At 38.5% G+C, this 72,089-nt stretch overlaps 1 non-coding gene across 1 annotated transcript; it reads left to right on the forward strand.

Annotated features, from left to right (window-relative positions):
• Positions 1-19,805: 19,805 nt before the first annotated feature.
• On the forward strand, positions 19,806-19,912 carry LOC145633517 (small nucleolar RNA R71). The gene has a single exon (XR_014112838.1). It is a non-coding gene; the product is annotated as a small nucleolar RNA R71 (small nucleolar RNA).
• Positions 19,913-72,089: the final 52,177 nt, after the last annotated feature.

The following is a 72,089-nucleotide window of genomic DNA, read 5'->3' on the forward strand; positions in this document are numbered from 1 at the left end:
TGGGTCATTAAATGTTTTTAGATATATAACTCTCGTTTGTTTATCTAATATGTTGCCTAACCAATAATAGAGGCGCGCTGTATTGTATAATCTTATACACCGGTAATATCTTGAATTACATTTGAGCATGATTCAGCATTTGAGCACAAGAGTAACTGAACTTCACTAAATAATTGGACTTAACTTTAAATTAAAGGCGCCCAGTTGTTGCATAAGAAGCTCATACACCGGTAAATATCTTGATTTGCAATCGTCTTTGACCCCTGTAGGAGATTATAGCTACTAATTGCGGAAAAAACATGAATCATATTCATACAGTACCTAATCCAAAGTAATAATGCATAAAACAAATAATTCAACCTTTTCAAGCGTGATTCCACGTGTGATCGAGCAAGAACAATGGAAAAAAAAGAACCCCAAGCGTGATTCCTTGACTTGGTCCACGGGCACAGAGTAAGACCTCCACAGAAGCTTCGTACCCTTTAATTGACCTTCTACGGAGAACAGCGAGCATCGAACCACCATGAGCCACCACGAACCACCACACGCGCCACCCAAGAGTGGTTGGGCATTCGGACAAGGAGAGGAGAGAGATAGCCGTGATTTAGATTGAGGAAGTAGGGTTTTCGGATTGGTTTCCTTGATGTCCAAATACACTGTTTCTGAATTATGACTGCTTTCTTTGGCAACCCTACGCATGGATGTTATTTATAGATCTCATCTGTACATAAGAGCCAAGGTTAAAAGCCCAAAACCTAATTCTAATCTAACAATGCTAGCCTAGTCCATTTCACGAATAGTTAATTGCTGATGAGGCCCATTACTTTGCATAACCCAATACCCTTGTGGGTGACCTCATATGATTCATTCTAGCGGGCTTTGGACTATTTGACTAGTCCAATGGTCATATTAATGACGACCTAAAAGAACGAACTTATTATCCGCATAATAGTGATCCTTGATATATCTAGTATTTGCACTTATCGAAGACACAATTGGACTTCACATGATTTAGTATTTGAGCACATGATTCAGCATTTTAGCATCTAGTATTCATTCAACCCCGACATCACATGATTCAGCATTTGACAACATGAAAAACTAAAGTTCACTAAATAATTAGACTTAACTTTAATTTAGAGGCGCGCAATTGTTGCATAAGAAGCTCATACCCTTGTAAATATCTTGAATCGCAATCGTCTTCAACGCCGACATAGCATGATTCAGCATTTGAACACATGAGTAACTGAACTTCAGTATATAATTGGATATAACCTTAAATTTGAGGCGCGCAATTGTTGCATAAGATGCTCTTACACCGGCAATTATCTTAAATTAGAGCCGCGCTTTATTGCATATGGTCGCCTACAAAATTGGAATTGTCCAGGACTCGAGAACATGAAGTCTTCACAATATTGAATTTATTACAACTACCGCACCTGATGTAAATCACATAAAATTGAACTGTATATTCTTTTTATTATAGCTATCAAATTGAATATACCAGTGTAGAAACTTATTTGTGTCCCCCCAAAACCAAACCCGGTGATGAGTACCTTTCACGTCGAATTATAATCGAACAAAGTGAAAGTGTGGAAGGTCTAGTGTTGCGGTTAGTTTTTATCTTTTCTTTCTCTCTGTTTTTGAAAACCTATTTTATGAAAACAGCCAATCCAGTTTGGTTTGGTCCACGGAAAGGGTCCAATAATGTTTTCGTTGGGTCGAGTTCGAAAAGAGCTTTCCAACGATATATTATAAGCCCAATTCCGATGAATAATAAGGAAGTTATGGCTAAATTACTAAACTAGGCTCGGTTTGATCTTTATATGCGGCCCAATGATCTAGAGGAGGGCCTATTATTGATTTATCATTCCTAATGCGATTAGGATTGATTATAGTCTTCTAGAATCTTCTAGAAGGTTCTTTTGAATCCTAATTTGATTAGCATTGATAGGTTGACTTTTAAGAGTTTTAATTAGAATAAAAGAAGTGTTTTTAAGGAAAATACAGTTTTACCCTCTTGTACGCTTAAATTTTATCAAAAAAAGAAAACACGTGGAAAACTGATTGCAGCGCCGTACGACACGTCTGTCGCCTGACGACTGACCTGGCGTCGGGCGACACGCGCAACGTCTGGCGATAGGCGCGTGTTTGGCGACAACGTCGTGTTTTATTCTTTTCAAAACTCTGATTCGTTTTTTATCATATCCGACTGATTTTCTCTATAAATAGCCTCCTAAAGCCTCCGTCAACAATCATCAATTATCAATTCTTCTCATCCGACTCTCATCAAGAAATTCTTGATTACTCTCTCTCTCTCTCTTTTCTAAACTAGCTTTTCTTATACAAAATTCCGCATTCACAAGATCTAGACACACCTAGCCAAATTTTAAGTTGTCTTTGCCCTAGACGTGAAAGGTTTAATTTCTGATGGTTTGTTCCCAAATCTCTCTTTCAATTATTTAATTTAATGGTTTGATTATTATTTTCCTTGAAGTTACTAACGCGTGTATTTTGTTATTAGAAAGAGGTACGAGGCATCCAAGTAAGTGCTTTAACTGTTTGCATTGTTATTATGATATAGAAATCATGTATAGGTTGTTATTATGATTCCTAGTATCATGTTTAGGGAAAAGGTTATAATATCAAATATGCTTATTATGATTCCTGCGATGCTTCCTATTCTCTTTCTAAATATTCATGTTAGTATCATGTTAGGGCTATAGGGTTTGTTATTAATTTTGTTAGTATCATGCCTAGGATCTTGCTATTATTATGCTTTAACATGATTATTTTTATGATTATTTTAATTATGGTTATTATGATTATTATTATCATGATTTTGATTATTTATTATTATTTTTATGATGATTACTATGTTTCTTGATATTACTTATTGTTACTGCTTGATCACGCCTTTTATGCATGTTTAAAGGGAATTGGTACTTGTAATCACGCTTAATAAGATAATTAATAATCTCGTTTAGGGTTAACATGATTATAATTCAACTGACCGCCAATAATAGTTTTTATTTGAGCATTAAATTCAACCAACATAGATTAAACAGGTTTAGGGCTAACCTATTGATTGCATATTAGTCAGAAAGTGCACATGAATACGATCAGAATAAAGTAGAGGCCTATTATTAGGGCAGGTTTAATCTCTTTTAGATTGGATTTGTACCTTCATCCCCGAACTTCCAGTCATGGTTCCATACCTATTGGAGTTAACGATCTCTTGGATCGTTAAGGGGTGTAACCTTCACCCCATGAACAGTTTACAAGCCACCATGCTTAAGTGTATGATCACAGTGGGGTTCAAGTTTAGGGTAATGCTTGAAATATTCCCTACAGTTTTTGGCGACTCCACTGGGGAGGATTTCTATTTGAATTCCTAAAATTTATTTTGGCAATGATTTAGAATGAGTGGATGAGACTCGAAAAGTTCTAAGTATTTCATGTGCGTAATTTTGATTAACATTATTATCATATGCATAAACAAGATCTCATTGGAAAGACCAAACGTAATGAGTAAAAAACATAGGGTTTTTACGCGTAGGAAATTTGAGGAATATCTTTCACAACTAGGATCGAAATAATGCTACGAAAAAACTAGAAAATTTTATCGAACACAGAAAGCTACTAAGGCATGTAGGAACTAGCGTCCAGAAAACAGAGTTCGTTGCCGATGATATGACTCTATCGCCAGGCGACACTCCTGTTGCCAGGCGACAGAGTCATATTGCGGCGACAACCTCTATTCTCTGGCGCCAAGTTCTTCCAATACCGAGCCAGAAATATGCGTTCTAATTTTGACCAGTTTTTAGCACTGTTTGCTCGATTCTACTTCCTGATTGAGTTTTTCTCACTTTTTTGAAACCCATATGTGTTCTGAACTAGTGAAGACCTTAACCCTCCAAATTAATGACCATGTAAAGCAACAACAAATGGATCTTATGCAAGAAATCTTGAGCAAGCTTTCTAGTGATTAAAAGTTTCAGCGCATAAGTTCACAAGGGATCTCGGTGGACAAGGAGCTTCTTCCGCAGAAGTTCAATGCCAATGACATCCTAAAATTCAAGGTAACAGATAACCCTTATTTTCATTTAAGAGCTTTTGAAACAATAATGAGTATTAAGGGTATTAATAAAAAAGTATTTCCTTCTTTATTTTCCTTATCCCTTGAAACCGTTTGCTAACAGTGGTTCTTCTCCCTTGACAAAGAAAAAACCTCTACTTGGGAATCGATAGTAAACGCTTTCATTGATAGGTATAAGTGTAATATTCAAGTTGAAACTTATCATAGGGAACTTGAAATACTGAAACAAAAAGAGAATAAAGGTTTCACTTCTTTCTTAAATTAATGGAGAGAAACCTCTGCTAGGATGATTGAAGTACCAAGCGAAAAAGAATCTGTGAGGTTGTTCATCAAGAATCTCCAAGAAAAGTACTCTAAGCATCTCAAGTATCAAAATAATCTACACACCTTCAAGGCCGTCTATGACATTGGAATTAACATCGAAGACGACCTTGCTAAACAAAAAGCTGCTAACAATAACTCCAACAGTGGCTGGAAGGGCAAGAAGAACGACAATCCTTCTTCTTCCAAAACCACCCATTCAAACAAGTGGAACTTTACTCCTATTTGTATGAGTTATGACACTGCATTTGACTGACTGAATGCAAAAGGTCTTATAACTCTTATTAGACCATTTGGGGACCCACCAGTTGAAAAGAGGACAACTAATTAGAACTCGAATGCACACTACAAATATCACTAAGGTAGTTTCCATCTTACTGAAAATTGTTGGAGCTTAAAGAAGCTATCCAAGATTTAATTGATAACAACAGACTACCATTCCCCCCTGCCAGTAAGAAGCCAAGCATCGACAATGCACCTCTCTCCCATTCCTTGTCTATCTCTGATGAAAAACGATGTTGATCCCTCATCTCTCATCAAACCTATTAAAGAAATTCTTGCTATTAAAGAAGAAAAGGAAATCTTTTTCGATGCCATGGATGATTTTCCAAAACCAGCAACCAAGGAAGACGTGCGAATTCTTATATGGTCCATGTGGGAGGGAATAGACTTACTACGTGAGGCTATTGAATTTGCAAAGAAACAAGGGGAAGAGCTTCAGAAAAAGTACGATAAAGTTCCACCCATGTAGAATAAAACATTCCCTCTCTAGGTAATTGACACACCCTAGAAGAGTAATAAACTCTATACTCCAATTGGGACTACTTATGCTAAAATGTTCAAAATTCTCTCCGAGAATGGTAAGGTCAAACCTCTCGAACCGAGACAATTTGAATCCCTTAAGAGGACAGACAGCTTTACTATACATACCATCAATCAGGGGGACATACTATTGAAAACTGTTTTAAATTTAAATATTGGGATATTATCAATGGTACACCCGTGGTATTGACTTTTATCAACGATACACATGTGCTTTTATTATTTATCAACGGTACACTTGTCGTTTGGACTTTTCTCACTAATACACCTATTCCGTTTGAAAAGTTAAAAAACCGTTAAAAATTTTAATTTTTTTTTTAAAATCTAAATTATTCTAAAATCTTTAAAAAAAAAAAAAATAACCCAGCCTCCTTCCCCACCCCATTGCCACCCCCTCCTCCCCGTCACCATCGGTCCCCCTCCCCCCCAGCCTGCGGCCGACGCCTAGAGGGTCGCCCGGCGCCGGCCACCCCACCTACGCCCCCCTTTCCCCCATTAAGGCAGCCTACCACCCTCCATTTCCCCCTTTTCGTTTCCCGACCCCAATCCCAAAACCACCCCTAACCACCGTTCTCCCGTCGAAAACGCCCCCTTCCTCTCCCCCCTCCCCCGGAAACCTCCCCTCACCTTTCCCCCTCCCTTAATTGACCCCCTATGGGTCCTAACCCTAAACCACCACCTTATTGAAACCCTAAAACCGCCGGCGAATTAAGGGAGGGTTAGGGCGTTAGAGTCCTTAAGGGGTCGATTAAGGGGGGGTTTCCGGGGGAGGGGCGCTTTCCGGGGGGAGGTGAAGAGGAGGGGGGCGGTTTCGAGGGGAGGACGGCGTTTAGGGGTGGTTTTGGGATGGGGTTCGGGAAACAAAAAGGGGGAAAAAGAGGGTGGTGGGTTGCCTTGGTGGGGGAAAGGGGGGTGTGGGTGGGGTCGTCGGCTCTGGGCGCTGGCCGCCGGCTGGGTGGGGGAGGAGGGAATGGTGGCGACGGGGAGCAGGGGTGGGGGACGGGTGGCAATAGGGTGGGGAGAGGGTGGCTAGGTTTTTTTTTTTTTTTTTTTTTTAAGTTTTTATAATAATTTTTTATTAATATTAAATTATTATAAAAGCTTTTCCCTTAAAAAAAAAAATTTAACACTTTTTTAACGGAATTAACGGAAGAGGTGTATGAGTGAGACAAAGTCGAAACCACAGGTGCATCTCTGATAATTATTAAAAACACGAGTGTATCATTGATAAAAGTCAAAACTACGGGTGTACTATTGATAATTTCCCTTAAATATTTAATTCAGAAGATGATTGATGATAAGAAGCTAGTTCAAATCCTACCAGAAGAAGACATAAGCATCAATGGGGTTTGGGACAGCGATGAAGAAGACGTCTACCTAAAAGACATGGAAAAACCTCCACTTTCAGTGTCGTATTCAGTAGGTGATTTTAGGGACAAAGAGGATTCACCTATAGACGTCCTTACAAGATCTGGGAGAACACAACCTCCCGTCTCTACACAACCCATACCAACCGTGCAACAAGTTCCCATACCTATCATTGAAGACAACGACATTGTCAAGCAATTCAAAAAGACCAAAGTCGAGATGAATGTATGGAAACCTCTAGCTACGTCTCAAGAACATAGGTTTGCAGTAATGAATGCCTTAGATAAGATAGGGATAGATTCCGATACCACTCTTCAGGGGTTGGATAACTTCCTTACAAGTGATCTCCCTAGTCCTATCAACTTGATCACCTTTCTAGACAAAGATTTACCTCAAGAAGGTGACAAGCATTACAAGGCACTAAACCTCATAGTAGTTTGCAAGAGAATGAACGTCCCAAAGACTCTTGTAGACAATGGATCGACAATTAATGTATGTCCACTTACAACTTCGACGATGTTAGGCATAAGGGATGAAGACTTAAACACGTCAACACAAGGAATAAGAGCTTATGACAATACTCGTCACCAAGCTCTTAGTAAGATTACTATGAATATAACGGCGAGAGAAATAGAACATGCTACTACCTTCCAGGTGGTAGATATTAAGGCTTCATTCAATTTATTGTTGGGACGCCCTTCGCTTCATGACCTCAAGGTCGTCCCTTCATCTCTTCAACAACAGGTAAAAGCCATAGTTGGAGGAATCCCTATTACAATCGATGCTTCACCCATGAGAATTAAAGCTGTTGAAAATCCAATTATTAATGTGGAGCACTATGAAGATGATGAAGACTTGTGGGGATTTAATGAAGATGTCTCCTTAATCGAGGAGGATGAAAAGACCCCTCTCTGTCACGACCCCCACTCCAATATGACAGTAAATGCTATTCTCAAGAGACAAGGACACTCTCCTGGAATGACTCTCGGAAAGAAGAAGGAGATAGCAAAACCACTGAAATTACCTGGCCTCCCTAAGTTAGATACTTTCGGACTTTGTTTTGAACCGACTCGGGAAGATCTTAAGCGAGCCCAGGAAAGGTCTCATGCGCGTAGGAACGCTCGCACCTAAAAGAAAGCAATCCAAATGGATCAGTACCTCTTACTCTCAATGGACAGTTTGTAAGAGAAGGATAAGACTATCCATGCTATGAATTTCCCAAACCTTTTGTTGTAAATGGCGTAAGACAACCGGGTTTCGAAATCTTTTTGGATTGCTACTTTTTAGATGAGATCCCAACTCCTATTCACAAGGAGAAAGCATCGCCATACTTTGACTTTAATGTCATGGGATTACTATTTGGGCGAGAAAAAGATAAGCCGAAATACATGGAGGATAACTCCTCGCTCATCCAAACAGTCATACAAAGCGAGAACTTTGACCCTTCAAAGCTCATCACTCCAGCGGAAGGATTAGTAAAAGGATGGCGCAAGACGGGCAAGGTGACTACTCCAAGTGGAAGAAAAATCTCCATAACAACAGTGCAAGGACCGATGTTCGAAGAGTTGTCAGAGTAAGAGTTAGAGTCCTTTCCCGTAGGGTCTCCCAAGTCTTTAGCTATAGCACCCCCTCCTTCTTCTATTCCTAGGATATTTAGTAATCAAGTCCGTGAGGACATTTCCCTTTTTGATGTAATGAGTTCAGAGTTCAATAATATGACTTCTTCCGCTTACTCCTCGTGTTTTTCATTAACCCAAGATGACGAGCATTGCTTAACTAACAATGAAAACGACAAAGAAATCATTAAAGCAATGGAAACACTTAAAAGAGAAGTTAAAATCGGATTAACACTTAATGAACAAGAAAGAACCGATTTAATTCATCTTTTTAAAGAATTTATCGATGTATTTGCTTGGTCATATTAAGATATGTCAGGCATTAATAGAGTAATAGCTCAACACACTACACCACTAATTCTAGGAATGAAACCTGTAAATAAAAGTTGCGTCGAATGAAACCCGACGTAGCTCTTAAAATAAAAGAAGATGTTCAAAAACAAACAACTGCAGGTTTTATCAGGTTATCCAAATACCCCGAATGGGTGGGAAACGTGGTCCCAGTTCCGAAGAAGGATGGAAGGGTAAGAATGTGTGTCGAATATCGAGACTTAAATAAGGCAAGTCCAAAGGACGACTTCTCTTTACCACACATCGATATTTTAGTAGATAATACGACAAATCATGCACTTCTCTCGTTTATGGATGGATAGGCAGGATACAATCAAATTCTCATGGCAGATGAAGACATGGAAAAAACAACATTCATAACACCATGGGGTACTTACTGTTACACGGTTATGCCATTTGGGTTGAAAAATGCGGGTGCTACTTACCAACGAGCAGCGACTGCCTTACTCCATGACATGATGCACAAAGAGGTTGAAGTATATGTTGACGTCATGATTGTGAAGTCAAAAGATCATCCAAGACATCAAGTAGCCTTGAGAAAATTCTTCTAAAGACTAAGAAAATACAACATGAGGTTGAATCCATCCAAGTGTGCTTTTGGAGTCACCTCAGGAAAGTTCTTGGGATATGTCATAAGCTCTGGAGGAATAGAGATAGACCCAACCAAGATCAAGGCAATCATGTCAATGCCACCACTCTAAACCGAGAAACAAATTCGAGGATTTATTGGCCGGTTGCAACATATAAGTAGGTTGATATCGAATTTAACAACGATATGCGAACCAATTCAAGAAGCTAAAAAATAATGTACCAGTAATATGGGAAGATGAGTGTCAAAAAGCCTTTGAAAAGTTCAAAGCCTATCTCGCAAATCCTCCCGTATTAGCACCATCACTTCCAGGAATACCTTTTAGGTTGTACTTGTCAGTCACCAAAGAGACAATGGGAGCCATGCTTGCACAAGAAGTTGAAGGTAAAGAAAATGCAATCTACTATCTAAGCAAAAAGATGCTCGAGTATGAAGTACGCTATACACCGCTTGAGAAATTGTGCCTTGCATTGGTGTGGGCCACAACCAAGCTAAGACATTACATGCTCGTGCATACAGTCTTTGTAGTTTCCAGAATGGATCCACTTAAGTATCTATTCAAGAAGTCTACACTCAATGGGCGCATATCAAGATGGATAGTCAATTTAGCCCAGTTTGATGTGAGATTCATGCCTCAAAAGGCTATCAAAGGATCTGTGGTCTCGGATTTCCTAGCGGATTTTCCAATAGAGGATTCAACGCCGATACATGACAATGAATTTCCAGACGAAGACTTGATGGTCACAGAAGATGATACTTGGACTTTATACTTCGATCGAGCCTCAAACCAAAAAGGTTGTGGCGTTGGAGTATTATTAGTATCACCAAAAGAAGAGCACGTTCAAATCTCCATAAAGCTAGATTTCGACATTACCAACAACGCTGCTAAATACGAAGCATGCGTGGTAGGCCTTGAAATAGCTTTGACATTGGGAGTAAATAAATTACGAATATTCGGGGACTCTTCATTAATCATCAATCAGATTTCTAAAAGATGGAAACTAAGGAGTGAACACTAGTAGAAAATATCAAAAAGGCACCCCCTAATTGGCACCGGTTCAGTCCAAACCGGTGGAAAAAATGGCCTACAAAATTGGTGGGAAGCTGAACTAGAATAAAAGGCACCGGTTCACTTCAAACCTGTGGCAAAAACAGAAAAGCCACCGGTTTGAACCAGTGCCTTTATGGACCGGACCTTTTAATTTATATAAAAAAAAAGCGGCCCTAGCTTTCTCCTATTTCTACTCAGCCCAACCCTATTTCATGCATTCTCCTCCACGCCGATTCTCTCTCCTCTCCTCCTCCTTCCTTCTCTTGCTCCCCGATCTCCTCCTCTTTCTCTTTCTTTCTCGATCTCCTTCTCCCTCACCTCCTTCTTCCTCGTGTCCTCCTTTCTTTCAATTGAAGACCACCACTTGCACCACCACAAAGACCACCACATGCAACACCAATTCGAGGTTATTTGGTTTTCTTTTTTTTTTTTCTAGGTTTTTGTTTTAATCGGTTTTTTAATCGATTTTTTATGTTAATCATTTGAATTCGTTTTTTTTTCCTGGGTTTTTTCCACCAATTTGAGGTTTAATCGAGGTTTTTCGGTTTTTTTTTTTTGGTATTTGTTTTAATCGGTTTTTTAATCGATTTTTTTTATGTTAATCCATTTTAATTATTTTTTTTATATTTTCTGGATTTTTTTTAATTTTAATCCAAGGTTTTTTTTTATGTTAATTGATTTTATTTCATTTTTGTTTTTTATTTCTGGTTTTTTGTCTTAATCGATATTTTCATCGATTTTTTTTTTAATATAATTGATTTTAATTCGTTTTTTTTTTTTTTAAAAAATTCAAGGTTTTTTATTTTTATTTTAATCGAATTTTTTTTTTAATTTAAGAGCTTTTATTTATTTTTTGATTTTTAATTTCCGGGTTTTGTTTTTATCGATTTTTATTTTTTATTTTATGAGTTTTAATCGGTTTTTGTTTTTTATTTTAATCGGCTTTTGTTTTTTTTTTCCTGGGTTTTTGTTTTTTATTTTCTGGGTGTTTATTGTAATTTATTTTAATCAATTTTTATTTTGGTTGTAATTGGTGCAGATAAATTGATGCAAGAATCAAGATGCAAGTATATATTGATTTAGATGTTGTATGGGGTTATTTTTTTATTGTGATGTAGTAAATTTTTTTTTATTTATGTTGTAATATTTTTTAAAATTATATGTTGTAATTGATTTTATTGATCTATACTGTAAAAAATTTTTGATTATATATATATATACTTAGAGATTCGATTATATTGATTGTGATGTTCAATTTATATTTTGTGTTCGATTAAAAAATATTCGATTATATTTATACTGTTAAAAGACTAAAAAAAAAAAGGGTTTTTCTAAGCTATGCCCCTAAGGTATTCGAGTTTCTAAGGTGTACCCAAGCTTTTTCAAGTTTCTAAGTTGTGCCCCTCAACTCACTACCCTTACTGTATGGTACCCTCCTTGGGACTTTCACGTCACCTAAAGTTAACTATAAATTTAATAGAAAGATGATAGAAAGGTAAGGAAATGGTAGCAGAAAGAAATCTTAGCAACCGCAACCCTAATAATGAAAACTGGTGCCACGAAATCACACTCTTAAATAACTTTTAAACAACTAATAAGGGTACATTTTAGTATTGATAAGGAGTTGAAGGGCACAGCTTAGAAACTTGAAAAAGCATGGGTACACCTTAGAAACTCGAATACCTTAGGGGTATAGCTTAGAAAAACCCAAAAAAAATAAATAAAATAAATAATAAAAATATTTATGGGATTTTTGGCACCGGTTAACCGGTGCCAAAAGCAATGGAAATTTTTTTTGAGGTTATTTTTGGCACCAGTTAACCGGTGCCAATAACTATTTACGCCACCGGTTTGAACCGGTGGCTTTTCATCCAAGTAATTGGCACCCCCCACATTGGCACCGGTTCAAACTGGTGGCATTGAGGGGTTTTGAACCAGTGCCAATTTCGTTTTTTCACCTAGTGGAAAGTCTAGCCCCTTACCAAAATTATCTGGAAACTCTCACCAATCAGTTAGAAAAGGTAGAATACACTTATCTACCTAGAGAGGAAAATCAATTTTCTGATGCTTTGGCAAGACTAGCCTCAATGGTTAGGATTCCTACGGAAATCGAGCAAATGCCTCTAACTATAGAGAAAAGGCACAAACCGGCTAATATTCAAGCCATAGAAGACGATGGAGTGATCCAAGATGAAGAGAAGAAGAAGAACCGTGGTATACGGATATACTTAATTATGTCAAAGGAGAATACCCTCCTCATGCTGACAAAAGAGCAAAACAAGCATTAAGACTCTTTGCTTCCTAATACGTACTCATAGACAACAAGTTACATAAAAGGGTACCTAAGGGCCGAGCTCTCTTATGTGTAGGGAAAAAGGATGCTCAACGAGCTATGAGGATAGTCCACGAAGGCATTTGTGGAACCCATGTTAATGGTAAAATGCTAGTCCAAAAGATAATGCGAGAAGGATACTATTGGACTACCATGAATAGGGATTGTCATCATTATGTAAAAAAATGCCCTAAATGCCAAATTTACGCCAATCTACAACATGTTCCTCCATCTCTACTTTACACATACACTTCACCATGGCCATTCTATACATGGGGAATTAATATCATTGGTAAAATTACCCCTTCAGGAACAGGAGGTCACAAATACATCCTAGTAGCAATTGATTACTTCACAAAGTGGGTTGAAGCACAATCATATGTGTAGACATCTACTTTTTGCTTCCTGTCCTGACAGGAAGTGCAATGACGATAAATAAAACCATCTTCGTGTTGGATCAAAGTGAAGAATACTTATGGTTAACTAGTTAAGCCACAAAAGACTAGCCCAAATTAAAGAAAATGCCAAAACAATGGTCCAACTAACTAAACCCGATCATAATTAGGCTTAAACCCGTGCTTAAACCATAATAATGACGGATTTAGGAGCGCTTAGGTTAAATCTTAGTGCTGCCATAGAGACGCTCACTAAAAGAGGATTAAAAGGCAAAGGGGAAAATGTGCTAAAATTATTTTTAGATGAAGGTGAATTACGTTTTGGTAGTTCTCTATACTTAGCATGCCTTATGTTTCAATAAACCCTCGATATCTTAGAACGTGCTTACCATTGTCATTTTAGAAAGTTTGATATCCTTTTGTGTTTTGATCATGTGCAAAATTCCATTGTATAAGCATTTCTTTTCTTTTCAAGGTTATAAAATTTCTCTTTTCTTTTCTTATGCTTTGCCTCCCTTTTAATAAAGGAGTTATAGGTTAACCTCTTATGAAACCTTTACGAGAGCATCACTCGTCCTCTAGAGCGATCTAGGAGTTTAAATGTCTTGTCTTTAGTTGCTAAACTTGACCATGATTCCTACAAAAGTAAGTTAGTGTACATTCTTCTTTTTTCTTGTTTTTCTTGTCTCTTGTTTACCTGAATAATGTCATCATTTTCCTTTTAAGTTTGATTTTTGCTTTGCATGAGGACGAGCAAAAGTCTAGCTTAGGGGAATTTGATGAGTGTCATTTATGACACTCTTAGGCTAGGTCTCCTCTGTAGGTTTGTAATCACTTTTAAGTCTTTTATGTCGAATTTTTAGGGAATAATACTTGATTTGCGTGTTTGTGTGTTAGTTGAGAGAAATGCGTGCTTTTAATGGTTCTCTTTCTATTTTATGCATTTCTCAGCTATTTCTCTTGCTTCTTTGTTTCTTTGACTTGTTTTATAGGTGTGTCAAGTTTCCTGGGATTTAATTATCAAGGAGGAAGCTCGAGCGCATTCAAGGAGTTTGATGGAGCGAAGTTAAGGAATCTAAACATGCAATTGAAGCTAGCTACGAAAGCATAAGAACCTTGGAAGCAACGCTTTAGCTTGGGATGTTCAAGTGCTTGGATGCTAAAGGAGCTGCCCTTCTCACAAGCATCACCTTGAGTGCACTGATGATAGGGATGCTCAGGAGCGCGGAGTTTGATCGAGCAAGCAAAGGAGTTAAGGCCTCGTGCACCAACCAGGGGTGCGCGCGCGCGGCTGTTTGGTGCATGCGCACGGCTCTATGCAGCCTCCTTCGCTCGATTTTTCTATTTATAGCTTTTGACTTTCTTTTTTTAGACGACTTAATTTTTGTACTTGACATATAATTTTCCAGAAATAGTAGAGAGAGAAAGTAGAAAGAGAAGCTTAGGATATACTTGTTTTGTACTTGAATTTGATCATAGATTTCAATTGGATCTTGAAATTCCTTCTTCAATTCAATGAAAAATTGTAAGAATTCTTTCCTTTGATTTACATTCAATGTAATTCTTTCTAGTTTCATGAATTTTGATTGAGATTACATTCCTTGCTCTAGAATTTGTTGATTAATAGATTTTCCTTTTGATTAAGCTTGAAATGAATATGATTTTGATAGAATTTGTTTTGTTTCTTAAATTCACCATGACTAATGAGTAGATTAGTTGCTAGGGAGAAGGGGAAGCATGCTTGATTGATGATTTTTCCTAGTTGATGATACTAAATTGATTGAATTGTTGCAATTAAATTGGTTGACATAGTTGTGCATGTGATAAATTAGACTAGGAGTGATCAACCTATAAGATTAATCTAGATTGCATTGCAAATTTCAATGACATAAATCCTTCATTTGAGAATTGCTTTAATTGATTGAATTTGATTGTAGTTTTTCTTAGTTAGCCATTCATAGTGAACCCTAGCTTGGCTTATAGGAGATAGCTTTTGGATTCCTTTGATTGCAACTATTGTTTGTCCTTTGTGATGTTAAATCTATTGAGTGATCTATCAATTAGCATAATCATTGAGCTTGCATGTTGAACCTATATCCCTAGTGTTTAGCATATTGAATTTTTCAATTCGTCTAGTTTCTTGATACTTTAATTACCAACCATAACCATCTACATTCTTCGAACTAGCTTGACATAGGCTGTAGCTTACACCAACTCATTCCTTTGGGTTCGACCCTTGACTTACCATATACTCGTATTAGGTTGGTTCAGTGTTTACAAATAAGGTTTGGCTCTAGGAAGAGGTAGATAACGACCTACATTTTCCTCTTGTCAAAATGGCGCCGTTGCCGGGGAACGGTGTCTATGTTTGAGTTACAAGAGGAAAATATAGGTCGTTATCTACCTCTTCCTAGAGCCAAACCTAATTTGTAAACACTCGACCAACCTAATACGAGTATGTGGTAAGTCAAGGGTAAAACCCAAAGGAATGAGTAGGTGTAAGCTATAGCTTATGTCAAGCTAGTTTGAAGAATGTAGATGGTTATGGTTGGTAACTAAAGTATAAAGAAACTAGACAAATTGAGAAATTCAATATGCTAAACACTAGTGATATAAGTTGCACATGCAAGCTCAATGATTATGCTAATTCATAGATAACTCAATCGATTCAACATCACAAATGACAAACAATAGTTGCAATCAAAGGAATCCAAAAGCTATCTCCTATAAGCCAAGCTAGGGTTCAGTATGAATGGATAACTACGAAAAATCACAATCAAATTCAATCAATTAGAGCAATTCTCAAATCAAGGCTTCATGTCATTGAATTTTGCAATGCAATCATGATAAATCTTATAGGTTGATCACTCCTAGTCTAATTAATCACATGCAGAACTATGTCAACCAATTTAATTTCAAAAATTCAATCAATTTAGTTTCATCAACTAGCAAAAATCATTAATCAAGCATGCTTCCCCTTCTCCCTATCAACTAATCTACTCACTAGTCATGGTGAAATTAAGAAACAAAACAAATTCTATCAAAATCATATTCATTTCAATATTAATCAAAAGGAAAATCAATCAATCAACAAATTATAGAGCAAGGAATGTAATCTCAATCAAAATTCAAGAAACTAGAAAGAATTGCATTAAAAGTAAATCAAAGAAAAGAATTCTTACAAATTTTCATTGAATTGAAGAAGGAATTTCAAGAACCAATTGAAATCAAAGATCAAATTCAACTACAAACAAAGTAAATCCTAAGCTTCTCTCTCTACTTTTTCTCTCTACTATTTCTGGAAAATTATATCTCAAGTAAAAAAATTGAGTCGTCCTAAAAAAAGAATGTCACAAGCTATAAATAAAAAATTCGAGCAAAGGAGGTTTCACAGGTCCGTGCGCACGCAACAAACAACCGCGCACGCGCACAACTGGGTCTGCGCGCATGCACCCCTGTGCCGCGCGCGCACCCTTGTGTGATGCATGAGGCCTTGGCTCCTTTGCTTGCTCGATCAAACTCCGCGCTCCCGAGCATCCCTATATTAGTGCACTCGAGGTGATGCTCGTGAGAAGGGAAGCTCCTTTAGCATCCAAGCACTTGAACATCCCAAGCTAAAGCGTTGCTTCCAAGGTTCTTATGCTTGCGGAGCTAGCTTGAATTGCATGTTTGGATTCCCTAACTTCGCTCCATCAAACTCCTTGAATGCGCGTGAGCTTCCTCCTTGATAATTAAATCCTGGGAAACTCGACACACCTACAAAACAAGTCAAAGAAACGAAGAAGCGAGAGAAATAGCCGAGAAATGCATAAAATAGAAAGAAAACCATTTAAAGCACGCATTTCTCTCAACTAACACACAAACACGCAAATCAAGCATTATTCCCTAAAATTAGACATAAAAGACTAAAAATGAGTGCAAAACTATAGAGGAAACCTAGCCTAAGAGAGTCATAAATGACACTCGTCAGCCCACGCCCCTCCACGACGTGCTCGCGCCAATCGGCATTCCACTTTCCTTGCTTCTTTGGTGTATTCACCTGTGGGCTGTTCTCCAATATCATCCCGGGGCTATTGAACCCACCAAATTTGGCAGTTTCTAAACATGTGACAGTGGGTTCAACATCCCAAAATAATGATAGCACCACAATGAACCCACCAAGTTCAAACTTTCTTCAAATTTTAGCACAATCTTCCCTATCTTACCTCACTAACATTTCTTACCCCTTTTACCTCAAAATTCAATAAAATTGAATATAATTACATTAAAAATTGCAAAACACCTTCCCATTGCTCGTGCTCACTTGAATTAATCCAACCCCATGAATTCACCCTATAAATCCAAAAGAAAAACAAGTGAAAGAAAAGAAAATAAAAGATAGAACATTATGAAAAAGAAATCAAAAGAAAAGGTTAGAAATCTCCGAGTTACCTCCCGGGAAGCGCTTGCTTATGGTCCTAAGCTCGAACCTTCCTCCAAATCATGGAGGGTCAAATGACACCACCTTATTCAAAGTGGCGGAAGGCACAAATTTTCTTCAATTTTTAGCAACTCCTCATTATTGTTGCTTGATGAAACTTCATTTGCTTGTACTTCAAAAATAACTTTCTCATGCTTCAAATTCAATCTCATTCTCTTCTTCCTAGAAGCTCTTGCCTTCTTCTTAGCCTTGTTCCTTCTTGTAGACGGTTTGACACCATCCACATCCATGGAATCATCCTCCTCCTCTTGAGGGAAAAGCTCAAACCAATGCAGAATGTCAATTACCTCTTCATCCATAGCCTTTGAAAGCTCCTTTTTCTCTTCACTAACTTTCATGCAATCAAAGCTCACAAGCACATCATCAAAAATCTCATGAACACCGTTAGTTGAAGGATTAATTACACACACATTATCAAATGAACGAAGGGAATTATCACTCATGATTCCTTTCACAAAAGACAAGGATTCATGCATTGGTTTTAATTCAAAACTTTCTTTTTCATTACCAATTCTCAAAGTGATACGGCCTCCCTTAATATCTATCAAAGCACTTGAGGTAGCTAAGAACGGTCTTCCAAGAATAATAGGAATGTGGTCATCTTCTACAATTTCTAGCACAATAAAATCTTCAAGAATTGTGAAACCACCTATCTTAAGGGGAACATCCTCAACTCTTCATTTTGGGAACTTAATGGATCTATCGGCCAATTGCAAAGTCGTGTTCGTAGGAAGAAGTTCTCCTAGCTTAAGCTTCTTAAACACCGAGTAAGGCATAATGCTAACACTAGCACCTAGGTCACACAATGCATTTTCAAACAATTTACTCTTGATTTTGCAAGGAATGGAGAAATTACCCGGATCTTTCATCTTCTTTGACAGGTCATTGTGAATCAAAGCACTACAACAATCACCTAGCTCTACCGAATCTATCTCATTGCACTCTCTCTTGCCACTCAAGATATCCTTAAGGAATTTGGAATATCTAGGCATTTGGGTCATGGCTTTGGTGAGAGGGATAGAAAGATGGACCTCCTTCAACATGTCAAGGAACCTCCTAAATTGTTCATCTAATTTTTTCCTCGTAAACTTTTGGGGATACGGAAGGTCGGGTTTTCTCACTTCCTCTTGCACTCTCTTAGCACTCTTCTTTTTCTCATGGACTTCCTCTTTGCTCACACTCTTTGACACATCTTTCTCTTTTTCCTCATTTGAATCACTCTTCTTCTTATCCTCCTCACTATTCCTAGAAACTCTCTCTTCAAGCACTTTTCCACTCCTTGTGGTGATAGAATAAACGGGTTTCTTAGGATCAACTCCTTGAGAAGGTAATGAAGAAGGGCTAGTACAATCTTTCAAGGTGTTGGCTAGTTGAGTGATTTGGGTTTCAAGCATCTTGTTGTGTGTCATCTTCTCATTAAACTTCTTATCACTCACCGACATGTAAGTGTTCAAAATATTGTTTTGGTTCTCGATGATATCTTCTAAGGTAGTCTTGGAAGATGGGGGTTGAGCATAAGAATTATCACCATTGCCTTGAGGTCATTTAGCAAATCCGGGTGGGGGTCCCCTTTGGTTGTTGTTTTGAAAATTTCCCCTATTTTGATTGTTCTAATTACCTCGGCCTTGATTGTTGCCAAAATTTTGGTGTTGGCCACCAAAACCATGAGATTGGCCTTGATTTCCATACCCTTGGCTTAGGTTTTGATTACTATAACCTTGATTGTTATAGTTACCTCGGAAACCTTGATTTCCATGGTTCCTATAACCACCATTGTCGTAGTTATCAAAACTACCTTGTTGGTGAGTATTCCTATTCCCAAAATTCCTTGGACCATCAAATCTTTGTCTATTATCATTGTTGGAAACAAAATTCACTTGCTCACAATCATTGTTTTCAACATCATCACAATTTTCAAAAGCATTTGGACAATTAGAAGACTCATGGTCATAAGACCCACAAACATCACAAAAGACACAACCACTTGGCATATTACTTGAGGTAGAAGGAGGAATAGAGTTAGATGGTGTACCTTTCCCCTTAATGTGAGAGGGAAGACTTGGTGCAATTGAAAAGGCACTCTCTAGCTTGGCTTTGATCAATGTCCTCTCCTTCCCCAAGTTTGAGATTTAGGAAGTGAAGTTATTGATTGCATTGAGATGATCAACCGAATAGACCGTTGAGCCACTCTTGCTTATAGACTCTCTCTCTCTCTCTCTCCCTCTTGCCTATCCATGCAGTGACAAAATACATCCTCAATTATGTCTACAGCCTCTTCTTCGGTTTTATTCATAATCGTGCCTCCGGCTCCGGCATCAAGACACGACTTCCCTTGGGGGATCAATCTACCATAGAAAATTTGTATGATTTGGTAAGTCAAAATTCCATGATGAGGACATTCTCGTTGATACTTCTTGTATCTTTCCCAAGCCTCATACAAACTCTCACTAGGCTTTTGCTTGAAACTTTGGATTAGAGTTCTTACCTCGGCGGTCTTCTTTTGAGGGTAGAAACGGGAAAGAAAATCCTTAGTGACCTCTTCCCAAGTTCTCAAGGAATTAGGTTTCACTTCCTTGTCTAACCATTCCAAAGCTCTTCTGATTAGGGAGAACGGAAATAACTTGAGCCTTATGAATTCTTGAGAAACCCCATTGACCTTGATGGTATTACAATACTTCTTGAACTCTTTGAGATGGTTTAGTGGGCTTTCATGCTTGGCACCACTAAATGGCCTTCGTTCAATCATTGTTATCATTGTCGGCCTTATCTCAAAGTCATTGGCGGGAGTTGTTGGTGGAGCTATGCCACTCTCAAATCTATAAGCACCGGGAGTTCCCAACTCTTTCAAAGCAACTCTTGAATTAGCTCACATGCTTCCTCGATCCTCCACTTCTCTTTCTTGATGAATTTCCTCTCTCGGAGATCTTGGACTTGAAGAACGATTAGCAACCCTTATCCTTGTTATTGTTCTCTCAATTTCAGGATCAAATGGCACTAGAGTCCTTCCTCTTATGCTACGCATACAAAAACTCAAAGCAAATATCAATAGCACGCTACAAATGTAGCCTAAAAGAGAAAAATCTTTTTGTATTTTTAAAATTAAGTGAACTAGACTCAACAACAGTAGCAAACGACTACGCCATTCCCCGGCAACGGCGCCATTTTGACTGAGGGTGGTGACTAGGTTGTTGGACTAATCTTCCCTAGGCCAAATAAAATTTGTAATCACTCAACACACCCTTATAACCAGCATAGGAGTAAGTCGAGGGTCGAACCACTAGGAATGGGAGATGAATGTTGATGCTAGAGTTAAGCTATTTCGAAAAGGTGAAGTAAGGTGTGTGTACTTAAAACAACTAAGAAAAAAAGATTAAAACCAAATATATCAAACACTAGGGTTTATGATCCACATATACATACAATGGATACAACTAATCGGAATTGGAATTGACTAGGTGGAGTGTTGCGAGGGAAAATCAATTAAGCAATCAAGAGAGTATGATAGGCTAATCTCGTAGAGGTCAAACTAGCGCCAACTATAAGAGACTCTAGCTAGGAACTTCACAAACCAACTAAATCAACAAATGTAAGCCAGAAATCAATTATCCTTATCAATGTGAACTTACAATGCAATCTAGTGCAACGATCAAAGTTAGCTACTCTTCAATCCATCACACACATGCACATAATCAATCAACCAATTTAATCACTACATCACTCCATCAATTTCCCTCAATTAGCATCAATCCATTACTCATATATGCTTCACCATTCCCCTAGCAAGAAAACTACTCACAATTCATGGAAATCAAGATCAAAACTAAGCTAAACACAAATTCATCATCATCATATATATTAATTCAATCACAAATCAATCAAACTTGAACAATAAAAAAAATAATTGAAATCAAAAGCTCAAGATTGCATTAAAGTAAAAGAAATCCTTACAAGCTTGCTTCAAATCAATGGAGAAAATGCTTAGAGTCATCAATCTTCAAACATCAACCAAGAACTTCTCTCTCTACAACCTAGAGTTTCTCTCTCTAAAAAATGATCTAAAATTTCTTTTCTAATTCTATTCTCCCTCTAAAAATAGAAGGAAAGTTTATATATAGTAAAACTAACAAAGAGAAATTAGTTAGATCGTCAAAAGTAGACACGTACAGGCGCGACCATCTTTAAGGGGAGTGCGGCCGCGTAAAACTGGGAACGGAAGAGACCCTGAGAAGCGCGGCCGCGCCATGGTCGCGCGCGCCTGCGCCTGGGAGCAGGGCAGCCTCCTTCACCTTCGACTTTGCTCTTCCTCGTGCGGTCCACTTGATGATGTTGATGAACACGGAAAGAGGCAGTCTTCCAATAGCCTCCACAGTGGGTTCAACACCAAGAATGGTGTACCCACTGCTTGCATGCACGAGCTAGAAGACTTGGACTATACAATCCTTCAAACATGAACTTCAAATGGTAGGCAAGAGGCATTTCAAACGATGTAAAACTTGGGAAGGAGACTCAGGAATCCTCATATTACGATCATAACCTGAAAAATGAACGAAAACAAGCAAATAAAAGAGAAAATAACAAAATAAACCAAGAAATGCATAAAAATAGAAAATCAACTAAGAAATTACAAACTAAGGAAATAAAGAGTAAAACTAAAGAAAAACTAAAGAAAAGAGCTATAAAATAACATGAATTCCACCCTAAAGGGAACCAAATCAGTACCATAAATGACACTCATCAAATTCCCCCAAGCTAAACTTTTGCTCATCCTCGAGCAAAACAAAGCAAGAAAAAATAATGATGAAAGATTTATTTCAAAATAAAAAGAAAGACATAAGATGGGAATATACACTAAGACTCGCTAACGTAGGAATCACGATTGTTTTTAGTTACAACAAGCCCTTTAAACCTTAAAGTCGCCTATGAGGAAAAGTGAGCTTTCGTAAAGGTTTATTTAGAGCTTAACCTATAACTCTCCACCAACATGCATGAGGCAAACCACATAAAGTAAAAGAAAAAGAAAGAAAAGAAAAATCGAAACCTTTACGTATTGGACTTACTAAATGACTACGTTTCAAATGAATAAACGACTTTCTCAAGCGAGTAAGGGTATGCACGTTCCAAGACATCCGAGGTTGATTGAAACATAGCATATGCTAAGCGTAGAGAACTAGTTATCACAATCCACCTTCATCCCATTTGATCTTACCGCGTTCTCCCTATAGCCTCAAATGTCCCTCTAAAGACCATCTCAATAGCTCCTCAAAGGAGCCGAAAAAGAACATATTTTAGGCTACTCGACGTCTTGACTTTGCATCTCCTCTCTTTAGGCTTTAACTCATAATTCGCCCAATAGGAAGTGAACACCTGTCACAGGCTTCACATGCTGAGCCAAGTCACCCCTGTGAGGGGCAAATGATTTGGGTATTTATACCCCGCCAAGTGGCCCAATTAGTGTGTGACACGTTTCGCTCTAAGAGGCGTCCAAATAGACTCCCCAGATGCTGACACATGTACCGCTGATATGGCTCTTGGGAATAGCGACCTTCAAGGCCCAAATCCCAAGGTAGCCGCAAAGCGGCGCTGTCCTAATTCTTCATCTTGGAATTAGGGATTCCCCCAATAATTGGGGAAACGTCTTAATCATTAGGACATTAATTGCTCTCGAAAATAGAGAACACCTTATCTTGGAACGCGAGAAGATACTTACTTTTCGTACGTTTTACTCCGAATCCGTACTAACTTAATCTTCGGAGACAGACCTCCGACCATACGGAGCTTCGTTCATTTTGCAGGTACACCTAAAACAATTTCAAGTACAAATTCCCTTTAAACTTGCAAGAGAGGGCGGGATCAAGCAATCAGTGGCAGAGCTATGAAGAGGCCTGGGTGGCACCGGCCCCGCCATTATTTTTTTTTTAACAATTCTATTAAGTAAAAGATGTAAATTTATAGGTTAAGTACAATTTTAATGCAATAAATAACATCAAATTAGCTTTTCCATAGTGGTAGTGCATTGAATCTGAGTTAAAAGTCTTGGGTTCAAGTCTATATACAAGCATTTTATTTTTATTTTTTATTTAGTGCCCCTCCACCTTAAATATTCTACATCCGCCACTGCAAGCAATAACAATATTATATCAAGCAAAATATATATATATATATATATATATATATATATATACATACATACATACATACATATATATATATATATATATATATATATATATATATATATATATATATATATATATATATATATATATATATATATATTATGGACACAACAAATCATCATCATCATCAAAATATCCAATCTCAAAGCATAATAATATTAGCAAGATTCTAGTTCCTAGGCATGATACTAACAAGATTAATAACAAATCTCAGCATGTCACTAAACAATAAAAGCTTTAGCCCTAACATGATACTAAGATGATAGAAGAAATAGGAATCAACCTAAGCATGATACTAGAAACATACATGATATTAGAAATATTAGTTAATACCCTAAACATGATAGTAGGAATCATGAGACATCCTAACATGATACTAGGAATCAAAATAATCTAAGCATGCTTTCTAAAGAAAACAGCAAAACTACTTACTTTGTTGCCTCATATATCTTTTTATCAAAACAATACTCACGTTAGTATCTTCAATGAAAATATTAAACAGTAAATCTAATCAAAGAATTAAAATAAGATTTGGGACCAAACCCTCCAAAATTATCAACCTTTCACGGTTAGGTTGAAGGCAACTTCGAACTTGGCTAGATGTGTCTAGAGCTCGTGAATGCGGTATTGTGTTTGTAAAAAGGCTAGGCTAGAAAGAGGGAGAAAAAACAAGCTATTGCTTAAGAGAGAGAAAAGAATTAGAAAGATGATTGTTGATGATTGAAAACGGGGAATTTGAAAGAACCTTCTAGATTATTCTTTATTTTCTAAAAGATATAATTATTAATCCTAATTCCACTAGAATTTAAAATAACCTTCTAGATTATTCTAGAAGATTAAAATCAATCCTATTTTTTTAGGAATATTAATTAATGGGCCCAATACTTGATCATTGGGCCATATATAAAACTTATTTTAGGCCCAATTTAGTATTTTGGTCATAACTTCCTCATTATTCATCGGAATAAGACTTATAATAAATCGTTGGAAAGCTCTTTTCGAACGCAATCCAACTACACTATTATTGATCCCTTATCATGGACCAAACTAAACTAAACTGGACATTTTCCATAAATAGAGTACGAAAAAAATATTTTCGAAAAAAGAAGAAGTATTTTTTTTTATTAAAACGACCACATCACAAGACTTTTCACATCTTCACCTGGTTCGATAATCTAATTACGTGAAAGATATTCATCACTGGGTGTAGTTTTTGGGGAGACACAATCAGGTGTCTACACATACCATGGTAAGTTTCACCTCCAAAGCATCTTCATCATCCTCCAACTTCCTTAATCCATTGCCCATACTAATCCTAGGAACCAAGAATAAAACACCTTTAACTTCTTTATCCCCACTAACCACCATGGCTAACTCAACAAGATAAAAGAAATTAACTAAATATGGATCAATCCCTTTAGTTTTTGCCAACACCTCCCTCATACACCAAATCACCATAATTAATGGTTTTGAATAGCCCACTATGCCAAAATTTCAAATTTATATTATCATCCATTGCAACCTATAGTTTAAATGCAAACAAAACAACAATTACAAATCTACAATCATGTTATGACTTGTAAAAGCGAGAATCAATATGCAATCAAGCAAAACTAAACCCAAAAATTCGAGAAACAAAATTCAATTATTTCAAATTAAATCGCAAAACACAGACCCGATTCACACAATTTAACCATAATTCTAGGTTACAAATTATAGACACCTACTTTTGGCCTCTTGTCCCGAAAGGAAGTGCGATGATGTTACAAAAATCCGTTCTTCATGTTAGATCAAAGTTGAAATGTTTATGGACTATGAAAAGAATTATGAAGTTAAAACCCATATTTGAGACCAAGTTATCTTAGATCCTTGTCCGATTACTAATTAGGCCAAAAACATTTTCATACATGTTTAAACTTGATTAATAATGGATCCAAATGCGTCAAATGCAATGATTGGATTCAATGGAACCTACATTGTTGAAAACCAAGCCAAACAGATAAAACAACCATTGAATTCCCATGAAAGGACTATACAAATGGATATCCCTTTCAAAGAGATTTCCAACGGTATATTATAAGCCCAATTCCGAGCCAAAACGAAGAAGTTATGATCAAAACACTAAACCAAGCCAAAAACCGACACCCTTGCACTCCAATGGACATAACTTTTGATACATAACATATTTTGACCTAAATTCAACAAAATTTTAAAGTAGACATTTAGATCTTTCCAATGATATCTCATACGCCTTTATATGACTCCGCAATCAAAAGTTATGGAAGTTTTAAAAACGCGATTTCATATAAGGCAAACCGCAAACCAGCGCAATGCGCGCGGCACCCCAGCGCGACTCTGAGAGTTGCGCACGCCACCTGACGACGCGGATCAAAAACCCTAAACCTAGATCCCTACGCCTATAAATAGGGGTCTTCGTTTAGCATTACGGAGACCGAAAATTCAGAATTAAAACCCTATTATTCTCAAAACCCTAATATCTCAACTTCTCTTACTATCATACTACTTTTTCTTCTCTATTTCCAAATACTTTCCAACCCTAATTAAATACATTGAAGTCCTTGGAGGTACAAAGAAGAAAGAAAGTTCATAAACACATTAAACGGAGATTTAACATAAAAGAAGAACAGTTAGTTTCCTGAGCACTTAGATAAATCACTTTTCTTTTATTGTTTTAATAACTTTAATTGATTAATTAGTGTTGTTTGATCACTTTAAACAAACTTTTAATTAATTAATTCAAATAGTACTCTTTCGTTAATCAAGACTAGAATTATTTGAATAATTAATTGTTGTTTTATCACTTAAGACAAGGCGAATCTTGTTTATTTATTGTTCTTTCATCAATATTGATGAAACAAAGAATAACGACTTTTGCAATGTAATTCCTACGTGACTAATGCTTGTAAATAAAATCAACTAACTTAGTCTTTAGGTATCACGTTGCATATATTGTTTCGTAATGAAATTGTGAAAAAGAAAGAGCTAGTAGAGGCCGTACTAGGGCTAGAATAGCGATTCCTCCCTAAAAGAAACGTTATTTTAGTACCCTCGCTCCCGAACTCATTTCTGGTTTATGTAGACCAATTTGGGCATGAGTAAACTTGTGATTCGTGATAATTATTCCATGAACTTCACATGGAAGAAAGGCATGAACGAGGTTTATGAGTTTTCCTAAAACTCATTGGCGACTCCTACTTGTTTTTTTACAAAAAAGCGTGATGAGAGTATCATTTCTAATTCAAGGTCTCCCAAACAGTCAGGAATTCAAATCCTACTACACCCTAACAAGTATAAAGTCCTAGGCTTTTTAGCGGCCATGGGCATTTAAGGAGAGGACCCCTTACTATGGGAACCCCCTCCTTACACAAATACCATTTACATGATTAATTAAAACGAAAAAAATATAAAAATCCCAACTTTAAAGGATTTAGGGTTTACGTGGTGTTCGCAATTTAGCTTCGTCTGTGCTACAATGACGTCTTTAACTACTTCCTTCACCGTCTCTCCTTTTTTCCCACATCGAGCCTATCAAAGATAAAACCCTAACTTGGTCTCTCTAATGTGTAGAAGGGCAAGTAAGCTAAGGGTCGATCTTATAAGGACTAAGGGGACCACTATCAAATACTGATTTTTTGTAAGCTAAGTCCTCTTTTTGAGTTTTGAGTTATAAAGAAAAACTACAAACAACAAAAAAGGATCTTGGGAATGTATCCACAAATTAAGTCATTCACAAACTACAATTTAACATACAAAACATAGCAATTTGGGGATAAATCAGGGGAAGTCATCTAAGGTACCCAACTACTCTCTCAAGCTAGAAGGATTACTTGAGTCATGAATACAACCTACTCTCGTGGTTTAAAAACATAAAATAAGTGTTAAAGCATAATCACAATGAAATGAACATTCCCTTGACTGGAAATTCCTATTCTCAAGGAATTTTAAGTTAATTAAGAATAAGGGAGCTAACTTAAGTTCATCTCTCGCTCCTTCATTGTGAAAGTTTAGATAAATAGTTCTAGCAATGGCAACTTACAAGAACAAACAATGAAACCACTTAAGCTCAACTAATTAAAACCCAACAATTATCAAATAAGCACCTGAAACAAATATTTGTGAATTCATCAATGGTTTCAACCATCCCAAGAAAAATAACTACTCACAAATCATTATAATTTAAATTGCAAAACTAAAATAGTTAACAACTAGGAACATGAAATCAAACACTAATTTAACATAAACAAGTAAAAGAACTACAAAAGATACAAAAATAAGCATTTAAAGAAATAAAATAAGAGAGAGATTAAGAAATTCTCATTGATATTGCAAGAAATAATCAAATCTTCAAGTGCCCTTCCTTCAATTCTTCATATTTCAAGTATTAATTTCAACAAGTTTTTCCCACTTTCTCTCTCTAGAAAATGAGAGTTTATCTCTTTAAAAACCCTAACCTAAGCTAAACATAAACTAAGAAGTCCTCCCCATCAATTCGGAGCTAAGAAGATATTTATATTTCCCCCATATAGAAAGGACGGAGAAAACAAGAAAAAAAACCCGAACACAGTCTTCCACGGACATGCTAACTTTGGCACGGGCGTGCAAGAGAGGTAAAAATGAGGCAGATCCTATTTCCAAGTCTAGAGCAGGTCTGCGCGGACGTGCATACCTTTGCATGGACGTCCATCCTTGCACGGGCATTCTACTTTGTAGCACGTCCGTGCAGAAACCCCCAGCATGAACAACTTGACTTTGAGAGGCTGTAAATTCTTCGTTTCTTGCTGAAAATAGACTTGTGATTAGTCTTTGGAAAACTATTGAGACGAACTTTAATCTCCAATTTAAATCACTTCAAAATGTTGAGTAGAACAAAAGTTATGGTTAGTTGAAAATGACCCTTGTGCAGACAACCCTTCAAGGCTTTCTAGGCCAAAAGCTTTTCATTTCTCTTTAAGGCACTCATCTTTCTTCCCCCATTGCTCTATCAACCAAGCTTACCCTTCTCCTTTCTCACTCATGCTTGATCACATCCACAGTGCTAAAAACAACTACATTACATAAAAAACAGCAACTACCCATGAAGCATGGATGATACAATGTTTGCATAAAAATAGGATAATTAATGAACTTTGATGTCGAATAATAATGAAAACAAAGCTCAAAAGTACCCTAAAATCATACCAAACAAAAACTTATCTAATCCCCCCAAGCTACCTTTTTTCTTGTCCTTCAATAATGTCAAACCAAAGAAGAAAAACAACTTGCTAAAATTAAAACAAGGAGGGGGTCATGCACATAAACACAAGTCCGCATGGTAACAACCATGATCAATTTTAGCCAAGTCAGAAGCAATTTAAGCCTCTAATTCTCCCTAGAGGACGAGTTTTTATCTCATGAAGGTTTCCAATGAGTTTTCCCCACAACTCACATAATCCACAACACATCGTCAAACTCACACAATTTCAATTTTATCACCCAAGGCAACTCATCGGGATATGAAACATAAGCAAGACAAGTAAGCAACTTTCAAGAATTACAAATCATAAAAATGTGCACATGATTTAGGGGTAAAAAGGAGAACTAAGCAAGGTTGCACTAGGATACTTCCTTAAATCTTTTACTAGTTCATTAGAGCACACTTAGATATTCCAAAGTTGTAACAAGCCCTCTTTTGGTTATAAAATCTCAAAATGCTAGTCCACCTCCCAAAATGCACATCTAAAGCCCCTTAACCGCACTCTAACTCGGGAATGTCATAAGAAAAATCAATGCAAACAAGGTGTGGGAGGCATCCACGAATTTACCTCTAAAGAAGAGAAATTTTTTTGAGAAGTTTTAGGGGAGTTTTTGTTCTCCCTTTTTTTCCTATGCTATTCTTTTTTTTTTTTAATTTTCAATGCCCTTACCTCTTTCAACTATGAGCGGCTCTTTCTTTATTGAGAACGTGTGGCTTATTATGCCACTTATTACACATGATACAAGTAGAACCAATTCCCAAATAGAGTTTCATTTTGGTAAGGAAAGGGGTCACATCAAGGGAAGAAGGGACCGCAAATTAATTCAAACATATCCTACTTGAGCAAATTAGACAATATCTTATATTAGGCATGCAATTGAGCATTCATTGGCTTTCATTGGCTTTCATTTCATATACACCAATGCAATAAAGATTAATTAGCCTCTAAATGACCCCAACTCTTACAGACACCCTTCTAAAAGAACTAGTACTCATCACTCAAGAGTCAAGCAAGAAAAACATATAAGCTTCTATCGTCATTTGAATTTCATCCTTGGGCAATTTTTTTCATTTTTTTCAATTTTTTGAAAGTTATAATAAAGAATAGAAGAAAAAAATAAAAATCATTAATATCTAAATGTATAACTATGAACAAATTCAAGCATCAAAATAACAATCAAACCCTCTCATGAAAGCGTGAAGCTACCCCCCTCCCCCCAAGCTTAGACGAAGCATTGTCCTGAATGCTTTGAAGAGATAATCAAGAGGTAAGGGAACAAAATCAATCTCAACAAGTACATCTAATCTAACACCCATAACTACAATAAAAAAAAAAAAAAAAAAAAAAAAAAAAAAAAAAAAAAAAACCACAACATACAATAAAATCTAGCCCCAAGACAAACTTTTTAACAAGCAACCAATGAATGGAAAAAATAATTATAAAATTAATATCTTGAGAAGGGAGGAAAAGAGAAATTTGATGTAAAATTCTTCAAAACTTGGTAGAGTATGTTGTGTCTTTCCAATGTAGCAAAAACTCCAAAATTCTTGTAAATTTGAGACTATGAGATGTAATTTGGAATGGAGAGATCATAGAGAGTACCTAATTGAGAATCATGTCATAAACTCGTTATTTTAAATCATCATACAATTAAATTCCATGCACATCATTATTCAAAAAAACAAAAAAAAAATAAACAAAACAAAAAAAAACGGAAAAGAAAAATTATCTTTCTTTTCGGTCTTTTGCTAGACCTTAGCTAGCAAGTAATTTGAAAAAACTCCTAAGGAGCTTATCATATGCACTTGAGAAAATTTCATAAATTAAAACCATAAAAATAAGAAGAAAAATTAATGAAAAGAAGAAAAGGATATACATTAGTCTACGAAGGTTCCTAAAATAAAAATGAAAGGCCCTAAATTAAAAAGAAGAAGGAAAAGTAAAATTATAACTATCAACAAAACACTTTGGAGATTCATTTGGTAAAGCAAAACCATATTAACATCAAATTCACCAAATTTCGCATCATTGGTTGAAAAATGGTCATGAAAATTATAGAATGAAGTACAAAGAGGCTCATGTGATGTGAACTTGGGAAGAGGAGTGGGGAAAAGGTTTGGAAATGAGACAATAATTTCAAGAGTTTTTTAGAAAGGGACATGAGGCTCAAAAATAGAATGTTCAATGGGTAAAGACTCAACAATTACCTCACTCTCAACTCTATGGTCCTCAAAAGAGTGATTTTCCTCCACTTCATACCTTTTATCCTTACTTTCCCAAAATTCATCATGAATATCTAGGCTACTCTTTCCAAATTGATAGTTATCCTCAACACCTCTTGACTAATCATCAATATAATCAAATTGAAGAATATCATCAACATTTTATTTAGACTTTAGTAGACTTATATCATTAGTGGAATTCAACAAACAATCATCAACTTTGTCATCATTCATAATTAATGGTACATTAGGCTCATTATGCTAATTGATGATATTTTGAAAAATAGGGTCATCAACCAAAGGTTTTTCAAGAAGAGGCTTCTCAAAATTTTCATTTTAATTCATTTGAACCCTAGAAGCCTCACTATGATGATTCATGGATGTACAAGTTCTTTTTATGTTCATTAGATTCTTAATCTCTTCACAACCCTACAAAAAACGTTCTAGTATAAGCTCTAAAGAAAACTTGGGCTCTTGACGATAGGAGAAATTTCGAAAATCACATTGGGAAGAGGTGTCAAAATAATGCACATTAGCCACAACATAAGGAGTACATGACATAAAATTGGAATCCAAGAAAAAAATTTGGAGAATGTTGACAATTTGCATCACCAAAACTCGAAACATTAGAATCAAAAACATTATCACCGCATTCTTCAAATGAGTTTGCATCATGAATATGTTCATACGTCTCGTGATTAGCCATGTCCCAATCATAAGTATCTTTACCTAACCACTTAAACATACTCTAATTCTCATTAATGGGTTTAGAGATAAATTGACCTTCGGACATAGATTCAACAATGCGCATTTCATCATTTAAACTTCAAAAATTATTTCACAAATATCCACCTTTAAGAGTCTATGACCATAATTATAACCAATATAATCATTAACCCTATGCAAATATCTCCAAAATGTTTCATTTTTATATATGGGAAGGGAAAAAATTACCATTTATTTCAATGGAAGAAACCCCAAAATAAATTAAAAAATAAAATTAAAAGAGAAGAAATAAATAAAATATGTACAAAGACCAAGACTCATCTAATCAGTACTTAGCCAATGTCAACATAAGTCCCCGGCAACGACGCCAAAACTTGATAGGCCATCGTCGAGCCTACCAAAGATAAAAACCTAACTTGGTCTCTCTAATGGGTAGAATGGCAAGTAAGGGTCAATCCCACAAGGACTAAGGGGAACACTAACAAATACCGATTTTTGATAACCTAAGTCAAGTCTTTTTGGGTTTTGAGTTATAAAGAAAAACTACAAACAATAAAATAGGATCTTACGAAGGAATCCACCAATTAAGTCATTCACAAACTACACTTTAACATACAAAACATAGCAATTTGGGAATAAATTAGGGGAAGTCATCTAAGGCACCCACCTACTCTCTCAAGTTAGAGGGATTACTTGAGTCATGAATACAACCTGCTATCGTGGTTACAAAGCATAAAACAAGTGTTAAATCATAATCACAATGACATGAATATTCCCTTGACTGGAAATTCCTATTTTCATGGCATTTCAAGTCAATTAAGCACAAGGGGGCTATAGACACCTAAAAATGTCTCCCTAAAACCAAACCCAAGAATGAACAAAGTTTCACCGTCATTATTAGTCGAGTTGATTATTTAACCTTTGGAGTTCTTAAATCAATATTCATTCCCAATACATTTCATAAAACAATCCAATTCCTAGCTCATTTCCCTAAACCATAACTTACTTTCTACTTTTCGCGTCAAAATCACAAATTTGAGAGAAACAAATATTTTGGCTCTATAATTTTGATCCAATTATTATTTGATTAAATAGGCGTTGAATTAAGATTTTCAACTATATATCATAATCCCAATTCCTGTTTAAAATGAAGAAGATATAAGAAAAATACTAAACTCGGCCAAAAACCGACACCCTTTTCACTTAAACAACCATATCTCAAAATTTAAAAATGATTTTGACCTGATTATAATTGCATGGAAAGAATACTTGATAAGCTTTTCAATAATATATTATATGACTGATGCGTGCCATTTATGGAACTCTTAGGCTAGGTTTTCTTCTTATTTTTATATCACTATTAGTATTCTATGTCGTGTTTTTAGGGAATAATGATTGATTTGCGTGTTTGTGTATTAGTTTAGAGAAATGCGTGCTTTTAATGGTTTTGTTATTATTTTATTCATTTCTCGGCTATTTCTCTCGCTTCTTGTAGACACCCATTTGTGTCTCCCCAAAACCAAACCTAGTGATGAGTGCCTTTCGCGTCGAATCATAATCGAATGAAGTGAAAGTGTGGAAAGTTTAGTGTTGCGGATAGTTTTAATTTCTTTTCTCTTCTCTCTGTTTTTGAAAACTTATTTTAAGAAAGCAGCCAATCCAGTTTAGTTGGTCCATGATATGGGTCCAATAGTAGTGTAGTTTGATGGGTCTTGACAAGAGCTTTCCAACGATATATTATAAACCCAATTCCGATGAATATTGAGGAAGTTATGGCCAAATTACTAAATTGGGCCCGGTTTGAGCCTTATATGCGGCCCAATGATCTTGGGGAGGGCCTAATAAGATTTATCATTCCTAATGCAATTAGGAATGGTTTTAGTCTTCTAGATTCTTCTAGAAGGTTCTTTTCATTCCTAATTCAATGAGTATTGATAAATTGACTTTTGTTGACTTTTCAGAGTTTAAATTAAAATCAAAGAGCATTTTTGAGGAAAATACGATTTTATCCTCCTGTACGGCAATTTTTATCTGATTTTAAGAAAACGCGTAATTTTTCGGATCAGCGCCAAACCCCAGCTGTAGCGCCTGGCGCCAGCTTTGGCGCCTGGCGCTAACGTTGGCGCCTGGCGCCAACAGCTAGCGTTGGCGCTGGTTCTGTTTTCCATGCGCCAGAACTCTGTTTTGATATTTTATCTTTTTGGCTGAGTTTCTCTATAAATAACGTCGTAAAAACTCCATTTTGATTCACCTACAACCAGTTTCCAATTCTCTCTCATTCTCTTCAATATTAATATTCACCTACTCTCATCAAGATTCTCTTGATTTTTCTCTCTCTTTTCTTAACTCGCTTTTACATACAAAATTCTGCATTCATTAGATCTAGAAACACCTAGCCATATTCGAAGTTGCCTTCGCCCTAGACGTGAAAGGTTTAATTTCTGAGGGTTTGGTCCCAAATCTTTCTTTCAATTATTTAATTTGATTGTTGTTTTGCTTATTATTTTCCTTGAAGTTACTAACGTGTGTATTTTGTTATGAGAAAGAGGTACAAGGCATCAAAGTAAGTGCTTTAATGATTTTTATTAATGTTATGATGTAGAAATCATGTTTAGATTGTTATTATGATTCCTAGTATCATGTCTAGGGTAACTTTTATATTAAATATGATTAAAAGTACGATGCCTTCTATGTTCTTCCTAGTATTTATGATTGTTAGTATCATGTTAGGGTTAAATATTTGATTTTTATTGCTTAGTGACATGCTAAGGTTTGTTATTAATCTTGTTAGTATCGTGCCTAGAATTTTGCTATGCTTTAACATGATTATTATTATTATGATTATTATTATTATGATAATGATTATTATTATGATTATTCTTTATGATTTTATGATTATTTTTAATTATGATTGTTATGATTATAATTTTATTATTATGATTATTATTATGTTGCTTGATTATATTTATTGTTATTGCTTGATCACACCTTTTATGTATATTTAAGGGGAATTTGTACTTGTAATCACGCTTAATAAGATAATTAATAATCTTGTTAGGGTTAATTTGATTATAATTTCAAGTGATCGCCAATAATAGTTTTATTTGTGCATTAAATTCAACCAACATAGATAAACAGGTTTAGGGTTAATCCTATTGATTGCATGTTAGTCAAGAAGCGCACATGAATACGATCAGAATAAAGTAAAGGCCTATTATTAGGGCAGGTTCAATCTCTTTTAGGTTGGATTTGTACCTTCATCCCCGAACCCTTATTTGGTTCAAGACCTTATGGAGTTGACGGTCTCTTGGATCGTTAAGGGGTGTAACCTTCACCCTGTGAACGGTTTACAAATTCCTAAAAGATGTTGGCGACTCTTTTGCTCTATCTTTTTTCCCTTTGGACGCCACCGTACTTTAGTGTATGATCACAATGGGGTTCAAGCTAGGTATTAACGCTTGAAATTATTCCCTACACTTTTTTGGCGACTCCACTGGGGAGGATTTCTATTTTATTTCCTGAATTTGTTTAGGCAATGATTTAGAATGAGTGGATGAGACTCGAAACGTTCTAAGTATTTCATTTGCGTAATTTTGATTAACATTATTGTCATATGCATAAAAAAGATCTCATTGGAAAGACCATCCGTAATGAGTTAAAACATAGGATTTTACACGTAGGAAATTTGAGAAATATCTTTCACAGCTAGGACCGAAATAACACTGTGCGAAACAGGAAAATTTTATCGAGCACGGAAAGCTGCTGAGGCATGTAGGAATTAGCGCCAGAGGCCAGAGAATTGGCGCCTGACTTTTAACTGTAGCGCCAGACGCCAGCATTGGCACCAGGCGCTACAACTAAAATCTAGCGCCAGTCTCTGTTTGCTGGCGCCAAATTCTTCCAATACCGAGCCAGAAATATGCGTTCTAATTTCGACCAGTTTTTCGTATTGTTTGCTCGATCCTACTTCCTGATCGAATTTTTTCTCACTTTTCAAATAAGTAATTTCATGAAAAACCCTTAAAAAGAAATTTGGGGGTTTTGATTTTGAGGTTTTATGTTGAAATTCTTGCCATGATTTTACTTGTATATGTATGTAGACACCTAAAAATGTCTCCCCAAAATCAAACCCGATGATGAACAACCTTTCACCGCCACTATTGGTCGGGTTCAGTATTTAATCCCGAGAGTGCTTAAAAAGTCGTATTTAATTAAATTCATATTTTTGAACGGTCCATGGATTGGTCTTGATGTATGGTAAAAGCATAGTTTTTATTTTAGCCCAAACTTATTATTTAATTTTAGCCCAAACCCTTTTTTATTTTTGGCCCAAACCTTTTGTTTATTTTTATTTAATTATTTTCTTATTTTAGCCGAAATAATAATAAGTTAGAAAAGGCCCGAAATTATCAATCGACACTTAAAATGCCGAATGAAATTAGGGTTAAAAAATGTATTTAGACGGAAAAGTGGGCTGGAAATTCCCGCGCCACGGTAGACATCCACCGTGTCACGAGAATCCTTCCCGTCTAACTGTGGATTTTCCCGTGACACGGGAAGTCTGCCGTGACACGGGACATTCCGTGTCTTTTCCGAGTAAACCCTTAACGCGTTTTCTTTCCCGTTTTCTGAAAATTTCCCGCGTCACACTAAAAATGTACCGTGTCACGGGAAAGTTTGTCGTCTGACGGTGGGACTTCCCGTGTCACGGTACAGTTTGCCGTCTGACGGTGGGACTTCCCGTGTCACGGTACAGTTTACCGTGACACGGGATACTTTTTTAGGGTTTTTATCATTTTAGGGTTCCGTGTGCTCGCTCATCACATTTTCCCTATAAATACCCCCTCATTTCTGATGTACGGGGCATCAATTAATTCTCTGATTTATTTTTCTCTCTTCTATGCTTTAGCCTAAACACTAGCCTACCCTTTTTCACTTCAAAATTCCTTCTTCAAGTGCTCAAAGGAGTTCATACTTAACTCGTGGTTCTGTCCTTAAGCCAAGGCGTGAAAGGTAGAACTGTTTGAGGGTTTGGCCCCAAATCAACTCTACTTTATTTAACTTAATTTAATTATTGTTTTATTATTTCCTTGAAGTTACTAACTCGTTTATTATTTTGTAGTTGCAAACAAACAGAATCAAAGTAAGGATCATGTTCCTGGCCTTTTATTTCTATTATTTTTCTAACGATTTTATATTGTTGGATTTATTGTTAAATTGCTTCCAATGTTAATGTTTATTTTATTATATTTATTGATCACCATATTGCATGTTTAAAGGGAATGTGTAATTGAAAATCACGCCTAATAAGATAATTTGGACGACCGGTTTAGGTTCCTTTTTAATCTTGTTATTAATTGAAGTGATCACCAATATTTTAGAATAATGTGTGCATTAATATTCAACCAATTTAGCTAAATAATAGTTTGGAGCGAATTGAATATTTGGTTTCTATGCCTTTAAGATCACATGAATGCTTTTCAATATAAGAATCGAGTAGAGGCCAATACGGGCGAATGTGACTCCATGACTCACTTCGTACCATCATCCCCGATCCTCCTTTCGTGGTTCCGAACCATATGGAGTTAGTAATCTCATGGATTATGAATGGGGTGTAACCTTCACGGGTCAATCGTTGTTGCCTTCGTTGTCCCTTATTCGTGGTTGCCTTTTATGATCCGTGAACGGTTTACAAGTTCCTTAAAAACTTGTTGGCGGCTCCCTACTTTCCTTGTCCCTAATCGTATATGTCAATTCCCACTTCCTATGAGTGCCAAGCATATTCACACATGCTTTAACGTAGGCGCACTTCAAACAGACGCGGGAATTTGTAACGTGCCACGGGATTTTTCACCGTGACACGGTAGAATTTCAGGTTTTCCGATTTTTTTAGTGACATATTCGTTGCGAATTCACTGTTTGTTCGAGGTTTTTTTTTTTCGTTCTTCCATTGCGTCCGACTCCGTGACTCGGATAAATAATAATAAATAAAAGTCATTGTAATTTTTTTATTTTTAAGGCTGAAATAAATATGCTATTATTATTGAAATAAATGCGACTACAATTATTGGCATCATATGCCTTATTTTAAATAAAAATTATAAATCATAAAAAGCAAAGCACTATTGATCTAATCTCTCTTCACTTTAGGAACATCCTTCTCTTGGTCAAATAGGTCGGCCTTCACCATTAATGTGTCTTTCGTAGCCCGAACCGTCACACCCCTAGTCGAACTTTCACCCCTTTCACCTTTCTTGAATTTTTTCGGTTGTTTCTCCCTATAGACCATCTTTTCTTTACCCTTCCCTTTCACATAATTCTTCTTTCTCGGCATTATAGGAGTCTTAAACTCAATCCCTTGTGTTCTCGGACCTAGACGATCTTTAGGAGGGGCTTTCTTATTTCCAAGACGACTCTTCACATCAGACTTGCGTGATCCGAATCGTTACCTCCTACTTCTAGGGTTCAACCATACCTTGTATGCACTAGATAAAGGAGGAAGAGCTTGGTCACTTGTAGAAACGGTCCACAAAGGTCTTCCAATCCAATAAGTCTCGTACTTGTGAACGTTACTTTCATGCAACGATACTTCGCGAGGACTATCGTTATAGCGTGGAACTACTTGTTCAAGTCCATACTGCCGCATCAGTCGAGAAGGGCAATAAAAGGTCAGTTTTGAGATACTAGGAACACGAAATTATGGAGTATCATTCGTGCCAACCATCCTAGTAAGCCTCCACCAAGGCACCACCCAACGAATGGAAAATTCCCTCTTTGCAAAGAAATTTTTTCCAATCTTCATACGACATGTTCGCAGAGTAATTCTTTTTCCCGCGGACTAGGTCGTTAGGGCCATATTTTTCAACATCTTCGGGGGCTTCAAATAATTCTAAACGCTCCATCAACCAAATCTGCAAAAAAATAAATAAATAAAAAAATAAAAAAAAATAAAAAAAAAATTGCAGATTCCCGTGACATGGCAGACATCCACCGTGACACGGTGCCTGTTTTGTGTCACGGGGGCTACTCGGAGTGTATTTTTACTTGCAACAGTACTAGAGAGCCCTTCCTGATGACTTTCCGGTCAGCTTTTGCTTCGTCAAGGCCACGAAATGTTTCTCCAAGGCACGTCGGCATAGGAGATCTTCCAGATTCGACATGTTCAAGCACAGACGCTAGACAAGCATGTCCTACCCTACCGTTTGCAAATAAAAGCTTGCTAAACATGCAAAAAATATATGCCCTTCTACGATATACATGATAAGACTCGGAGATAGGGTGATTAAAATATAAATTTGCAAGTTTTTCTAAGTCTACCTCATTACCACACACAATTCTATTTAAATCTGGATCTGTTAGATTCAGATAGCGTTCAAAATCTTGGTAATAATATTCACGTAGGGTAGGCATGGCAATAAGATTTCTAGTAGGAAATCAAAAGATTGCACCGAATTCCTCCGGCAGGGGACAGATTTCATCATAATCAAATTTAAAACAGTGTGTTTCTGGACTCCAATAATCTAATGCTGCCCTAAGAAAATCATGTTCAATAGCTACATGTCGCAGGGCTAGCAAACCCCTGACATGAAATAATTCTAAATCTCTTTTTTCAACATTGGTCAAAGAATAAGACCAGTCGCGCAATGTATTATCAAAATTCTGAGACATAATTATTAAAATATGAAATTCTAAATTATTTTGTGTTTCGTAATTATGCATATCATGAATATACTGGTCCTATTTTATAGCAAAAGCGCTCGAAACTGCTCAGAAATTATCTTTTCATACGCGTAAAACACACCGCTGAGGAATACGCGTACCATCACATGGGAAGTCCCACCGTGTCACGGGAACTTTTGCCGTGACACGACAATTTTTTCCGTGACACGGTGTACAGTGCCGTGTCACGGCACCTCACGCATTTTCTTTTTTCATCTTTTCCCGTATCTATCCGGATTTTTTTTAATATTTTATCTTCACCATTTATTTTTCAATTTTCTGAGAGTTTTATTTCTAATAAAATTCTCAACTTTTTTATAATTTTTTATTATTATTATCTTTATTTTATTTTTTTATTTTATTTTTTTATTTTTCTCTTTATCATTTTATTTACTTATTCTATTTATTTTCACTTGTCTTTTTATTTCTTTTTCTTTTGGGGAAGATCGGTACCCTCCATTACTCGACTTACGTTTTTTGTCGCGTCATTAATAAATATACGATCACATACAATGAGTTTCAAGCACACACTAACACTCAATAATAAATACATAAACTATGAATAATGTACAAAAGAGTCATAAAAAATAAACATGTCAAGTGTCATCATAGTATGTACAAATAAAAACCCTCGGTCAGAAGTCTCTATAGCCAGAATCAGTATCATCTCCACCTTGTGAATATGAGAACGGTGAGCCAAAGAGTCCCTTCATCATCCGAGTACGGGGAGTAATGTCCCTACTAGTCCCTATGACCCCAGCAGTAGTCAAACTCAAGGCAGGACCCGTCCAACCGGCAAACGGTGTAGACTGACTCAAAGACGCGAGAATCGTCGGTGAAGGCATCGTCCCATACATCGGAACTGAGAACAAGCCCGACACTGGTGGAGGAATCCCGGACAATGGAGCTGAAAATGAACTAGGATCCAAGGGAGTCAAAACAGACCCAAGCTCAGGCTGTGGAGGCTGTGAAAACGGCTGCCGCTGCCCCCTGACTCTGGCCCGGAAAGCGCTGGGAAGACTGAGGTTGCTGCCACTGAGCCTCCTGAAACGGCTGAGTAATCTGAGGCTCTCGCTGAGAATGAGAGCGCCGGTGAATCTTAGGAGATCGTCTACCACGACCAAGCTCCTCCTCGTCCGAGCCTCTATGCCTCGAGCGCGAGCGGGACCTCCGTTGCTCTCGAAAGATACAAAATCAAAAGGTTTCAACAATGCAAAATAAAACAAATGGTAGAAGTAAAAAAAATGAATGATACCTCAAGAACGTCGCTAGAGCTCCGACAACTCGCACCACGCCGAAGCTTGATGATGCAATACTTCAGGGCGTTAACCAGCTTCATGAGTCCCATCATCTCCGGGCGGTTAGGTTGAGGATAAAACAAAGAAAAGTCAGTAACAAGCAGTGTTAAAAGGATGAATAATGCATAAAAAAACTTACCGGCTGAAAGACCTCGGGCAGAGACTCCTGCGCCTGTCTGTAACCCTCTGGCGCGTCAGAAATATGATCCTTGGTGATACCAATCGGCTCTGGATAGTGGACAGACTGAGGCGGAATCTCGATCCTCCCCACAAGGCGAATAGTCGTCTGAAAATATAATCGAATAATCAAGTTATTCGACTATTTAAAGCAAAGACTAGTAACAAAGATTCTCAAAAGAAATCATACCTCAGGTTGACGAGGTGGAGGAGCCAGAGAGGGAAGCAAGTCCTGCGCATAATCACTCTCCATGTGCACAAGCTCCTGCCATGGAAAAGTATAGCGCTCTCCTCTGTTTATCAACTCCCTAATCAAGCGTGAGTCCAACATCGACTCTGGCGGAGATGAGGGCACCACAAAGCGATCGCCGCTATGCTGACGAACGACACACTCCCCTAAATACCAAACAAAGCGTCCAGTACCAACCAAAATGGTGCGGTGCTTTGAAAGACGCAAGGCCTCAGGAAGATCAGTCATCCCGGCCCAAGGACGATACTGGACATCAATGGCAACCTGAAAACCATAAAAAGTTGGCGTGAAACAACGTCAGAGGGAAAATAACAGGCAATAAAACTAGTTCTTACGCCAACAGAAGAGGTGTCTCGGCGTAGCAGCCCACGCATAGAAAGCTATCAAACTCATCATTTGACTTTCCTCGGGCATGGAAAGTATCTCAACGAAATGTCATCCAGTGGATTCCTTCATGCATAGGAAGCTACCAAACTCATTCGTCACCGATACACTGGTGTTAGATAAGCAATTTATCCCTTTACTCTTTTATCTGTGAAACTAACATTTTTCTACATGCTTCAGCGTATAAAGAGTGATTTAGGATCGCAGAACGACTTATCATTCTCCATCCCTGTCGACTACTTCGACTATCATTTTCGAAGCTAACATTTCTACAAACTCAGTCAAAGTGGGGGCTTATGTAGAACCTAAAAATGTCTCCCCAAAACCAAACCCTATGATGAACAACCTTTCACCGCCATTATTGGTCGGGTTGAGTATTTAATCTTTAGAGTGATTAAATCCATGTTTCCATTCAATACATTACATAAACAAATCCATTTCCTAGCTCATTTCCCTAAACCATAACTTGTTTTCCTCTTTTCGTGTCCACATCACAAAATCGAGAAAAATTGATTTTGTGGCCTAATAATTTTGATCCAATTATTATTATTTTGGATAGGCCTTGAAATAATATTTCCAACCAGACATCATAAGCCCAATCCGATTTAAAACGAAGAAGATATGAGCAAAATTCTAAACTCGGCCAAAAACCGTTACCTTTATACTAAAACGGTCATATCGTAAAATATACATATTATTTTGACCTGATTCTAATTGGGTTGTAAAGTAGACTTGATAAGCTTTCCAATGATACATTTTATGTCTTATTTCAAGTTACGGATCAAAAGTTATCATGGTTTTAAAAACGTGTAAAAAATTGGAATTGTCGCGCCACGACAATATCTAACGTGGCACGGCAGCTGGTACCGTGTCGCGGTACATATACCGTGACACAGTGGTTTTTCCGCGTCTTCACGCACTTTTTTACCGTGACACGGTGTACTGTACAGTTCCACGGTGGACAATGTTGCATCGCAGTGTACTGTGCCGTAACACGGTACATGTTCCGTGTCATGGGAATTTCCCGTGTTTTCCTCGCGTTAACTCTAACGCGTTTTATTCTCCGTTGCTCTGTTTCTGTCCCGCGTCACACCAGAGTACCCCGCGCCACGAGATTCCTTGCTGTGTCGCGGCAACCTTTGCCGTGTCAGGGCGCATTTTTGCTGTGTCGCGGCATTATTTTTAGGGGTTTTTTTTTATCTTTTAAGGGTTCCCTGTGTTCCCTCTACTCATTTTCCCTATAAATATCCTCTCCCTTTCTGTAGTTCGGGGCATCAAGTCATTCTCTCTTCCTCTCTTCTACGCCAAAAATCATTCTCTTCTCTCTCTCTCTCTCTCTCTCTCTCTCTCTCTCTCTCTCTCTCTTATATTCTAAGCCTTAAACATATATTCTTAATTATACCATTCTTCCCTTAAGCACTCCAAGGAGTCCATACTTAACCCGAGGTTCTGTCCTTAAGCCAAGGCGTGAAAGGTATAAATAATTGAGGGTTTGGACCAAGTCCAATCTACATTTATTTAATTTAATTTTCATTTGATTTATATCTTTTATTGAAGTTACTAACAATTTATTCATGATCTATCAATTTTAAGGAACGCGCGGAATGTGAGTAATTGATTATTTTATTTACTCTTATTTTATTTTAATATTGCTAGTATCATGATTAGGTTAATTTATATTTGATTTGACTAACGCTATTATTGTTAAATTGCTTCCAATATTAATGTTTATTCTATTATATTTATTTATGATCACCATATTTCATGTTTAAAGGGAATATGTAATTGAAAATCACGCCTAATAAGATAATTTGGACAACCGTTTAGGTTCCTTTTTAATCTTGTTATTAATTCAACTGATCACAAATATTTTAGAATTATATGTTTCATTAATATTCAACCAATTTAGCTTAATAATAGTTTGGAGCAAATTAAATCTTTGTTTGCATGCCTTTGAGATCGCAGGAATCACTTTTCATTATAAGAATTGAGTAGAGGCCAATACGTGCGAATGCGACTCCATGACTCACTTCGTACCATCATCCCCCATCCTTCTTTCGTGGTTCCGAACCATATGGAGTTAGTGACAAGGTAAAGTCGTATCCCCTAATCAAAAGTAATTCCTAAATCCTCTAACTACTGTAGATAGGGAAGTAGGGTCGAATCCACAGAAAAACGAGTCTTTCTACTTCTAATTAACTAATATAACCTAGATTATGAAGTAACCAATATATATATTTGAACCATAAACTAAACTACGGAGATCAAGAACAAGGAGAAAATAATATATAAAAGGATCTAGGGCATAGATTCACCAATAAATAATATTCAAGGATTGAATATAATAATCATTCATCAATGCATAATTAATCAGATCATAAAGGGCTTTCGCTACGTATTACAATCACACAATTAATTTACCGGTATTAAATCTCATATTTCGAATCTCGAATTAACCATTTAAAAATTAACGTGGCTATTGAAGCTAGACCTAAAAATCAATTCTCATCTGTCGAATCTCGAATCAATATTGTCAAACTCATGCATAAGAGATCAGGCCTAATCTAGTCACAGAGCATTAAATCAATCAATAGGAAATTAATCTAGCATTGATAATTAACAACAATAAATTACCCTTCATATTATTTATGGATCCCCATAAACCCTATAAATAAAACTACTCACACATAATAGAAACTAAATTAATCAAAGCAATAAAATAAGGCATAATTAAAGGAATAGAATAAATAATTAAGATTAAGAGAAGAGAAACAGTTACCAAACAAATCTGGAATTAAGAATGGATTAAGAACAAAGGTTTAAGAGAAAGAAATCTAAGAAAACGATTAAGAGACTAAAGAGAGAGAGAAAGGAAAAAGAGAGAGAGAGAGAGAGATCAAAATCGTATTACGGAGGAGTATTTATACTCCGTACAAATCCTAAACTAAAACAAACTAAAACGACGCTAATCGTCTCCTAATAAATACACGCGCCCGGTCGGGCGCGCCTTTTTGTTTCCTCAATACTAATCTCGCGCCCGGCCGGGCGCGTCACTGGGCGCCAACCTAAGCTTCTCCCGCCCGGCCGGGCGCCAGCCTCTTTGGTCGGGCGGCTCACTTGGGCCACTATTTGGACTACGATTGGGCTCCAATCCTTCGGGCCAAGCTGGGTTTCCTCTTCCGATCTTGAATACTCAGTCCAAATTTCCCAGTATCACCTATACCGAACCCTTAATCACCGGTTCGATGGCTCTAACCGGCCCTGGGCTATAGAATCTGGTCGTGCTTCTCCAATGTTCGTGATTGCTCTAAAATATCTCGGGAAAATACTCCAAAAGCATAAATCCTTGCAAAAGTCAACCAAATCTACGAAAACACTAGAAAACACCAATTAGTAATAAAAGTGGCTCTAAAGAGCCAAAAACACTACTAATTATGACAAAGGGACGGGGGTAAAATACTATATAAAATAGACACATCAGTTAGTAATCTCATGGATTATGAATGGGGTGTAACCTTCACGGGTCAATCATTGTTGCCTTTCGTTGTCCCTTTATTCGTGGTTGCCTTTTATGATCCGTGAACGGTTTACAAGTTCCTTAAAAACTTGTTGGCGGCTCCCTACTTTCCTTGTCCCTAATAGTATTATGTCAATTCTCTCTTCCTATTAGTGCTAAGCATATTAACAACATGCTTTAACGTAGGCGCACTTCGAACGACGCTTACATATCTTATGGCCTCTAACCATTATTTGGAATTTGGATTTTGTCGTAGCTATCTTACAAGGCATTATTCCCTTACTATCTAATAGTATATAGTGTGCTTGTAACTCTTAGGTTTATTGCTAACTTAATAGAAAATTTATAGAATTCAATCCAAGCCTTTGGTGAATTCTATACCTATACGGGGTTATTGCATCAAACACCGAGTTTCAAGGCACTTCCAAAGCCCTTTGATTATCTTGATCTTACTCCAACTTTTTCAAAAGTTTTGTGAGTAATGAATTCTCTTTTAAGGGACTAGTAAAGTCCTTTTGAACATTCTTGATCAAGTATTCTTACGAAGCCCTTTAAGGTCTTTCGAGATTCTCAGTTCTACTTTGTTGCTAATCTCGATGTTCAAGTTTGTTGCAATTCTCGATGGTCATCGAATTTATTTTCCTCCCACTTGTCGTTTTGGAAATGTGTTACTTTCCGAAAAGACACCACTTAGAGCAACAAACATTATGTTCTCAATTAGGTTGTGGAGGTAGTGCCTGTAGTCTCACTTAAAAGCTTACAAAGAGACATGTATATTGTCTATGGGTAGAAGTTTGTTGTGAAACAAACAGTTAGCTCCCACTTGAGCTATCTTAGCCTTTAATGAGCCATTAAGCTCCCACTGAACCACCTGGCTCTTGCTAAGCCAATAAGCTCCCACTAAGTCACTTAACTCCCACTGAGCCAGTGAATTTCCACTGTGGCTAAGAGTTTTAGATATATACTTGGAAAAGACGTTTAGAAGTTAATTCTATCCATAATTGAATATGGTGTCCTTTCTTAGCTCCGACATTTTGTTTAGTGTAACATTAGCCCTTTGTGCAAATCTTTAAGAACTTTATAAGAAGGGGTGTGATCCATTATTGTTCGCGTTATTTTTAAATTGCATTGAGGTCTCTGTGAAGAACTTTGTGGAGTTTTATTTATGAAAATTTCAGTTTCATAACTTTGTGATGGTAACGCTTGGCTCAAGCAAACATCGCTCGATCTAATCTAGACGTTTTGAAATCTTGCCAAGTCGATTATGTACTTCATTGAACTCTTGAACTATTCAAGGTCAAGTTTGTTCACATTTAACGAATATAGTCATATTCTTGCAAATTCCTCGTGAAACGTTGAAGTAATTGAATCCTCTTTAGCTTTTGGAGTCAATTCTCTATACCAAGAACAATAGGTTTTTACTTTGTCGGTTTTTAACAAGTAAGACTTGCTTGTCTTAGAATGACTCCGAATCGATCAACTGTCAAGAGCCTATATAACTTTAAGTATGTTCTTGTTAATGTGATATTGCTAAAGATGTCCGGAACACAAATCATGCCTATGATTTGAACTTTTGTGATTTTTCATGTTAGAGGGAAATTTTTGTTTATAATCAAGAAGTCTTGACTCATGGTTTAGACAACCATGCCATTTAAATAAATTCGCAACTACTGCTATTTACTCTGAATGTGAGTCTTTCCGTGTGTTAACGGAATGTTTGTTGATTATGGAACACAATAACCATTTATTTGTTCCAGCCTTAGCTTAAAAGGTCTTTAAACAAAGCATACGACCTTACAACTGATATAGCTCCACTTGCTTCATTCTAATCTTGTAAGTCAATAACTTAGCTTGTCTTCAATAGTTTGAGGTCACTATCAAAGTGGAATACTCAAACAGTATCTGATACTTGTGAAGATAATGACTTGCTAAGCTAATTGGAATAACATGAACTCTTTAGCAGAAATGAAATCTTATTCCTTTTCTTTGTTCTGCATTTCCTATGATTCTTATCATACTTTATCTCATAATCTTTCAGAATCATTTCTTTATGAGTGTTTGAATTTTATACTTTGTTATAATTAAGCATCTAATGCATCGTACAACAAAGTTCCCATCTTTTCCTTTAATTCGTACTTGAATCAATACATCAATGAGTAGTACTCACCAGCTTATAAAGCGAAAAGACACTTGTAGAAAATTGTAGAATGGCACTGGTTCAAAACCCCCCTATGGCACCGGTTCTTAACCGTTGAGTATTTGAGGGATGCCAAAAAGTGAAATTTTTGGGACCGGCTCAAAACCGGTGGCAAAAAAGGGTTTTTGGCACCGGTTCCAATTCAAAACCGGTGCCAATAATGCCCTAAAAAAATTTTTAAAAAAAATATATTTTTTTGCATTTTTTTTTCACTTAAAAATGTTGCAGACACTTATATATATACATAATATACCTAAAACACACATATTCATCAACAACTAGTAATTTTACACTTTAAGAGAATGAAAAAACTGCAGTATCAATATTTTCTTCTAGGGTACTTCTAGGAACATGATAGGAGGAGGTAGTAGCAGCAGTGTTAAAGATAGAAGCACACAGTAGCAGGAACACGGAAGCAGCAGTAGCAGCAACATGGAAGCAGCAGCAGCAGACCATGGAAGCAGGAGCAACAGCAGCATAGCAGCAGCTGCATAGAAGCAGGAGACGGAACAACAGTAACATGGAAACAGGAGACGGAACAGCAGTAACATGGAAGCAGCAGCAACAATGTCTGTCTCATATATTCGACACAAATGACCTTAATAAGCTTCTTCTTTCTTCCCTCTCTCTTCACATTTGTAAGCTGACTGTCATCATGTAACATTACATGCTTTTATTCTTTATTACAAGAATTTAGATAAAGGTTTTCTTTATAACAAAAATCTTTGACTTGGTTAACAACCAATTTGCATTTCTCATGGGAATGTACCCATCAAGACACCACTACTCTGTTACATAGTTCCAATGCATGGAATTCTAGAAATATTTGAAGGTTGCAGGCACCCCAGTAATTAAAGAAGAAGGGTTTATCGAAAGTCAAACACCATATGTGAGTAAAGAATAGATAATGACCATTGCAGATTGACATGTTTCTCTTCGAGGTGGAAAAAAAGTTAGCCATAGAAGTTCCTGGTGGATGTTTCTCTTGGGAAGAGGTGTGAAGTCTTAAATATCAACAACTAAAATCAGGGAACATTCAACAAAAGTAGCTTAGCCAAAGTAATTATCCCAAACACACAGGTATTAAAATAAAAAAAAAATAAAAAAATAAAAAAAAAGCACCTCAAGTGGAGCACCACAAGCAACCAAGCAAACTTCATTCTCACGGCAGTAACCTAAAAGAGGTTCACATTCCTGCCATCGCTCAGGTGGCCAGTGTGCTGTATAAGACCTCAAGGTGTCCCCATCTAACCTGTCAAATGTTTCACAAATTTTTCAGAAATAGGAGTTCTTGCTAAGCTGTAACTGGAAGACCAATTTCATGCATAATTTCATATATCATGTAAAGCACAATGAGCTCTAGGGTTGTAGATATTTGACAGTCTTGACATCCTACATCCCTACAACAATTTGAAACTTTGTTATAATAGACTTTTAAGACCGCTTACTAAGCTCATTGATTCGACAAAGCACAAATTTAGCCGATTTGTCACCCTCTAAAGTATTGACCACCACCCAAATTTAGCCAGGTTTAGATTTACACATGTTGGATTGTGCGATTTACTTATCTGACCAGCTGTTAGTATTGTGTTATTTAGTTATTACCTATTAGTTGGGTAAAATCGTCTGTTAGCTTATCAGCTAGTTCAAAAGCCATTTGCCATATTTACTACTAGACAAAATAATTACACTAAAAGCCAAAAACCATTTCAAAAACGGGCTAAAAGCCATTTTCCATAACAATGAAAAACCTTATCCAAGACCTAATGTACTGACTAGCAAAATCCCAACTACTAAGAAAAACTTGTTGGCAAAACAATGAAAGTTCTCTTACAATTCATAACAAATCAACAGAATATCAAAAACACTTCCACAATACCTACTCACACATATTGAAAACAGAAAAAATACATTTACATACCATGTTATTTACGAGTACATTTACAATGTAATAAGTTCAGAACCCATCTACTAAATTTAGGTAGCTTCATCAAATCATGGTGATAAATTCTACAGTAAAAAATTCAGAAAAATTTCATTTAAGGCTTAATGAGCTAACAACACTTTTGAATTCGATTTAGGGATTATAGGGATACAAACTACGAATCGAAACTATAATGAGTTCATACCCCGAAAAGGAGGAGAGATAATTCAAGGGCAGCGCTTTAGGAAAGTAGGTGGTGGTGGATCTCGGGGTTCGGGTGGTGAGACTGAAGGAAGTGATGGTGGTTAGGTGGAAGGGGAGGAGAGAGAATTCGTGGGTTGGGGGAAAGGGAAGGGAGCAGGATCGCCGGCGCAGGGGTAGGGAGGTGGTTGCCGGCGATCCTGCTAGTTGGTTCTCTTTCAGCTAGCAGGGTCTGGCAGCGGGTGGGGGAAATTGTATGTGGCAGTGTTCTTGTATGAGATTGTGGGGTTTTATAAAGGGCTCCTTGGTTCTAGTGCTAGTTCTCTCCCTGTTGTTGACTTGGCCACTATTAGGAGAGGTTCTCAACTCAGCTCTAGCTCCATTGATATTTTGACTGCTATTGTTACTATTTCTGAGATTGATAATGATCTAGCTCAGATTGGAGATGATAAGGCGCCTGGGATTGATGGTTTCAATGTTGTTTTCTTCAAAAAGGCTTGGCCTATGATCAAAACTGATATCTATGCTGCTATCTTCTCTTTCTTAGAGACTGGTGTCATTGCTAAGCAGTGGAATTGTACAACAATCACCTTAGTGCCTAAGGTTCAGCATCCTTCTTATGTCAAAGAGTTTAGGCCTATTGCTTGTTGTACTATGTTGTACAAGCTGATCTCCAAAGTTCTCACAAACAGGATTTCTAAAGTGGTGGGGACTGTTATTAATGATGCTCAAGCTGGGTTTATCCCGGGTAAGCACATTGGTGACAATATTCTCCTAGCTACTGAATTGATCAAAGGCTACTCTCATAAGTTTGTTTCTCCTAGGTGCATGATCAAGATTGACTTGAGGAAGGCCTATGACTCTGTTGAATGACCCTTTTTGCAGACTGTTTTAGAAGAGCTTGGTTTCCCTCATTCTGTTGTGAAGTGGATTATGACTTGTGTCTGTTCTGTTTCTTACTATGTGATGGTTAATGGCTTTCCTGCTAAGCCTTTTACAGCAAAAAAAGGTCTTAGACAAGGAGATCCTATGTCTCCTTTTCTCTTTGCTCTATGAATGGAGTACCTATCTAGGTGCCTTAAGGAAATGACTGGGAATCCTGATTTCAATTTTCATCCTAGATGTGAGAAATTAGGTATTACCCACATGATGTTTGCTGATGATCTTCTCCTCTTCTCTAGAGCTGATTCCGTCTCTATTCAGCTTCTCTTGCAGGCTTTCAAGAAATTCTCTTGTGCTTCTGGTCTGATGGCTAATTTAAGTAAGAGTGAGGTTTATTTTGGAGACATCTCTGTTTTTGATAAAGATCGGCTACAAACTATTCTTGGTATGTGATATGAATTTTGATGGATATAACCTTCAATCGCAGTTGAAAGGTTTGGAATCTTTAGTCTCGGTCAAGAAACGCTAAGCAACACAAGCTTAAAACCTAAACTAGGCCAAGAATACACAAGCACAAGCTTACGTAAAACTTTATAAATTTCAAATCAATCAATCATACTTTTCGTTAAACACCATCACGTATTTATAAGCTAAATAATTAGCCTAAAAGTCGGTAAAACAAATTCTAATCTAACTAGGAAACTAACTCTAACTTGTAAAGATAATATTTTGCAAATATGATCTTTAAAGTTAAGCTTATCTTATACTAACCGAATTAAACTAACAAAAATATCCTAATAAATTCGGTCATCTAATAATAAACTAAAAATAACAATAAAAATAATTATAATAACAATATTGATGCCTTGGAACCGCATTAGTATGAGTAGAGGTAGTTTGCCTTTTAGATATCTTGGGGTGCCCTTGTCTTCTAAAAAGCTTACTGTTGCTCAGTGTAGGCCTTTGGTTGAAAGAGTTACTGCTAGGATTGGATGCTGGACTTCTAGACACTTATCTTATGCTGGCCAGGTTACAGCTTATCAAAAGTGTTCTCTTTGGTATTCAGGCTTATTGGGCTCAGATTTTCATTCTACCTAAGAAGATTCTTAGGGAAATTGAAACTAAGTTCAGGATTTTTCTTTGGACTAGGAAGAACACTTATGCAAAAAAGGCCCCTGTCTCCTAGCATCATATGAATCTTCCTAAGGTTTGTGGTGGCTGGAATATTACCTCTCTTGGTGATTAGAATAAAGCTGCTATATGCAAGGTTCTTTGGGATCTTGCTCATAAATCTGAAAATATGTGGGTGAAATGGGAGCATATTTATTTTTTCAGCAATAGGAATATCTGGACTGCTACTATTCCCAAGAAATGCTCCTGAGTTTTGAAGAAAATCTTGACTTGCAGAGATATTATTGATGATATTGGTGGCTGGTCCTCTATTATGAAAAATGGGAAAATGAGTATTGCTAAAATTTATGCCCGGATTCGACCACAAGCTGGTAAAGTAGGGTGGAAAAGAATTGTTTGCGATAACCAAGCCGCTCCTAAGAGTATTTTCATTACTTGGTTAGCTCTGCTTGATAAACTTGCCACTAAGGACAGAATTGTTAAGTGGAATACAAGTTGTGATCCTATTTGCTTTTTCTGCCAGAACTCTTGTGAAACTGTCTCTCACTTGTTCTTTTGCTGTCCTTACTCTAAGACTATTTGAGAACAGATTTTGAAGCTTCTTGATATGAAAAAATCTGTTCAACCTTTTCACATTGAACATCAATGGATAGTTAAGAATTGCAGGAAGTCTAGCAGCAAGGGTAGAGTATACTCTATGTGTTTTGCTGAGGCCATCTACAGTATATGGTTGCAAAGGAATAGTTTAATGTTTACAGGTGACTGTAAATCTGCAGAAACTGTTTTTAAAGACATTATTTTTCATGTTGCTATTAGATGTAATGGAGCAGACAGGAAGCTGCTTTTGCTTCACTGATTTTCAGGTTGTAGCAGTTTCTGGTCTGCTGTTTACTGCTGTTTTGGGTGGCAGCTGGTTTCTGGTCAGATTTCTGTCTGTTGTGCTGTCTGCAGTCTTCAGCAGCCTGGTTTTGGTTTTCTTAGGTGGCAGTTGGTGGTTTGTTTTCTGGTAGCTGGTTTTTGGGTTGTTGTTGTTGTTGCTGTTTTGTTGCTGTTGCAGTTCTGTCTTGTTGTTTCAGGTCTGTTGCAGGCTGTTGTGGGTGGCAGTTGGTGGCTTGGAGCTGCTCTTGGTCTGCAGCTTGTTCTAGTGCTGCAAGCTGTCAGTTGCTGGTGCTGCTGTTCTGATCTGCTGTTGCTGTTCCTGAGCTGCGCTGTTGCTGTTTTTTGGTCTGCTGCTGCTGTTTTTGGTCTGCTGCTACTGCTGGTTTTAGCCAGCTTTTGAAATTTGTTTTGTTTTCTGGTGCTTTGCTTGGTTGTATTCCTTGAGTTGCTGTATTCCCTCTTTTGTCTAGTCCTGCTGCTTTTGCAGCTGAGTCTAGGTGGGGGTTTTCTTTTTACAGTTGTTGGGTTGATGTTTCTTGTTTGCAGGTGTGTCCTGGTCTTTGTTTGTTTTTGTGTTCTTGGGCCTGGTTTCCAGAACCCTTCCTAGAAGGTAGCTGGAAGCTTGAGCTCAGGTTGTTCTTGTCTCTTTCTCTTGAACCCTTCCTAGAAGGTGGCAGGATATTGAGCTTGAACTGTTTGGTGGTTAGTTGGCCTGTTTTTCAGGTCTTGTGGGGTTTGGTGTTTGTTACTTCTTAGCTTTTGTAAGTTGTAACTTCTCTTTTTGGTAATAAAATTCTTCATATTTTCCTAAAAAAAAAAAAAAAAAAAAAAACAATGTGTACTTATTCATGTTGTTGCTAAGTTGTTTTAGTAGAGTCTAGGAAAAGGAAACGGCTTTGATAGCCCACTTTAGAACCCGAAGTCTAGTTAGGGATGTTGTTGATGCAATCTAAAAGTACATTAGCTTGGTTGCCAAGGTGGTAGTTATTAATTCAAATTCTTGCTAGTCGCCGTGTGAAATAATGCATTGAACAATACTAACCTTTTTTTTTTAAGGTGAAGGAGACATTAAGATTAAGGAGAAATAGGAAAGCCAAGTATATAAATTGTTGGAATTATAAAAGAACTATCAGTTTCCTCAAAAAAAAAAAAAAAAAAAAAAGTTACAAACTCTAGCAATTCTTGAGCTTGGTTTTCTGGGTTTTCTTCTACTCAGTAATGGTGAATAAAGATTGAGGAGATAGAAATTAAAGCGCAAAACTCATTAATGGGTAGGAATTATAAAGGGGTAAGAAGGTAAATAAACATTTTGAAGGGCAAAAAGGTCTGTACACTATTCATAAGAACAACTTCCCACTTTTTATAAGGTAGGGAAATGTAAAAAAAAAAGCCGATTTACATTAACAAATTGGAAAGAAATTTGTTACCAATTTCATTCACACGTGTGGTCAATTGGCAAAAATTAAAGACACACATTTTTCATTTCTTCTGTCTTCCCAATTTACTTTCTCTCTCTTCCTCAATTTTCTCTCTTTTCCATTTTGATCTGATTTTATTCAATATTTTGCGATTTGATCTGATTTTCTACCTTCTCTTTCACTTGTGAACTTGTTTCTCGCTAATTTCAGGTTTGTTGCTTAATTTTTTATGCATTTTTGTTGGTTTTTAGTGGATTTGATTTTCGATTTTTAGGTTTTTTAAAATTTTGTTCTTCTGCTCTTTTGTAGTGCTTATTTACTAGTAAAATTCTGCAATGGTGAAGAAGTAGAGTAAAAATTTAGAGTTAAATGATGTTGATCTCAGTGCAGGTTCGATTTCTTTTTTATTTTTTTACAATTTGTTTTTAGTTGACGTTGATCTTCGTTATTTTTTATTTTGTATGTATCTTTAATTGTGATTTCATGATGTATTTTAATATTTTTGCTATATTTGTTAATTATAATTGTTTTTTTGTGTGTTTTGTAGTTTGAATTGTTTTAATTTCTGTGCCTGATTATGATTTCTTTTTGTGTGATTTGTTGATTATGATTTCTTTTTGTGTGATTTTTTTATTGTGATATGTAACTTAATTTACTCCGTATACATTAGCTGAGAGTCTGAGACAAATTTTTGCATATGCATCTTTGGAGTTAGGGGTGAATTGAACTACCTGAGAAATTGGTCTGTATAGAAACAAAGATTTTAGAGTTACTGAATTTTAATCAGTAGATTGGTGGTAGTATACTTTTGAATTTCCGGTCAATCATTTAATCAAATGTAAGTATGTCACTGCTGATTGTTGCATTGTCTAATTCCCTTACTCATACTTCTGAACACTACTATGTACTACTACTCTTGGATCGATTGGCAAAGAATAAACTCTGATAATGCTATAGTGATATGTTAGTGTTGATGAAGTTTCATTCCCTCCCCACCCCTCTTCCCACCTCTCTAGCTAAAAATATTTAGGTCATTTTCCTTAAATGCGTGATTTTGTTCTGTTTCTGTTGTTTCCATTGTTATGATAGAAGTGAAAAGTGTTTAATTCAAGGCTATTAGCTCAAATGGTAGAGCAATGTGCTAGTGGTTACATGGTGTGGGTTCGAGCCCCGCATAGCCTAAATAACACTTGTTAATTAGTGCATTCCTATTGTTGGTTTATTATGGACATATTTATAACTTGTATCGAGCATAACACTCTTTTGTCTTAGTTAGGGTCACTTTTTGTTAAGGGTACTTTTGATTTAATGAGGGTCACTTTTTTTCTTGATTAGGGTAACTTTTGCCATAGTAAGGGGTCACTTTTATCTTTGATTAGGGTAACTTTTTTCCTTCATAAAGGTCACTTTTGTTTTTGATTAGGGTAACTTTTTTCCTCGATTAAGGTCACTTTTGTCCTTGATTAGGGTAACTTTTTTCCTCGGTTAAGGTCACTTTTGTCCTTGGTTAGGGTAACTTTCTCCCTCGGTTAAGGTCACTTTTGTCTTTGATTAGGGTAACTTTTTTCCTCGATTAAGGTCACTTTTGTCCTTGGTTAGGGTAACTTTTTTCCTTAGTTAGGGTCACTTTGTCCTTGATTAGGGTAACATTTTTCCTCAAAAGGTCACTTTTATCCTTAATAAGGTCACTTTTATCCTTAGTTAAGGTAACATTTTCCCTTTATTAGGATTGTTATCGTCCTTGGCTAGATCTAGATACTTTTTCCTTAACTTTGATTAAGGTTGTTATTGTCCTCGACTAGGATCACTTTTTCCCTTGAGTTACGTTGCATTTTTCCTCGCTTAGGTAATTAGGGTCACTTATACCCTTAATCAGGGTTACTTTTATGCTTAATAAGGGTTAGTTTTGTCCCAAATATAGTAGGGCAACTTTTTTCTTAGATTAGTGTCACCTTTATCATTCTTTAAGGTCACTTTTACCAAAATATGGAGTAAATTTACCTTACAACTTATACATAGATATTGCTGGAAGTTTATAAAAGAAAATAAAAGATTAAGTCTTGATTCATACATAATATATAAACCTTAAACCTATATGGGATTCGAACCTACATTCTCTGTGGAAACACAGAGTGCTCGACCAATTGAACTAATAGGCTTAGCATATCGACATCACAATATAAAATTAGTTTACTTGAAATACACCCTACAACACCATTTACACCAAGATACATGTTTTCAAGTCGATGATCACCAAGCCAATAGCTAGCTTATAACACTGTAACAATTGATGATCAGATACTATAATGCACAAATTCAAGGGGGGAAAAAAAAAAGAAAAAGAAAAACAACTTTGGCAAGAGCATGGTCACAAATTCACAATTGACAACTGCACTGTATGAATGGAATCAATGGATGAACCTAACACTTCTCATTTTCAACAAGAATAGGATAACAAAAAAAAAAATAAAAAAAAAACCAAGTATCCTGATTGCAGCCAAATCACAAACCAGGCAACCACAACAATTTCAACTCAACACAAAAATTGCTATTCAAAAAACCATGTTTGCCAACTCTACTAATAAGTTTAAAGTCGCCCCAAAAACTCACCAATATACTTTATACTTTGCATACCAATTACCAATATGACAACTCACAAAATTGCAATTTAAATTTGGAAATTTGTTCATTGTGCAATAATGTTGAACAGTATTTCGATTACAATCCCTTTCTTCTACCATTGCAATTTGATGAGTAGTAGTATACATTAAATCTGGAAATATTATGCATTCCAAACACAATAATATTCATGTTTTCAATCAATTATAACAGAACAATGATTCAATTTCAATTAATTTTTTTTTTACCTCGAATGCCGAATTCTCCATATCCAAATTCAAAATCTTCAAACGGTTGAATTTGATTTCAGTTTTTGCGTTGAGTCTAATAGCATATATCTTCACAATTTCTTTTAAAATTGATTATAATTCGAAATACAATCTTGAATACAACGATTTTAAATTGGGGTTTCTGTTTTCTTTGGTTTTTACGATTGTTGCTTCGAAGCTCGGGATAGATATTGGTTGAGTGTTGGCATATGTGAGTTTGCTTACATGGCCTGATGTACAATATTTTTACTGTACACCGGGTGCATGTAAAATCTTTTGATTTTTATTAACCGGTGCTAATGTGTCGGTGCATTTTGTATGTTTTGTAACTAGTGAGATATGCTGGTTGTTAAGCATTGACAATTTTGAGTTTCCAACTCAATACTTCATGTTTATCAAAACTACCTAGTCTTTTGAATACATGATGTCCAACCGTCCTTTCGGACTTATAAAGGTCATTTATGAGAATTGTATTTTTAGAATTGTCTTTCCTTTCTTTGAGAACCATTCTCAAAGATTTCCATTACCAATCATGGAAAACAATATAGTTTGATTTGGAATTTTACAAAAATAAGTGCAAAGTATAACCATTTATCAAGAAAATAACATAGTAAGTTTGAAATTTAAAAGCATTCATGCAAATTTCAATCTTATTAAGCGTGTTATCCACATATTAAATTTGTCCCCATTTGGCGAGAGTAAGGTGAATCCAAGAACCAAAGAAATAAAGAATAATTAAGCATGCTTTGGCTTGTCTTAACACTCAATCTCCTAAGGTAAGCAACTCTTTGCTAATGGCTCCAAGCCACTCTTGGTTGGATAAATCTTCGCATCTAATGCTCTCTCAACAACTTATCCACTTTGCCACGACATATTAGGACTCCATCACTTATATCGTTGAGTACAACCAAAACCAACTTGCATACCCGGTATGCCTTATGTATCCTAGGGAGTAATAGTGATGCCTCGCTTTGGCGTAGCCCATCACTACTTTAATAGGTCGATAAGTGTTGTTTTGGAATGACAATTTTACTTAATATTTTAGGGACTAGGGTTTCTATGTTTGTTGATTTAAGTGAACTTAATTAATCATCACATCATTCGAAATTCTAAACATGCATCTAACATATAATTCATATATAGATACTCAAAAATATATATATCAAAAACATTAATAAAGTTGCATTTGGCAATTAGCATGACCCCTAGTGTCTTCAAGTCTTCAAGGGACGGCTTTGCAAGTTCATGGCTTCGTCTTCCAAGAACCTCCGTCTTCAAGACATAACCATAATATGCAAATACTAGAATCTATGATTAGGACTAATCTAAATATTAAGGTACAAAAATACTCAACGGTTCGCAGAACGTATTTAGACTTATAAAAATACATCACGGATTGCAATCCCATTTTCTATCCTAATCGGGTCCCACTAGTTACCATTTTATAAAACCTGTGAGAAAATATACATTTCATTCATCCATTCACTATTTGTGTCTGGTTCATGCATTTTACAACGATAAAACAAGTAACAATGCATAAAACGCACGTAAACTAGCAACTAATTTAGGTCATTAATCCAATAAACAAGCCTAATTAAAACTAGTCAAAGTAGTTTAATTGATTATGTAATTTAGCTCAATTAATAATTGAAGCTCCCACTAAATTCCGCATCCATCTTAATTAATCCAATTAATTAGGCCAGAAAACCTTAATATTTGCCAAAATTAAATTTTGCAAATGCCGCTAAAAAACCGAGGCCTAGCCTCCAACATGTATTAAAATAATTAAAACCAAATAAATTAATAAAAAAAAATATTAAAATAGCAAAATTAAGCAAAATAACGTAGTCCAAAATGTCCTAGTGCCTAGCAGCAAGACTTGGAGTGCTCACTACTCGTACAATCGATTGATGCTCAATGAACGTGGGAGTGGAACGATGTCGCTAAGCGTTACACCGACCACATCAGCGAACTTGCACGCACCAAGTCGTGGCCCTTGATTGCTATGTTGCACGAAATCATTACACCACATTAACACCCCTAAGCTTATTCAAAGCTATACTCACAAACATATATACAAATCCCCCAAGCTTAAAGGAAGCATTTTCCTCAATGCTTTGAACGGGAGAATAATTCACATCAAAATATTTTTGAATTTTCTCATTTCTCATTTTTCACTTTTCACTTTTTTTTTTTTTTTTTTTTTTCCAAAGCGTTTTGAATTAGCTTTGCTCTCTCTAATTTTTTTCACTTTTTTCATTTTTACTTTATTTATTGTCCTTGCCTTTTATAACTTTAGACGGCTTTTACAACTTTAGATTTGAATCTCCTTGCCTTTTATAACATTGGACGACTTTTTCATTTATTCATTTGCCATTATTCACAAAATATACACAAAACATAAGCTTGCTTACAAAAGAACCAAAATCCAAACTCATATACCACAATTTCCAATAGCATGACCATTTGCTTCACAAAAACCAAAAATGGAACAAAAAAAAAAAAACAAAAAAACAAAAGGCTCAAAGTTCTAAGGATATGGCTTGAAAATAAGGAAAAAGGCTCAAATGGTTAGCAAGAAGGCAAATGTAAATCCAATGAGCTAAAAAATAAAGAATATTATCCTAGAAATGAAAAATTACCACCCCGACAATATGCTTTTGTCCTCCCTAGATGGTTCGGTCTCGTGTTTGAGAATTATGAGTTAAGATTCAAGATTAGGTCCGCAATAGTCAAGGATCCATGCCACTCATGCAAATAAATGTTGAAAGCTTGAAAAATGATGAACCTCACATGGATGTAGCACAAACTCACTATAGGTGTCAAATCGACTAAAGGAAGCAACTACCAACATGCCACAAACAAGTAGAATCCGGTTTCATGATCCCCCTAGTTCTTAGACATGCTACCTTAGCATACACCTATCATAGAGTTAACCAAGGATACTCTCAAACCTTGCATACTGTAGAAATCAACTTTTGCCCTTCTGTCCCGACAGGAAGTGCAATGACGATAAATAAAACCATCTTCGTGTTGGATTGAAGTGGAGAATTCTTATGGATAACTGGTTAAGCCACAAAACACAAAAGACTAGCCTAAACTAAAGAACAAAGTTAAACAAGGTCCAATTAACTAAATCCGATCATAATTAGGCTTAAACCCGTGCTTAAAACCCAATAATGACGGATTTAGGAGCGCTAGGTTAAATTTTAATGCTGCCGCAGAAAAAGCTGTGTGCATCTCAATCATTCGCGTTGGGCGCGCACGCAACTAATTCAATTGCGCGTGACACTCAGCGCAACCTCTAGAGATGCGCTCATGGAAGATTCGGAATTTTACGAAAATATAAAATCGAACCTTACCATAAGGCCGCGCGCAAGACATCCAGTTGCGCGCGACACCTGCTGCGGCAGAATGCTCAAAACCCTAATCCTATCCATTCCCTATAAATAGAGGCTTAATCCGAGGCTTAAAAACGGAGAAAATAACCTAAAATTATGGCAGAATACTTGTGAACTTGTGCTATCTAACCCCTCTTGTCCTAAACACTCACTCCTTGATATTTTGTTACTACGGTGGAGGTTCCCGAACAAGAAGGAGTCCATAAGTATTTAGCTTTGTTTATTTTCTTGTTTAAAAGAACTTTAATTAATTAATTAGTGTTGCTTTATCACCTTAAAAGAACTAATTAATCAATTCCACATAGTATCTTGCGTTAAATAAAGATTAGAATTGGATAATTAATTGTTGGTTAATATTGTTTATTTTCTTGTTCTTTTCACGAAATTGATTAAATAAAGAATAACGACGTTGCAATGTAATTACTACGTGAATTAATGTGTGTAAATAAAATCAACTAACTTAGTTTTAGGTATCGCGTTGCATATATTGTTTGGGATGAAATTGTAAAAAAGGAAGAGCTTGTAGAGGCCACACTAGGGCTAGGATAGCAATTCCCCCCTAAAGGGAACGTTATTTTAGTACCCTTGCTCCCAAACTCATTTCTTGTTTATGTAGACCAATTTGGGCATGAGTAAACTTACGATTCGTGCTAATTAACCCATGAACTCCACATGGAAGAAAGGCATGAACGAGTTTTATGAGTTTCCTAAAACTCATTGGCGGCTCCCTACTTGTTTCTTATAAAAAAAGCGTGATGACAAGATCAATTCTAATTCAAGGTCCCCCAACAAGTCAGGAATTCAAATCCTAATACATCCTAACAAGTGTAAAGTCCTAGGATTTTAAATGGCCACGGGCATCTAAGGAAGGACCCCCTTACGATGGGATCACCCTCCTTACAGTGGCGACTCCACTGGGGACTTAGAGGTTACGTGATTAGTTCTTAGTTATGGTCCAAGGTTTCCAACACTAGGTTGCCTATGGGTTGTAATGGGAATTAACTTGGATAATCTCTAGTTAGAGAGCAAGACTTGAATGCACAATATCTTCCTTTTGCACAAAAGTAAAAACCAAACAAGCAACATTGCATCATGCATAAGCATAACATACTTTAACCATTGGGGATTGGATAATTGATTAGGGGTCGCCAACACTAGGCTTGATTTGGGTATTTCATACCCGGCCAGGTGGCCCAATCAGAAAGTGCAACGTGTCCTCCGTATAGGTGCCATTTGGACCTATGGAATGATGACACGTGGAGGGTGGACTCTTCTCCGTCCTACGTGGACTGAAGGTTCAGCAGGGACCATTCAGGTGGCGACATGTGTCACACAAAAAGTGCTTCAAAATCCTTTGGGCACAGTGACACGTGTCACTCAGGCATTGGCCCTGGGATGGCGGCCTTCTAAGGCCCAAATCAAGAGGCGCCGCAAAACGGCGTGACCTAATTACTAGGTCACCAGATCCTAGGAAGGCACACTTTTCAAAAGGACCCTATAAATAGGGACATTATGTCATATATGACGGGGAGAATTTTGACACGCAATACGAGACAATACGTCACTTATCTCACTTTACCTGAGCTTGGAATCCAAGCAGATAACTTTACTTCCGCACGTTTTATTTCCGAACGTTTGCTGACTTAATCTTCGGAGGCGGACCCCCAACCATCTGGAGGTCCGTTTGCTTTGCAGGTACAGGCGTCCTCAGTTGAATCCAGTTTCAGTGTTGTAACTCTCCCGAGGGACAAAAACCCCGAAACATTTGGCGCCGTCTGTGGGGAGAGTACCTCTGAAATGGCTTCACAAGAACCTGTACCAAATCCTGAGGCCATTCGGCCTCCAAATGATGTACTGGTCCAAACGGACCATGACTCAGGTGACGACGCTGATGTCGAAACCTATGTGGATCCAAATAGATCCCTCATCTCTAAACGCATCCGCAGTAAGGAATGGCAAGAGCTTCCCCATGTTCAGGCAGGACCAAGCAAAACTGCTGGTCAGCCAAAGAAGCCCTCGGGGCGGCCGGTTGATCCTTCCCAGGCGGCAGGATCAACTCCCGTCACTCGGGATGAGCTAATGTCACTCCTGAGCAGCCTCAGGGGTGAAATCAAGCAGCTCGCCTCAAAGAAGTCGCCTACTCCTAGAAAGGAGCAGTCGGCCAAGAAGCCAGCCCAAGCTGGCAAACAGAAGTCGGTCAGGGACCGTCAGCCGACTCCTCATCCTGTTCCTAAGGAGAAGGCCAGGCCCCAATTTAACCTTAGCCAGCTCCGTTTCCCAGAAACGGGCGCAAGAAAACCCATCCGGCACATACAGCCAGATGGTAGCAAGAAAACGTTCTCTGACGCTCGGCAATACATTGAGGAGAGGAGAACCCAGAAATCAGAGTCGGCTTCAACGTCGACTTATCCTGATAGCTTTCGGAATACCTTTGTGAGGTGTTTCCAGTCTGTACATGAGATACCAGCAAGCAGCCAAAGGGTTCAGTCTGGGCCGCATGTGATTCAGACCGCCCAGTACATGGCACAACCATTGTACCAGGCGCCAGTCGTACCTTACATGCAACCTACCCTCTATGGAGGACAGGCGGCATACGGCTATCAGCCGATGGACTGGCAGCTTAGGCTGTAACACCTTGGAGATCAACCCTCTGCTTTCTCCAGAGAAATAACTGAAGCCGTGCAGTCGGCTAAAGTTAAAAACGTTCTGGTTGGAGCCTATGACGGGACCTCCAACCTAGAGGACCACCTGTTGGCATACACCCACCTCATGTATTTACAAGGGTTGGATGATGCCGCATGGTGTCGTTGCTTTCCAGCCACCCTGAAGGGCAAACCCCAGCAGTGGTTTGGCAACCTGCCGGCTGGCTGCATAAATAGCTTCAAGACGCTTGCGTTCTTGTTTGCATCAAACTTCTCTATCAACATCCCTGCCAAAAAGACAAGTCTTGACTTGGGCAATGTACAGCAGGGAGATAGAGAAGGTTTGCGATCCTACGTTAGGAGGTTCAATCTGGTCCGAATCCAGATTCATGGGCTGTCTGATGAGGTCGCCTTCACAGACTTCTTTAAGGGTCTGAAGGACGGGTCTACTTTTAAGTACGAACTCGTCCGCAAACAAATCTTTACCCTACAAGGAGCCTTGCGAGAGGCGGAAGCCTACATACAGGCGACCGAACTCTGCTCCTCCTATAAGTAGTCGGACCATAAGAAGTCCGACCGGCAGAAAGAGAGTCGGCCTGCTCAGCCGGCTCCTAAGCCAGAAGAGAGCAAAAAGAAAAAGCAAGTCTGGGCCATTGATAACTCTGATCAACCGGCCCAGAAGAAGAAAAAAGAGTGAAAACCGTACGTCCTAAGGTACGAATTCCACAAGGACTGCTGCTCCATCCTTTTGGAAATTAAGGATCGACTAACTCTTGAAAAGCCGACTGCTATGAAAGGTTCCGCTGAAAATCGGAACAAGAACAAGCATTGCCATTTCCATGAGGATGTTGGCCATGACACGAACGACTGCTTTAGTCTCAAGCGGGAGCTCGACCGTCTGGCCGACAAAGGACAGTTGAAGTCCTATGTGAAGTCCAAGTGACTTCAAAAGCAAATCCGGGGCAGTCCAAGAAAAAGACTCCCCAGCCTGCTGTGAGTGCCGAAACTGATGAAGAACCGGTGTACACCATAGCAGGCGGATTTGCCGGTGGTGGCCCGACCATTCGGGGTACCAAGGACCATCTAAGAAAGATGGTCAATTCTGTTGAGGAGGGGGATACAGCTAGCACATCCACCTTCCCTAAAGTTGTCATCACCGAACAAGACAGAGGCAAAGTCCGTCGGCCGCATGATGACCCTGTTGTCATTGAGTGTAAAGTCGCCAACCAGCTGGTTGGCCGAATTCTGATTGACACAGGAAGTTCCTCTGATCTCATCAGCCTCAAATGCTTGTCCAATCTCAAGTACAAACCGGATAGCATGATGGAGGTCACCCACACCTTAGTTGGGTTTGGGGGAGGACTTGTGCACCTAGTCGGACGAATTGACCTACCTGTCCGCCTGGGAAGCAGGGGAGACGGTCGGCACATGACCATCTGTTTTTAGTGGTTGAAGAGCTCACGGCTTACAACCTCATCTTTGGCCGACCCACTCTTAATGAGTGTAAGGCCATCATCATCCCTGCTCTCATGCTTCTCAAGTATGAGAAGGATGATGGAACAGTTGGTTCCCTTAATGGGGACCAAAAGACGGCTCGAGAGTGTTATCTCTCGGACGTCAAGCCTGCGGCCGCAGCATCCGGCCGGGGCAAGCAAATGATTGACCCCACCAGCCGGAAATAAAAGAATACTGATCAGCTGGTGGTGGTCAAAAAAGAAAAGCAATAGCAATCACTGACTGGGGAAAGGTCGGATGATCTTCGTCCCCAGCCTACTGGTGAGCACATTGATATCCCTCTGGATGATAGCCGTCCAGAGCGGACTGTTAAGGTGGGAACTATTGCCTTTGCAAAGTTGGGTAAAAACCTTCACCAGCTGCTCAAGGAATTCAAAGACATCTTTGCCTTTGAAGTGGAGGAGATGCCAGGCATCAGCCCGGATCTCGCTGTCCACAAACTCGCCGTGGATCCTAAAAAGAATCCCATCCGGCAAAAGAAAAGAAACCACGGCGAAGAAAGAAGTCAGGCGGCGGCTGCCGAAGTAAAAAAGCTGTTAGATGCCAAGTTCATTCGGCCGTGCAACTTCCCTGAGTGGGTAGCTAACGTTGTGTTAGTAAAAAAGACGAATGAAACTTGGCAGACGTGTGTTGATTACACAGACCTCAACAAGGCATGTCCAAAGGATAGCTATCCACTGCCTAAGATCGACAGTCTGGTCGACTCAACAGCCGGACATGCCCTGATGAGTTTCATGGACGCCTATTCAGGTTTCCATCAGATCCCCCTGTGGAAAAAAGATCAAGAAAAGACGGCATTCGTCACTGATCAGGGGTTGTTCTGTTATACGGTGATGTCGTTTGGTTTGAAGAATGCGCCTGCTACCTTCCAACGAATGATTAATACGGTCTTCATTAATCAAATCGGAAGGAATGTAGAGGCGTACATTGATGATATGATAGTAAAATCCAAACAGCAGGCGGATCACCTTGCTGATCTCCGAGAAACATTCGCCACACTCAGGCGGCACAAGGTTATGCTTAACCCAAAAAAGTGTGTCTTTGGTGTTGAGTCTGGGAAGTTTCTCGGATTTTTGATTGACCAAAGGGGAATAAAGGCCAACCCTGAGAAAATACAGGCGGTGATCGACATGCAGTCGCCCCGTACTGTGAAGGAAGTGCAAAAACTAACAGGTTGTCTGGCGGCCCTGGGGAGATTCCTCAGCCGTTCAGGCGACAAGTGTCTCTACTTTTTCCAGGCAATCAAAAAGAAGACAAACTTTGAATGGGGGGATGATGTAGAGGCGGCCTTTTAAAGGCTAAAAACTCATCTGCACTCTTTGCCGAGGCTTATCAGCCCTTTGCCTAAAGAGAAGCTCTTCATGTACTTAGCCGTCTCTGATCATGCCCTCAGTGTTGTCCTCTTAGCTGAAAGAGACGGCATCCAGCTCCCGGTGTATTTCATAAGCCATGTTTTGAGAAATGCGGAGCTTCGGTACCCCATGGTTGAGAAATTCGGCCTTGCCCTTTAAATGGCCATCAAGAAGCTTAAACCTTACTTCTTGGCGCATGCGGTAGAGGTCTATACTGACCAACCGATCAAACGGCCACTCACAACCTTGGAGTCTTCTGGACGAATGCTCAAATGGGCGATTGAAATGCAAGGATTAGAAATCACTTACGAACCAAGGAAGGCAATAAAGGGACAAGCATTCGCTGACTTTATTGTCGAAATGACAAGGCCGGTTGTTCCGGACAATACAGACCAGGTTTGGAAAGTGTATGTGGATGGGAGCTCCACTGTGAATGGCTGTGGTGCGGGGATTATCTGTCAATCTCCTGAAGGAGATAAGTACGAATACGCACTACGGTTCAAGTTTCAGGTCTCTAATAATGAGGCCGAGTATGAGGCCCTGCTTGCCGGCATCCGGTATTGCAAGGCGGCTGGGGCGAAGAAGATATCCGCCTGCTCTGATTCTAAACTGGTCGTACTCCAAGTTAATGGAACGTACGAGGCCACTCATCCGGCCATGATAAAATATTTGCAGGCGGTCAAGAGTGAAGTTGGGTCACTTGAAGAATTTCATCTAACTCAAGTGCCCAGGTCTTCAAACAATCAGGCGGATGCTCTGTCCAAGTTGGCATCATCCGCCTCCTGTGAAACGCCTCGGTCAGTCTTCTGGGAGGTCATGGAAAAAAGAAGTATATCTGAGGAAGACCCCATTGGAATTCTTGACCGAAGCTCAACCTGGATGGACAGCATCCAGGCCTATCTTGCAGACGGCACGCTCCCTGACTCACCACGGGAGGCGGCTGTTCTAAAAAAACGAGCAGCTAACTTCGAGTTGCGACAAGGAGAGCTCTTCAGGGCTGGATTTTTGAAACCCCTGTTGAAGTGTGTTACCCCTGAAAAGGGGAAGGAAGTTCTTGAAGAGTTGCATTCGGGATTCTGCGCCTCCCATATAGGCGGCAGATCCCTCGCGGCCAAGGCCAGGCGGCTTTACTTTTGGCCAACTCTGGAGTTGGATGCCATGAAAATGGTGAAAAAATGTGACAAGGGCCAAAAGTTTGGCAAGCTCATTCATCGTCCGGCTACAGACCTGACGGCCATCCACAACCCAATACCCTTTGCCAAATGGGGCATGGACATTCTGGGGCCATATACAACTGCACCAGGCGGCAAGCGCTATATATTGGTGGCTGTGGATTACTTTACCAAGTGGGTAGAGGCTGAGGCAGTCAAAAACATCAAGACTAAAGACGTCATTTCCTTTATCCGGAGGAACATAATCACTCGTTTCGGGGTGCCCATGTCTATGGTTTTTGACAATGGTCCTCAATTTGAGACGCCTCAACTCAAGACTTGTCTGGGAGACCAGGGGGTCTCAAGCTTCTTCGCATCAGTCGGCCGGCCGCAAGCAAACTGCCAGGTCGAAGCCTTCAACAAGTTAATCTCAGACGGGATTAAAAAGAAAATTGAGCGGGCTGGTGGCCTTTGGGCGGATGAATTACCACACGTCCTTTGGTCCATCAGAACGACTGCTAAAGGGGCAACGGGAGAAACCCCATTCCTAATGGTGTATGGTGCAGAAGCTGTTCTGCCCATTGAGCACTATGAGCCGACCCTTCGAATTATGTTGTATGATGAAGAGGCGAATTGGGAAGCCATGCGCCTAGCATTGGACTCATTTCCAGAGCGCAGGGGCAATGCTGCCTTGCGTCATGAGATATACCGTCTGAGAATGACTCGGGCATACAACAAAAGAGTACACAAGCGTCCTCTCAAAGTGAGGGACTTTGTGCTACGGAAAATGGAGGCAGTCGGTAGGGCGAACGAGCAGGGAAAGCTAACCCCAAATTGGGAAGGCCCCTACCAAATCTATGAGGAAGTAAGAGACGACACCTACCGCCTGGAAGACCCAGACGGCAGGCAGCTGCCCAGAACTTGGAATGTAGACAACTTGAAAAAGTACTACTTCTAAGTACGAATGCAAAAACCTCAATTTTGTAAATCTCACGTATTGTTAATGAGAATATGCCTTCATTTCCCAACTTGTCTTTTTATTTAAGCTCTTAGTGTCGCCTGTATACAATACAGACGGCCAATACGTTTGTAGAGCGTTTGTCTCAACAGCAGACGCTCCAATCCTTCTGAAGGAACCGATTGTTTTAGAACAGTTGTTCCTACGAAATTCATCAAGTTTACACCAACACTTGACGAATATTTACTTAATCATTTAAGAGGCCTAAGGCCAGATAAAATCATAATGAGGCCCATGGCCGGATGTTAATAATAAAAAAGAGACCGAATGGTCACAGTCTGCTCCAACATGAGTATGACCGTCTGCTCCAACATGAGTAAGATAACCGGCGACGTCCATTCGAGCGAATTCGTTAAGGAGAAGCATCTCCCATTTGGGTGGCACATTGCTCTACAAATATATCAAGTGGCCCTACCGAATGCTAAGGCAGCATTCGCAGTCGTTTGTTTTAATCGAAAGTGAAATCTAAAAGACCTGAATTTTCTATCTAGCGCAGTTCAGAAATGGTCACTGTTTCATAAGTAGAGGCTAAGCGAGGCATAAAGCCGGATGCGCCTGTTATTGCTCAGGGGCAAAACAGGCGGAATATTTGATTAATATACAAGTTAAGTTAACTACTTAACACTTATTGAGGCTATTGGCCGGATGACGCCTGATCCTTGCCTATGGAGCAAGACAGGCGGACAATTATTTTTAAAGAAAATTTGTTAAGTTACAAACTTAGCATTTTATCTCAAAGAGGCCTATGGTCGGAGGCGCTTGTTTTTGCTTATGGGGCAGAACATGCGGAGGTTTACCCTTAGCAAATTACCTAAGTTGGAAATTTGAGTTAGTTCGAGCCAATGGCCGAATGAACACTTTATGTTTGCCAATTCTTGATGGACGTCTGCCGTGTGGTTTGGGGCAATCACCATAGTGATTGATTGACTTAGAAACCATGCATACTCTTCTAAGTATCAAAAATTTCTAAGCCAATCAATCCAATAAACCGAAACGACTTGACATCCGTCCAGGGGCAAGAACATTCGCATGGTATACAGGTTATAATACTTAGCCAAAAACATGCAATGAAAAATTCAAAATGCAAAGGACAACAATATGGATAACTTCAGCCAAATGGCCGAATGATTCAAATTAAAAAGACCAATCGTCACCAGACGATTGGTTAAGATTGTTATCTGGAAAAGCCAGAAAGATTGTCAAATTACCTGACCCCTTGGTCGGTAAAGATACAAATACTCGGCACGCAGGCCGGAAAAGAAAAGTACATGGCCATTCGGCCGCAGAAAAGCATAAAAGCTTAAGTGATAAGGGGAGAGCCTCTTCAGTGGCAGCCGGCCTGTCGTCCTTCGGCTGCTCTTCATCCTTTTTCTCTTGCTCCTCCGCCTGATCCTCCTCCTCGCCACCAGAGGACGACTCCCCAGAAGAGTAGGACCCAGAACTTTCCTCGGCCTCAGCATTCTCAGCCTCTTCAATAAGGCAAGCGTCGAATGCTTTGCTGGCTTCGTCAAATTTGGATTTCCAAATCTGATAGTCCGAGTCCGGATGTACAGCCGCCCAAGTGTCCCGCATGATGGCTTCATAATCGCTCATCGTTTGCTTAACAAGAGCCTCTTTCTCTTGATCAGCCACGAACTCAAACTTGGACTTCAGCTGATGCTCCTGGTTGCTGAGGCGCTGCTCCAGGCGGCCCACCTTCTGCTTGGCTCTCTCGGCCTCTTCTTTGGCATCTTGAAGAGGCTCGAGCTTCTCCTTAAGAGTTGTAATCTCTTTCCTAAGAGAAGTGATGCGCAGGCGGGCCGAGTCCAGGTCCTTCTTCACCTGCATATTGGCTTCCGTCTGCGAATACATCATATCAAGCGTCAGATACTCATTCTGAGCAATATCAAATTGAGCTCGATCCAAGGCGGACTCGGCCCGAGCTTTAGCGACTGTTACCTCTTTGGATTTCTCCTTGAGGGGTTGTCTGAGCCCTTGGACGCGCAGCATGGCCTGCAAAAGAGCCGAATGGTTAAAACCAGGCGAAAAAAGAAATAATACTTAGTAAAAAAAAAAAATAAATAAAAAATTTTGCTTGAGCTAAGACTCATACCTCACAGAGGTTCCCCAAGATTCCATCCAAGTCAAGGGTGCCGACTCCTCTGACAGACGCCTTGTCGTCAGGATCAACCGCCCTCAGCATGGACTTGGCCATCTGGACTACAGTCGGCCTCTGCACAGGAACTGAGAAGGAAATAAAGTTAGAAAAATAACTTAAAGTACATCTAAATGGAAAAACAATAGAGGCGAATGGGTTTTACCGTCGTCCTTCTGTTCCTCCTCTCTCCCCAGGCTCCTCTTCTCTCCTAGTGAGCCGACAGCAGTGGTGGGTTGCTTGAAGCCACCCTTCGATGCCCTCTGGGCATCCGGTTTGCTGATCTCCTTTTCAGCTTCGAGAGAAGAGGCGTCTGGGCCCTTCTTGGGCTTATGAGCAACGTGCTTCCGGCCGCCCTTGCCGGATGCGCTCACGTCACCCGCCCTAGTCTTTTGGATTTTAGGGTCGGATGGTTTTGAAGGAGATTTGGAAGGCGCACCCTACAACAATACAAGACAAACGCAAGTCAAATATCATTCGGGCAAGTTAAATATTGGCCAAGAATGAAAGTATAACAATTTCCTACCTTGGAGGTGCCGCCAGTTCTCTGCTCATCCACTTTGGTGTGAGTGGTTGCTTCTGCCCTGTTTAGGACATTCGACTTGTATCGAGCAGCAGATACAGCCGGTTTCCTTGTGGCCGAGAGCTTCTGCATTGCTTTGTCTGCAAAAAAAAAACAAGTGTTAGCACCATTAAACATGTACTGAAAAGCAAAAGTAAATTGCATATAACACAGACGGCCGACTACCTCTCGGCATTTCAGAACTTAGCCCACAAGCGGCTAAGAATGTCCCTTCTTCAAACCACTTGTACAAAGGGAGATAGCATTGAGGGGTGACCTCCTTGTCCCCCTCATCATTCGTCCACACGGACACGGTAAACAACCCCGCGTCCATGATCTCCTCCTTGGCCCACCTGGGAATAGGCGGCAATGCGCTCCTGCCTGCTAGGAGAGGTGGATCCTTATTCCACCTGTTATACTTTTGGTTCAGGCGGCTGTCGGCAGACTTGACTATGTAAAACTTAGTCCTCTAGTCTTTCCACTTGTTCTCTTTGCCAACAGCCATCATGTACCCCTTGCAAGTGGTCAAGGTGTACCAGCCCTCGCCGCCCCTAGCAGGCGCCCTGCTCAGATAGTGCATGTGGGCGAACGCTTCAAAACTCGCCTCCACCAGCAACATCTCACAGGCGGCAACGTACCCCAGAATATTGATCCAGGAGTTGGGTACAAGTTGCCAGATACCCAGTTGGTATCCGTCCAAGATCCTCTCCACGGCCGAATGGAGAGGGAAGCGGAGGCCAGCCTGGAAGGCCGCTTCATAGCAGCCGAATGCTTTGTCTTGATAGCTGGCCAGGCTCGGCCAGGTTATGGTGTCGCCCTCGTTAGGGACCGACAAAGTGTAGCCATAGCCTAGGACGACCTTGCGCCTAAAATTGGCAAGGCCGGATGCCATGGCGCTCCGCCTGCCTAGCGGAACATGCTGATAGTAGGGGCTCTCTCCAAGCGCCTGGAAGCACTCGGCTCGGCCCAGCTTTCCCCCCTATCCACTGCCAAGGACTCTCTGGCAGAATCTGTGTTTGATCTAGCCTCCTCTAAAGTTACGGAGGCATTCTCTGAAGAAGATGACGAGGCCGACTCGTCATCAGAGCTCTCATCAGAGCTAGGGGACCGCCGACTGGTGCCAGCGGGGTCCTCCCCTAGACTCTCTTCTGGCGCCAGTCCAGAAGGCCCGGGTTGATATTCTTCATCCGCCTCCCCCAAGATTCCATCACTGGGAGTTCCACTAGATGTGGGCGAATGGTAATAGGTGGGGGTTGGAGGAAGATAGGAAGGGCTGTCAGGGTGTTCCGACAGCTCACTTCGAGGCACTCTTATTGAGCCGTCTGAATAAACAGTCGACCCGTCCGAATGGTAGAAAACTCCATCAGAGCTACACTGCCTTGTTGTTCTTTTGGTCCTGGCCATAGTGTCCTGCACAGACACGGAAACGGTCGGATTCGAAGAAGTTCGCAAAGCAGGGTCTTTGGCCAAGCATTCGGCACTACTAATTCTAGATTCAGCCGTCCCCGGTGACAGGCTGATCACTATCCTACGCCGTGCCGCATGCAATTGGGGAGCCATTTTTTCGAAAACAAAGAATGGTGCAGAGTAAAAAGAGAAAAAAACAGGCGTTACCTTAGAAGAAGGGAGAAAGACGCCTGGTTGAT

Source organism: Chenopodium album, chromosome 5 (genome assembly GCF_948465745.1).
Source record: "Chenopodium album chromosome 5, dcCheAlbu1.1, whole genome shotgun sequence".
In the NCBI taxonomy this organism is placed as follows: Eukaryota; Viridiplantae; Streptophyta; class Magnoliopsida; order Caryophyllales; family Amaranthaceae; genus Chenopodium; species Chenopodium album.